General features: G+C 51.6%; 4 protein-coding genes across 4 annotated transcripts; 3 read left to right on the top strand and 1 right to left on the bottom strand.

Annotated features, from left to right (window-relative positions):
- Positions 1-1,866: 1,866 nt before the first annotated feature.
- Positions 1,867-8,226, top strand: CNTF (ciliary neurotrophic factor). The gene is made up of 2 exons (XM_054026812.1): positions 1,867-2,109; positions 6,143-8,226. The coding sequence occupies exons 1-2, from the start codon at positions 1,996-1,998 to the stop codon at positions 6,617-6,619; spliced, it is 591 nt and encodes a 196-aa protein (XP_053882787.1). The 5' UTR covers positions 1,867-1,995; the 3' UTR covers positions 6,620-8,226.
- A 2,517-nt stretch (positions 8,227-10,743) lies between these two features.
- LOC128836256 (macrophage-expressed gene 1 protein-like) lies at positions 10,744-13,465 on the bottom strand. Its single transcript, XM_054026349.1, has one exon. It carries the CDS (start codon positions 13,331-13,333, stop codon positions 11,171-11,173), a length of 2,163 nt encoding a protein of 720 aa, XP_053882324.1. The 5' UTR covers positions 13,334-13,465; the 3' UTR covers positions 10,744-11,170.
- A 17,554-nt stretch (positions 13,466-31,019) lies between these two features.
- Positions 31,020-33,535, top strand: LOC128835601 (serine protease FAM111A-like). The gene is given in 4 exon segments (XM_054025158.1): positions 31,020-31,034; positions 31,229-31,741; positions 31,743-32,680; positions 32,813-33,535. Coding segments are annotated over 4 exon segments (1,893 nt in total). The 3' UTR covers positions 33,240-33,535.
- Positions 33,536-42,045: 8,510 nt separating this feature from the next.
- LOC128835309 (serine protease FAM111A-like) lies at positions 42,046-54,232 on the top strand. The gene is made up of 4 exons (XM_054024678.1): positions 42,046-42,097; positions 42,817-42,920; positions 44,924-46,559; positions 50,675-54,232. The coding sequence occupies exons 2-4, from the start codon at positions 42,843-42,845 to the stop codon at positions 51,010-51,012; spliced, it is 2,052 nt and encodes a 683-aa protein (XP_053880653.1). The 5' UTR covers positions 42,046-42,097; positions 42,817-42,842; the 3' UTR covers positions 51,013-54,232.
- The last annotated feature ends 4,251 nt before the right edge of the window (positions 54,233-58,483 follow it).

Genomic DNA, 58,483 nt, shown 5'->3' with positions numbered 1-58,483 from the left:
TCCTTCAGTTCCTGGGACAGGGTGGGGAGGCAGGGGGGCCAACCTGGATTAGCATGAAACCTGCCAATGGGGGAGGGGGGTTAAACTTTATACTGCTTAGCAGCACTACCTGCAGTAGCCACCAGGTGGCAACACAGCTGTTGCATTGGCACACCCCTCTCGTGTGGAACCAAAGCTGGGGAGAGGAGATGCATAAGCTGACAAACCTTTGATTGCTATAAGTCTTGTCCCACAGCAATATCCGCAGGGAGAGGGGGAGCCCAGGTAGCTACCTGAACCCAAGTTGGGGAAAGGGTAATGTGTAAAATGTAATAAAGGACACTCTGCTTTTCAGCTCATTTTCTCTTAATTTGGGTAAGACATAACCAAAATACATGTATAAAGGAAAACACAATAAAAGTTGTTTGTCTTGGTGCATGCAGCTTGTCTGCGGTGGTTGTAGTGGATTATGCTGGGATCGCAGGGGAAGGGCATGGTTGTATATAAGCAGGGTGGGAGCCGTTATTTTCAGTTACGTTTCAGCAGGGTAAATGCCTAATTAAATTCCCAGAGGACGGCAGATCAGCAGGGATGTGAGTGGTAAGGATGGATGGCACTAGTATCATGCCTGCTGGATGGGGCTTTTTCCCTTCACATCACCAGTTTGAATCGTGGTCAAAAGTCTGGAGATCAGGTTGAGCGGTCTGCGGTTTGGTGACGTGAGTGTGCAAGGGCGGTCTTCTGCCTAGAAGGACACAGTCACCACTAAAAGCATTGGGACCCTTTGAATCTCAGGAGAGAGCCAAATCTTTCCAAGTGCATATTTGGGTCCAGATAAACTCCTCACGGTGTGCAGAAACAGTTGCGCATGCTGCCCTGGATTTGCGAGTTCTCCGCTGGGGGCTCTGGGCCTGAGCTCCCGCAATGTGAGTGGTGCTCTCTCCAGTCTCAACTCAAGGGGAAAGGGGAGAGAAGCGGCCCATGGTGATAGAAAACATCCCTTGCCTCTCTGCAATGACGGGCTCAGGAGAAGAACCTAGTAGGGAGTGCTGGCCAAGATTTTAAAACCAGCCTAAAGGGGATGGCTTGATTTTCAGGACTGCTGTGGGAAGTTACAGGGTGCTCAGCATTTTGGAAAATCAAGTCACTTATTTAGTCACCTGTTTTTGCAAATCTTCGCCCCTGTAGAATGGTTGCAGGCTCTGGCTGTTGATCAGATCACCTTTCCTGGGCAAGAAAATTCAAGTGTGGATGCAGCATGCATGCTTATTTTCTCTTAGATTCATTTATCTGGCTGTGATTTGTCGTTGCTTAACGTTAGCTAGTGAAATGACTCCGGGTCTGGGAAAAGAGGGTTGTGGGCACTAGACCTGGCTCAGCACGAAAGGAAAGAGCAAGAACTTCCCAGACAGAACAGGGAGGATGTGGGAAATAACGGATCGTATCCGGCTTTGTGTCTCATCTCAGTGGGGAATTATCAGGACACCCATTTGGCAACTGTATACAACAGGGGTAGTCAATAGGACCGTGGGCCAAATCCCAATCGCCAGATGCTTTTGAACAGACTCCAAAATCTTTTTATTATTTTTTATTCTTTTCTCTGGAGTTTGGACCTTGACCAAGAAATTTGGACCTTCACAAAAAATAGACTACCCCTCATGCAAGTTGTGAGGGACAGATGTAGCCGCACATGAGTGGACTAGAGCTGTAGGGGAGACAGGCTCTGGGGGAGGAAGGGTGGAGCGAGTGGGAGACTGATTCTGGGCCAGGCAACTTGAAAGCGCATGGAGGAGGGACATGGTAAGATATGAAAAATCTGCCTTTGTGGATCTCCACGGCAGACATGTTCAGTCTCTGCCCAGGCCCCTGGGGGAGAGAGGCGCGTGAGTGGCTAATGCTCTCTAGAGCTGGAATGTGCGAGCTGAGCAAGGGATTCTTCTGGCTTGGCCGTGGCGCAGCCCCGTGTGATCTCTCTGGCTCAGCTGCTCTCTGCATCTGGGACAGCCGGCTGGCGTGATGGCTTCGGCCGAGCAATCCCCTGTGCCCCTCCAACACCACAACCTCTGCAGCCGCATCATCCTCCTGGCCAGGAAGATCCGCTCCGACGTGGCCAGCCTCCTGGAGTCCTATGTGAGTCTCCTCCTCCCAGGCCCACCCCTGAGCTGCGACATCTCGCCTGGCAGCCAAGCACGGTGGCACCTTGCTCTGCCACCAACACTGCCTTTAAAAGCAAAGGGGGTGGCTCTAGTTTGACCTCCCTGCCTTAGGTTTGGGGGCATCTTCCCATACTTGATACGGATGCATGTTGGGTACAGGTTTATAAAGAGCGTGGGGAGGGGGTGGGGGTATTCAGTCCATCAGCTCAGCCAGTGGATGGAACTTGCCAGGTGAGTAAAAGGGTCCTTGTGCAGCCTCATGAAGGTAAGGGGTAGACTGAATTCCTCCTGTGCTTTTCCCCCTCTCCCTGTTGGTAGGGAGATGAGTAACCAATGTCTCTTCCACCTGTTGCAGAGAATCCAGGCTCTTCTCCTTTGTCCTACTGCACCTCTGGTGCAGGTTCTGTTCTTTTCTATCACCCCTGAAGCAGAGAAACAGCCACCTCTAAGGTAGAACGTGACTGATGCTTGAGAGCATGCATCGCGCACCCCTTCTGGGGATTGAACTAGCGAGATAAAGATTGCTACGGCCTCACCCGCACCCTCTGGATCAGGGACAGAGAGGACATGGAACACGTTCCCCCTGTGCAGCAGTCGAAACGGTCTCCAATTGACCCGTCAGTGGGAGGGAACATACATCTTTGGGCGGTGTGGGAATTCAGGTGGGGTATGGGTTAAAGTTCCTGCCCTTCTAGGGTGACCAAATGTCCCGATTTTATAGGGACAATTCCGATTTTTTGGGTCTTTTTCTTATATAGGCTCCTATTACCCCCCCCATCCCGATTTTTCACATTTGCTGTCTGGTCACCCTATGCCCTTCACCCCAAAATGCAGTGGGAGGTTTGGTGGGGGGAGGGGAAGGACCTTGGGTTTGTCTCAACAGAGGCTAGAGCTTGGTTGGGGGGAAGGTGGGTGTGCTCAAGGTGCCTCAGGCTTGGTGTCACCTTGGGGGCGCTGCTAGAGAAGGAAACGGAGCTGATGGTTCATGGAATCTGAGTCAGGTCCTGAATCCGCTTTCCACTAGCACATGGGTGATGTGGGCTGGCACTGTCATAGGAGCACTGGGGGCCAAGCTCTGGAAAAGCCCTGCTGTAAATTCCCCTGATCCTCGCACCTTCCTTGAATGCTCCTGACTTTTCATCAGGAAGCTTTCCAGCGGGGATTTTCTAGCCAGCTCTAGAGGGCAACTCCTGCCGAGCTCCTGCCATTTTGCTTTTCCATTAATTTGGGGCTTGTTTAGGAGAGGAGTGACCCCTAACTTCATAGATTCCACCACTGGAAGGGACCAGGGGCATCATTTAGTTGGACTCCTGCAAAACACAGGTGAGAAGACTACCCCGAAATCATTCCTGGAGCAGAGCTTTGAGAAAAACATCCAGTCTTGATTTTAAAACCGTCGGTGACGGAGAATCCACCACAACCCTGGGTAAATTGTTCCAATGGGTAATTACTCTCATCAGTAAAAACATACTCCTTCTTTCCAGCCTGAATTTGTCTTGCTTCAACTTGCAGCCATTGGATTGTGTTAGACCTTTCTCGGCTAGATTTAAGAGCCCATTATTTAATATTTGTTCCCCAGGTGGGTACTTATAGACTGTGATCAAGTCACCCCTTACCCTTCTTTTTGTTCAGCTAAATAGATTTTGCTCCTGGAGTCTCTCACTATAAGGCAGGTTTTCCAATCCCTTAATCATTCTCGTGGCTCTTCTCTAATCCCTCTCCAATGTATCAACATCCCTCTTGAATTGTGGGCTCTGGCATTAGACATGGTATTCCAGCAGTGATTGTACCAGTGTCAAATACTCTCTCCTCGAGAGTCCCATTTGTGCATCCTAGTATTGCATTACCTCTTGGGGCCATAGCATCACCCTGGGAGCTCATATTCAGTTGATTATCCAGCATCACCCCCACAAACTTTTTTCAAAGGCCCCTACCCTGTATGTATGGCCAGTACCGCCATAGACAGCACTGAGGGGCTGGCTACTGTTTTTGCTGACAACAGGGCTTGAAACAGGGACTTCCAGAGCTAAATGCGTGCCCTGCTGCATCTTCAGCTAAAGAACCAGCCTTGGTAGGTGGAGACTGTAGCAGACCCATCCCCTCTGTGGATCGGGGACAGAGGGGGACACAACACTGACTGGTAGCTACCCCCTAGCTGTCCCAGCTAAGGGCTGACTCAGGCTAACCCAAAACAGCAAAGGCTAGGCTACCCTGTCCCTTCTGGGGGGTTCGCTAGCAACAATTTTGCAAGCTCTTGTCGCCTCCTTGCTCATTTCTCCATTGTTCAGACAATGTGGAGCAGCCAAGGCCCAGGGCCGTGACAGTAGCAATCTGGTTCATAATAAAGCTTCCCCTTCCGTGCCTGGCGTGTGAGTGATAAGTGACTGATGTTCCCCAGGGTACAATTTGGACTGCTGGACAGTTGTCCCCTCGATATTCCAGCCTGGGGTGCCTTTTACAGTGCTTTGCTGTGAGAACCGGCGCTCCAGGTCTGTTCACACACCGTCTTTAGCATGCAAAATCACCCCCAGCTGTATTACATGAATGCTCTGGTCGGCCACTCATGAATTACATACGGGGCAACACCATTCGCAGACCTTTCCCCAGAAATGTAGAATCATAGAATATCAGGGTTGGAAGGGACCTCAGGAGGTCATCTAGTCCAACCCCCTGCTCAAAGCAGGACCAATCCCCAGGCAGATTTTTACCCCAGTTCCCTAAATGGCCCCATCAAGGATTGAACTCACCCCCCTGGGTTTAGCAGGCCACTGTTCAAACCACTGAGCTATCCCTTCCCCCACAAAAGTTGTCTCCTTCGAGTCTGTATATCTTGTACAGCCCAGCACCCACTGATGATACAAGCTCATAGAAAGGCCGTCATTTCATCAATGGACAATGATATGCACAGACCCTGCTATCTCAAGTGGATGTTCCCAAACACTTCAATCCAAACAACACCGGTTTAGATAAAACAAGTTTATTAACTACAGAAAGCTTATGCTCCAATACATCTGTTAGTCTATAAGGTGCCACAGGACTCTTTGTTGCTTTTTACAGAAAGAGAGAGATTTTCAGTGATTACAAGTAATGAGGCATAGAAGTCAGAATTGGTTTTCAAAGGAAAAAAAGATAAAACACCAGCTTATACCTAACAAGCAAAGTGAGCTTAAAAATCAAAGATTTTTCTCAGTATAAGCTTACAGCAGTCTCGATTGGCTGAAAAGCCTCCTAGCCGGGAGCCCTGCCCCAGTTCAAAGATGTTTCCTCTGTCTTTCCAGCTTTGTAGCTGTCCTGAGTAGAAACAGGGGGGAGAGAAGTGATTTGCGTTGTGTGTCCCCTCCATTCGTATACCCTTCTCCCTGTTTGGAGGATTACCTTTAACTGGGGTTCAGGCAACAGGCAGTCTGTTTACACAGAAGCTCCCAGTTGTCCTATTGTCAATATGTAAAGTTCTCGCTCACACCCTTCTTCCTGCCACAGAATGGCCATTTAACTAGGTGATTGTCCAATTGATCATGCTGATACATGGCTGGGGTGCCAGTGTGTCTGTCTCTGAAGAACTGGTTTGGGCCTGCCTTTCTAACTCTGGAACATATCACAGCAATGTTACACAGTAGAATCTTATAACTTTACATACAATGTTGCCACACATTTTACTCTGACAATAATGTTCAGCAGATTATGAGTTTTTGAATGATACTTCACAAGGCATACTTTGTACAGAATTTATCATAGTCTTGTTAAAAGGGTGAATGTGGGGTACAGTCTGTCTCAGTGACACTGGGATTTCTCTTCTCCCTGGCATGGATTCTGGTTATCAAGAAAGGAGCGAGTGATTGGGGTGGTGAGGGCAAGTGAGTGGGTTTGGCTGCGGGGGCTGGTGAAGTGGAGTGGGGTGATGGCGTGGGAGAAGGGGAGATGATTAGGTGGAGAAAGGAGGGGAGTGGGTGGGGCTAATAGGGGAGAGTGGGGGGCTGATCTTTCTGTAACTGAACCTCCCCCCTCAGGTGGAGAGGCAGGGGCTGGACAGGACCATCAGCCTGGACTTGGTGGATGGCGTGCCAGTTGCGGCCGTGGAGCAAGGGGGCGAGCTGACGGTGGCCGAGCAGTTGGGCACCAACCTGCAGGCGTACCGGGCATTCCAGGCGCTGCTGGGCGAGGTCCTGGAAGAGCAGAGGTCTCACCTGACCCCGCTGGACACGGACTTCCACGCCTCCATCCAGGCCGTCCTGCTGCAGGTGGCGGCCCTGGCCTACCAGCTGGAGGAGCTGCTGGCATTGCTGGGCCACAGCAGGCCCGCCTGGGAGGCAGCCGGCCCCGAGGCCCCGGGCCGTCACAGCTTGTTCGAGATGAAGCTGCGGGGGCTGAAGGTGCTGCAGGAGCTGGCTCACTGGACTGTGCGGTCCGTGCGAGACCTGCGCCGGGTTGCCACGCACAGCCAGGGCTCTGGCACTGCCCATGGGGGCCAGGCCCAGAAGGAATGAGGCCGCCTGCCACTGGGGCAGATGGGGCCTCCCCATCCCCCCTCCCTTCAGCAAGCGAGGAGCTGGGGTGGGGGAGGGTGCTCTCCCACCCAAGGGTCGGGTCTAGACTCTGGCTCTGGGGTGGCTCAGCGGAGGGCAGGGGGGTTGAGGGAAGGTGGGGGAAGGGTACCTGTGTGGCGAGAGGGGGACAGGAGGCGGCTCCCGACTCCCACTTCTCGGCTTAGAAGCTGATGGCCCCACTTGTTTGCTGGGGGGAGGGAGCTGTGAAGCGGCTGGAGCCCAGAGTAGCTCCTGTGGGGTGGGGGTAGGGACTGCCCTGGTGGGAAAAGGAGGCAGGGCTGCTGCAGGGATCCCCCACATGTCCCAGCCCGGGTCCCCCTCTTCTCTCTCCCACTGAGCTGCTGCCCTCTGCCCCATGGCTAATCCCTAGCACTGGGGAGGTGGGCATGAGCAGACAGAAGTGAGTGGAATGAAATATCTGCGGGGTGGGGGAGAGGGGACAGACTTCCAAGGCAGTCAGAGGGAGATGGGGATGGAGGGTTGTCTGAGACAGAGGGAGGAGGCTAGATGACTGGGGAGGAACCCGGAGCTGCTGCAGGGAGTCGTCCTACCCACCTCCCACATGGTTTGAGGCCAGTTGAGGCCATCGCCGAGTTCCCACCTAGCACCACGTGTCTCCTGCCCTGAGATTACAGTAGCTCTATTTGATGGTCTTGCTACTGGGGGCTGAGCTCTTAAGGGAAGAAGGCCAGACAAGCGCCTTCATCTCACTGCCCCCCCACCCTGACCATGGAAGTTGGGGTCTCCTCTCCCGCCCCTCCTCCTAGCCTTGGCTGCATTTAACCAGTGTGTTGGCGCTTGGAGAGCTAACCAGGAAGTAACGGCTCCTGCTTAAGACCGGTGGCGCTCCTGAGCTGGGGGCCATGTGCCGCTGCACCAGATACTCCATGAAACCCACTAGGGCCTGCGCTGTTGCTGTTGGTTTGACATGATGCCCAGATGCTATGGTGATGGGCAGCAGGATAAAACCCATGAAAGTCAAGTAAGCAGCAAACCCTATCTGCCTGATGCAGAAGATGCTGCAGGACCTGGCTTGCTGAAGCGTGAGACCTGTCTGGCTAGGACCTTAAGCCCTTTCCAGACCCTGATCCCCATTTTCCAAGTGGGGAAACTGAGGCCTAGAATTGGGCAAGGTCACACAAGAAGCTTGCATCAGCCACAGGAGGGGAGCTGAGATCTGCCCACCTGTCCTGCCCCTTAACCATGTGACCCACAAGACTGGACTGATTGATCTAGCTGCTTTGGGGCCACACACACCCTCCTGCATCTGCTCTGGAGACAGGGCAAGAGCAGCCTCCCAATGTACAGAGAAGGCTTGAAAAAGTGTGTTCTGTTTTGTTTGCCCCGCTTTTCCTGACTGCCGCCTTGAACGGATGGAGAACAGGGGTAGGATCTGGCATGAGAGATCCAGATTAAGCACAAAAAGAAGTGACTTTTATTCAGACGGGGGGGGGGGGTCTTTTTAAGCATGCATTTAACTCAAGCGCTTTGCAAACAGGTAGGAGAGAAGAGCTCTGTTAAAAATAAATTCAACTGAGGGCTGGAAATCCAAACCTGTGCCTTCCTTCCAGCTATCCTGCCCAACCAGGCACACAACTTTGATCCTGATATTTGGAAGGTAAAACACAAGCAGAAATATAAACTTTGCGTCGTTTCTTTATATGGAAAAACAGCCCTTTAAATCTGTGTCTCTAACATAGAGTTTTCTCTAGTTTTCATCCCTTACAAAGTGCTACCTATGTGTTTTTCTACAAAGAGGTAAAACAGACCATACCACCCTGCCACAACATTCACTCACCCAGTGTCCTCCTCTCATCTTTAACCGCTATCCTTCTACCATGGCTGGGTTTGCACTATGTGGTTGAACTGTTCTATGAAATATTTTGACACGTGAGATGGTCTGCATCTGACTGGGTTTTGGCTTTTGGCTTTTGAAAAATTGGAAGGAATAATTTAATCTGTAACTGTGACTGGAGATATTTTAATACTGACCCAGGAAACTCGGCACTCTGTAATTTTACAATCTCACTCACGATCTCTGCTTCTCCTAGAGGGGATCTTGGAGTGATTTGTTTGGGCCTGTAGAAGGTTTTCTTATTTTTTCCTGAATGTAACAAACAGATTCAGAAAGAAATTGAACCTAAATGGCATATCATGATTTTGCTTTTTCACTCCCAAAAACGTTGCTTTACCAATTTTTGTTAGAGACAGAGTACTCTTTTGTTTGTCTGGGGGTTTGTTTAGTTTTTTTGGACACACACAATATTTTGGACTTAGCAGCAGTTGAAATGTTTAGTGTAGTTTGGGGAGATCATTGCTGTCAGTTGTTTCATACTGAGGAAATAAGACATGGAACATACCAAACGAAACTTTTGGTGGCTTGGGGAAAGGAAGGTGGGGGAAATACAGGTGAGCGGGATCTCATTACCTCCCCTGGACCGGAGTGCTGAGCCTGCCTTAGCCCTCCATGTCCCCTGTCTACACATGGGAATGCAGAATGTTCAGCCTAGAACAGTGGTTCCTAAACTTTTCCACCCTGCGCCATATTCCCAGGGGTTGCACTGCCCCAGGATCACTGCCCTGGAGGGTGCCGGGGAAAAGACAAATATTTCTGCAGTGCAGCCTCTCAAAACACTTTACAAATACAAGGAGTGAATCTGCCTCACAGCCCTGTCCAAGTATCACCCCATGGTTAATGGGGGAAACTGAGGCACAGAGGTTAGCAGTCGAGGCTGGTGAGCAACTCAGAGCTGGCACCAGAAGCAAACGCCTGCGTCTCAGCACTAACCACTAGTCTGTGCTGCCTCCTGGATAGGGTTTGGCAGGACCCGTGCTGCCTGCTTGTGAACCAGGCTTCTGTCAGGGAGGGATAGCTCAGTGGTTTGCGCATTGGCCTACTAAACCCAGGGTTGTGAGCTCAATCCTTGAGGGGGCCATTTATGGATCTGGGGCAAAAATCTGTCTGGGGATTGGTCCTACTTTAAGCAGGGGGTTGGACTAGATGACCTCCTGAGGTCCCTTCCAACCCTGATAGTCTATGATTCTGTCAGACCCTCCCTTAGCCGGGGGGTGGGGTGGGGCAGTAATTTAAAGGGACACATCCATATGTGCGCAGCATTGATTTGGTTAGCAAAAAACCAACCGTGCCCAAGGACGGGTTTGAGAGAGACACCCACGCTCTGCTCTGTTAGGGAAGAGGGATAAAGGCAGGTGTATGGCAATGTAATTAGCTTTGAGCTGTTCCCCCCACCCCCACATTACAGCACAGCATCCATTTGTCCCTGCCCCCCACACACAAGAGAAAACAACCAAACATAAAAGGAAGAGAAAGAACTTTGAAACTGCTCGGTTGGGTAAGCCTGGAACATTAACCCTTAGAGTGCTGCAGTTTGGTACCTTGCTCCTCAGGCTTGCTAACTTGCCCCCCAGCAGGGCCCACGTCTCCCATCATCCCCTGTTGCAAACTCCCCCCTTTAAGCCACCAACATTGGTTCCCATCTGCCCCAAGCTGCTGGCTCTTCTGTTACTGGCCGCTCCCACTCCCCCTGCCCCGCCATTACCTCCTCCGGTTATCAGCAAGCAACTGAAAATCCTTCTGTTCCCCACCACCCAAAATGCAACCTCCATCACAGCCCCTAACCCCCTCCTCTCCCCAGCACTGTCCCAATCTTCTTGCAAACCACTGACAAGTAACCCTGATCCCCCACCATCTCCCCCCAGCTGCCAAATCCACCCCCTTTTCCTCCATCTGGAACCTCAGCATTGCTGTAGGGGTCTGCAGGCTCAGCCCTGCCCCACAGCAGAGGCTTGTAAGCCCGGCAGCCCCAAGAGAGATGGTGACGTTTTGAGCTGGGGTGAAGGTCTCTGGCCAGGCTCAGAATCCCCTAGAGGCTGTTCTGGGCTGGTGGGGGCAGGCGGGATCCCCGCATGGCCAACGCTCACTGGTTTCATTACGCTATTTAGTACGTTCCTCAAGGCCCAGCTCCTGCAGGCCCAAGAGTCCCCACCAGAGATTCTCAGCTTTCCTTTTTTTAAGAACGTTTTTAATAACATTTAATAACAAATCCCGCAAAACATTATTTTAATCAATCTCATGATTTTTGAACCTGGGGGGGTTGGCAATCCTCGGATCCATATGTACAGGTGGCCCCTTCCCCTTTAAGAGGTAGATTTTCTTACTGCCAGACGCCTACTTTCCTTTGTCCCCGTTGGTGGGTGGAACAGTGCCCCCCTTTGGCTAAGCATAGGAACTCCCTTCCAGTTGATAGGGGGTCCTAGGGCTGTTCTAGACGGATGGGGCTTCTCTTAAAGGTGCCATTACCGTCCCCGGGTGCATCAGAGCTGCCTGAGTGCAGCCTGCAACACTAATGCAGTCATGTGATTAAAAGCTACTGCTCCCCCAGCCTTGCCACGCCCCGTACCCCTCACCCAGGAGGTGTGAGCCATTCAGAACTCACCCCAGGGAGAGTCCTTGACCCAGTTCCCGGGCTCTCAGGCTGAGCTAGTCCCAAGAGACGTTGTGGTGGATCCGTAGCTCTCTTGCTCTTCCACTAGACGGCTTGGGGGTTGTACCTCCTGGTACCCCCTGCTCTTGTACCTCCGGGTGCCATAGACAGCCCCCGCGATAGCCGCCGCCAGGACAAGCGTCACAGCCACTGAGATGCCAGCCACAGCGCCCCCCGTGGGCCCCGCGCTGGACTGAGCCTGGAAAAGCTGGGCCATCTTCCTCCCATCGGTGACGTTGGCTGACCGCCAGCGTCCACTGCCCTGCAGCTTCACCCAGGCCTGGCTGCCCTCCCCCAGTACCAGGATGGTCTCGGCCATGCTGGCATTGGGAGACGGCTGGCGGAGGAAGGGCGGGAGCTTGATGGGAGCCAGCTGCTGGGCAAAGAGGCTCCCAGCCTGAAGGCAATAGAGGATCTGGCAGCCGTCGCTCAGATAGGCTTTGTGCTGGCTGTACCCCTGGGGGCACTTCATGGGGTAGGCGGTGTCGGAGTCTTGGTAGAAGAAATCCTGGAGGAGGCCAGGGCTCTGTCCCTTCAGGGGCCCGGCCAAGGGGTTGCCGGCCTGGCAGCTGAAGAAGCCGCCGAAGGGCAGGCCGAAGCGGGCGCCCATCTCGTAGTCGTCACTCACGCACACCTTCAGCCCGTCGAAGAGCGAGAGCGGGTAGAAGTAGGCCGGGCAGGCGCGGGCCCCGGTGAGCGGGTTCTCCTCCTCGGCGCTGTACAGCCCCCCGAAGAGGAAGCCGGAGCCCTGGGGCACAGGGCCGGTGGCAGCGCACCAGTGGGCCGTGAAGCGCACCGTGGTGGAGTAGTAGCGGACGCCGCACTCTTTATGGCAGCAGGAGAAGAAGAGCCAGCAGGAGTGGCACTCCTCGTGGCACTCGGCTTGGGGCTTGCTGGCCGTGCGCTCCTCACTGTGTAGCGGGACGGGTGTGAAGCCGGCCGGGCAGGAGAAGTCCCCCGTCAGCGGGTTCTGGGTGCGGTACGGCTGGCACATCTCCTCCCCATCCAGGCCTGACACCCCGCGACATTTCTGGAAGACACCCCCAAAGGTGAAGTTGGTGCTGGCCCCCAGGCATGAGCCGTCATCCACATTGGCCTGGAAGTTGAAGTTGCTGGCGTCGGTCTTGACGCAACCCGGGTGGGTGTTGATGGCGTAATAAAGATGAATGGCCTTGTCCACCACGGCTGCCACCCTCTTGGCTGTGGGTGCCGGCAGCTCCGGCAGGGCCTCCGGGCTGATGAAGAAGGGCAGGGGCAGGCCGGCCTTGCCGATGGCCACCAGGTGGTTGGGGATCCCTTCCTGCCACTTCTGGAACGTGATGCCCGGGTAGAAGGGCACGCTGCCCCGGCTCTCGATGCGCGAGTCCACCGTGTTCTCCATATAGCTCTTGGTCAGCTCGTCTTGGACCTGCGCGGCGGCGCCGATCCCCACATTGACCTTGCCGAAGAAGGTGGCGGAGGCCGAGGCGGTGATGCTCGCCTTCTCGGCCACCTTGTCCTGCAGGAAGGTCAGTTTGACCTGGTCCTCCTGGATCAGGCTGGCTCCGGCCTCCAGCCTGGTCAGGACATGGGTGCCATAGTTCAGTACCAGCAGCTCAGCGAGGTATGTGGCCGTCTGGCTCTGGTTGTTCTCCAGCTGGTTGCCGATGGCCAGGAGCTGGTGCCGGAAGCTGGGGTGGAGGGTGAAGGCGGGCTGGGCCTTCAACGAGTAGATGTGGTGCCGCACTTGCACCCGGGTGGTGACTGTCTGATCGTAGACATTGTGGGTCTTCGTCTCCTGGCACCCGGAAGAGAACTTGCCATTGAGGACGCCCAGGAAGGAGGCCTCGGCATTGATGGAGCGGGCAAAGGCGTCGGTGTAGGAGAGCCAGTTCTCGATCAGCTCGGCGTGCACCTCCACCCTGCTCTCCCGGAGCGGCACCACCTCCACCTCATCCGGCAGCAGGTACTCGCCGTCCTCCGTGGTGCGGCATTGCGAGTAGTTGAGGCTCATCACTCGCCCCACCTCCACATTGCGCAGGTTGTCCCAGCCCCCGCCTGGCAGCACCTCCAGCACGCTTACGTTCAGGGACCTCTTGCAAGCTTGGAAGCCGGGCTCCAAGGCGCCTGCCCCAGCTGCCATCAGCAGAGCCCAGAGCCAAGGCACCATGGCTGTGCCGTCCTGGAGCCAAGCTTCCTTCAATGGGACGCGGCCCCTGCTCTTCTTTATGCCCTCTCCCGGCTCCTCCTCTCCCGGCTCCTCCCTCTCCCAAACGCTGACTTGACTCTTTCCCCAGTGAGGTTCCTTTTCCAGCAAGTCTCTGATTTTTAAATGTGCACCAAAAAAAAAAAAAAAAGAAAGAGGAACTCTTAGATTGTCCAATGGCCTTCGTGGAGGCGAGGCCTCTGTGCGAGCCGTCACCCGAGTTATCATCTGACTTACCCTCCCCACAAAAGAGGAAGAGAAACCTACCCTTGAAAAGTTTCCCAGCCAAACACAACCACCTTTGCACCCCCAAAACACACACCCACACACTCCCCAGCCCATCCACACTCATCAGCCCTCCCACAATGCTTTCAGAAAGTTCCCCGCAGCACCATCCCCTGGAAAGCAGATGAAAATAGGCTGGCGTCAGCCCTTGGAATTTCCAGCCCCCGTCACAGGCCAGTCGAAACCGGCCCGTGGCTGGGACGCAGAGAAAAGGGGATTCCCTGACTGCTGCAAGCTCAGCCTGCCTTGATTCTTCCAGGCGAGGAGTTTCCCTAGGCTGAAGAGGTCCCGTGCCAGAGCAAAACTGAAAGAGTTGCAGTGTGGAGCAGCCAGGCCTGGAGCAGGAAGACCTAGAGCTGTGGGGCTGGGAGGCAGAGGGTGGGGAGGCATCTGGCAGCCCTTTGCGGATGTCAGCTGGTGGGGAGGGGAGGATGGAGTGAGGGGAGGGGGGGCTCCTGCAGGGGGTGGGAGGGAGATGGGAAAGTGGTGTGATGTTGCAGCCCCAGGGCTCAGTTCTCCACTGCCTTGCTCTGACCCTCCCCACTAGGGCAGTGCCCCAGCTCAAGCACAGTGTGCCCTGGGCTCTGCCTGTGGAGGGGTTACGCCCCAAAGAGGGGGTGGCTGATCCCTAAAGGGACGTGGATAACTAGCAACATTCTGCTCTTCTCGGTGCTGAGCATGGGTAAAAGAGGAGTCGTGGGGAGCAGACCTCCTGCTCAGTGATGTCTCCTATGGCTCCTCCAGTAACGTCTCCTCCAGCGTGAGGCCCCCACCAGGGCTGGCTCCAGGTTTTCTGCCACCCCAAGCGGCAAAAAAAAAAAAAAAGCCGCGGCAGCGCAAACACACTGCTCCACTCTTCGGCAGCAATTCTGCGGCTGGTCCTTCGCTCCAAGAGGGACCCGCCGCCGAATTCCCGCTGAAGACCCGGACGTGCTGCCCCAATAGCGGCCGGAGTGCCACCCCAAGCACCTGCTTCTTTAGCTGGTGCCTGGAGCCAGCCCTGAGGCCCACACACCCTTTCCTTGCTCCCCTCCTCCCCACCAGCTGCTTCTTTTTGGCAGGCGCTCAAGGCCTGGCCCAGAGGCCGTGGGCTGTGCCTTGGTGTGAAACAGCAGCTCTGTTTCCTTGCACACAGCTGCATGGGGCAGCGGGCGAGAGGCCCCGGGGCCTGGGCCAGAGAGGGAGAACGCGGTGCAGATGATTGCTGGGGAGGTGGGCAATGAGGGGCAGCAAGGCGGAAGGGGCGCTTTGCAGACTGGTGCGTGAGCCTGGGCCCTAGGACAGCCATTGGCGGGGGATTTCTCTGCCTTGCTGATCTACTCCACAGCTCTGCTAGTGTCCCCAAGCCAGACCTGCAGCCCCCTGATAGCCCAGCCCTGGGCTCTCCACACACACAGCTCTAACGGTGCCCCTCAATTCTGATCCACAACCCCCTGCTGGCCCTGGCCCAGGCTCCCTGCCCACAGCTCTAATAATGCCTCAGCTGGGGCCCACGCCCCAATCAGGCTGAGGCTGGCTTAATGAGGGTTAATGAGGGCCCAGCTGGCCCTTATAAGAGGGCAGTGGATTCTCCCAGAGAGATTCTCCCTAGCTCTGAGAGGGAGGGACCTGGCTGTAGGGAGCTGAGAGAAGATACCTGGAGTGGAGTAGGGCTGGGGGAAGGCCAAGGGAGCTGGGGAGCTCTGGCCTGGAAACCCCCCAGACTGCCGGCCTAGTCTAAGGCCAATTAGGTACTGGGGTTGCAGGGGGCAGCCCACGAGTAGGCAGAGACAGCAGGTCCAAACCCCCCTTGCCTATGATGAGTGGCTTTTACACTGCAGTCTGCCCCAGTGAGCGGGGGCTAGATGATGACTGGCAGTAGCCCATGACTGAGGCAAGGTGGGGATAGAGGGTTGGGGGTTTCCCCTGGGTGGGGAGACCCTGAGACTGGGGGGGTATTGCCAGGGGGCAGCACCCCAAAGACAAGGGTCACTGGGTCCTGGGAGGGGGGGTGTGCAGTGGCAGTGGGACACCGGCCTGCAGAGGGCGCTCTGGAGGCTGGAAGAGCTAATTCCCAGAGACAACCAGCAGGAGGTGCCACAGGGGTGAGTCCTGCACCATCACAGTCCCCCTTCCCGGCTCTGACACCACAGAGCCTTGCCTGTGTTCCTGTTCCCATTCCCCACCCTTAGCAAAACATTATTTCAATTCTCTACCCCTCCCCCCCCCACACACTTCCTGATTGACTGCAGACTATATAGTAAAACTTGAGTTCTGCTTAAACAGCTAAATTTCAGTAAAATGATTAACAAATCCTAACATTGTAACATGATTATCTAAACAATTCTATCCCACCACCTTAATTGGGTTTACACCCAACAAAATTAATTATACAGCAGACAGAAACCATCACAGAACCAGACAGAGATTATACAGACAAACGAGAGAGAAGTGGGGACTACAGTGATAGAATAACACAGAAATGAGGATTTCACACCCCAGCTATTGATGAGTTCTTGTCAGACAGGATGCTATCACACTAAGTTTTCTTTAAATCTTCTAGGCTCTTCCCTTTCTCTGGAGGTGATAAATTGAATCACCTTTCTAATTGCCCCAGATTGCTTTATTTCAGTGTACTACACCTCTACCCTGATATAACACTGTCCTCGGGAGCCAAAAAATCTTACCGCGTTCTAGGTGAAACTGCGTTATATTGAACTTGCTTTGATCCGCTGGAGTGTGCCGTTCTCCCCCCCCCCCCCCCCCCCCCCAAGCGCTGCTTTACCGTGTTATACCCGAATTCGTGTTCTATCGGGGCGCGTTCTATCGGGCTAGAGGTGTAGTTTGAAATGTGAGGCTGTAACCATACATTTCCCAACTTATGGCTGTCCCTCCTGCTTAGCCAAAGGCCTTAGCTTAAGAAAAGGGCCTCAGACTGTCACAGTATGACAAGGCCCTTACACAGGCAGACAGTGATTTTTAATTCTTGTTTTGTAGCTCTAGAACTAGCCAAGTGATAAGAATACACCTACATTCTTAAAGTATAGGCCTTTGCAGACAGGCCTGAATATCTATAGTCTAACATGGGAGTGTTGCCAGCACAAGGTGCCCGAGGATAGCAACAGCGGGTTCGTTGCCCGGTGTGCTTCGCGCCAATAAACACACCAGGGGTGGAGGAGCAAACAAAGTTTATTTGAGATCTCAAAGCGGTGCAAGGAGACTGGCACGTCTCAAATCAAGCACACTAACAGAAGCAGCTTTTCTTCTTTTATACATTTTGCAGTCAAGCCTCATCCCCCCCCCTTGCCCCACTACCCCTCCCTTCCTCCCCCCCATTCCTCTCTCTCTACCCCTCCCGTCCCTGGTAACAATTACTAGGCAAATAGCAATTACATTTCAGCAGTTAAGTCATTCTTGGCAGCTATAAGCCTAGCTTGTTAGTAACTTCTTTAAACCGTTATCTTGTCCTTTTTCCCTTCAGCCAGAAACATGCAGGCCTCATTATTACCGCTTGGTACTGGTAAGGGGGGGGTTACCACTGATAGCAGGTTGCATACACATTCCACTTGCACCTGGCTTTTGAGGTCGATTAGAGTTTAAACAAGGAAGGAGTTTGGTTCATTTTAGGCCTGGTGCAGGAAGGCTTCATTGACACTTCTGATTTTCCACCCTCCCGAGTTACCTAGGGTGATGGTGATGCCTGGTGACGTCAACAACTCCCTCCTTTGAGAATACTCAACAAGCTTTTGGCTGAGTTTTCTCCTATTTTGTGGACAAGATATGATTGAGTGCTATGAAGCTGGGGTTTTCAATGAGAGGGTATGCCGGGATTTCTGGGGAACGGGGGGCACAAAGCTTACGGAGGAGCATCTTAAAACAAGCAATCAGGAGGAGGGTGACCAAGCACAGTATCGCACCCGTGAGGAGGAGATGCACAAGGCTATTTCCCAGTCCTCCTAGGTTGGGCAACCAACTCCAAAGGAAATCAAAACCTGTGGGTTCCCTTTCCTGGGCCTTCCACTGCTCAAAAGCCTGTTCAGCTGACAGGACGTGCTTGTTAATGTCCTGTGAGTTTTCCGGAACATAAGTACAACATTCACTCCCAATAAGGGCACACACCCCACCCTGGGAGGCTAAAACATAATCTAAGGCCTGTCTATTTTTCAGGAACAGCAACCGGAGCTGGTAAAGCTCTGAGTTAAGGCTCTTTTGAATAACAGCTTAAGTCCCAGATCGTCGCTGGCAGTCTTTTCTATATGCTGGACGGTCCACCGTTCAGGAACGGGCACTGCTTTTAGACGAGAGTGATGGATCCAGTTCTTGTGTCCTTCAACCTTTGCTGCTATATGGGAGACCAGCAGGACAGTGTGGGGTCCCTTCCACTTCTCTTGGAGAGGCTCATCCTTTCAGGTCCGAACGAGTACGGAGTCACCTGGCTGCAAGGAGTGGATCGGGGCATCCAGCGGGAGAGGCTGCAAATCTTTGGTATATCTGTGGAGAGAACAAAGAACAGCAGACAGAGAGCACATATATTGAGATAAGAAACCACAGCCTACCTCCCACTCCCCTGCCAGAACCGGTGTACCGTTCATAGGCCATGCCCTTCCAAACATAATCGTGAAGGGACTGAGCCCTAACCTGCCCTTTGGGAGAGTGCAGATGCGGAGCAAAACAAGGGGTAGAGCATCAGGCCACTTAAGGGAAGCCTCTTGACAGACCTTTGAGAGGTGCCGCTTTAGTGTCTGATTTGTGCGTTCCACTACTCCACTGGCCTGCGGTCGCCATGGAGTGTGGAGCTTCCAGGGGATTTGCAGGGCATCCGATATCTTATGAACAACTTGAGATGTGAAGTGTGTTCCGTTGTCAGATTCCATCCACTGGGGGAGTCCGAAGCGGGGAATGATCTCCTTGACAAATTTAAGAGCCACAGTTTTGGCAGTGTTGTTACGACATGGGAAGGCTTCAGGCCATCCGCTGAATCGATCCACTAAGACGAGAAGGTATCTGAATCCTTGGGTCTGGGGGAACTCAGTAAAATCTATTTGCCAAACCAGTCCTGGGCCTGGGGTAGGCTCCAGAGTGGCTGGTGGCACTGACACTCCAGGTCGAGGGTTGTTCTTTTGGCAGACTAGACATTCAGCCTGCACCTGGGAGGCCAGAGGCCTAAGTCCAGAGGTTAGAAACTATTTATTCATAAGCTGGGAAAGAGCCTCCCTGCCAGCGTATGATTCTTTGTTTCTTCACCAGGGTCAGTTCTTTGTCTTTTGTAGTCAGGAATTCCTGGACTTTGTGATTTCAATGAAGCAAGTGTTCCTTCTTCTCTTTTCCTGAAACAGTGTGGTTCAGCATCATACAGGGGAGAGGTTACTAGCACATCACCCTGTCTTTAAATAGGCTTATCAGTTGGAGAGTCCTCCCGAGGTGGAGGGGTCTTTTTACAGTGAGAAGCATGGGTCCAGGTGGGCAGTCCTTGGCACTTCACAGCGGTGTTGGTGGTTAACAGGACTTGGAAAGGGCCTTTCCAGTGGGGAGCCAAAGCAGTTTTTCGTTGATGGACTTTACGTAGACTCAGTCTCCTTGTTTCAATGAATGGCAGGGCTGCTAGGGTCTTTGGGTAGCACTTCTTTTATCTGTGAGAAAAGAAACCTAACACATTTCATTAATGCCTGGCAGTGTTTTGCAGATCTCATAGTTGCTTGGGCACATTCAGGCCCCCCCGTTTTTCTTGGTTGTCAGCCAAGTCTTAGCTGTGAACAAAGCCCTTGGATGGGGCCAGCATCTTATCTTTGGACTGAGCTTGCTAGCTATATTTTTTTCCCCTCAGTTAACTCGTTCTGTTCTTTTTCCTTCTCTCCTTCTTGGCTTCTTTTAACTTACAAAGGAAACTTCCACTCTTCACTCATACACCTTTTCCCAACAATGAACACATACACATTGCCATTATGCACTCTTCCAGCAAAATAACTTCTATACAGAGCTTTGGAGCAACACACCAGGACGAGCACACCCACTTTTGAGGAGTCCAACAAAGTTCAGGAGGATCACAGTGGCTTTAAGGCAAGGGCTGAGACCCACAGCAGCAATCAACAAGTCATCCACATATTGCAGGAGGAGGACCCTGTCCTCATTGTCCCACTCCTCCAAGTCTCTAGCCAGGGCCTGGCCGAACAGAGTGGGGGAATTTTTAAATCCCTGGGCCAACACTGTCCAGCAAAGCTGCTTTCTAACCCTTCTGCTGTCCTCCCACTCGAAGGAGAAAATCTCCTGAGATTGGGTGTCGACCGGAATCGTGAAGAAAGCATCCTTCAAATCCAGGACCGAAAAATGGGTGTACTGCCCCCTATAGAAGCCAACAGTGTATACGGGTTTGGAACAAGGGCGTGCAGAGTCTTAACCCGCTCATAGACTGCCCTGAGGTCCTGGACCAGCCGGTATGTGCCATTGGGCTTTTGCACGGGCAGAATGGGGGTGTCCCAAGATGACTGGCATTCTCGTAGTACACCGCACTGTAGGAACCGATCTATAGTCTCTTGCAGTCCCTCTCTGACTTCCCTCTTAATCGGATACTGTTTGATTCGCACTGGGCTTTTTCCTGGGAGAAGCTGAATATGAACAGGGGTCTGACGGGTTGCCTTCCCTGGGATCCCTGATGCCCAGACTAGAGGAAAAACCTGCTTTTCCCACTGGCTCCATTCTGGGGCTTGCATGGCTGAGGGCTCAGTTGCAAGGGTCATTATCCAGGCATTCTCTGGGGGTAAGGTGAGGGTTATTTCATCTTGGGTGAAATGCAGGGTGGCACCTAAGCGACAAAACAGGTCCCGTCCTAATAGTGGCGTTGGACAATCGGGGAGGAAAACCAGTCTGTGAGAGAGAGTTCTGTTTCCCAAAGCACATTCTGCTGGGGCATATATTGGGCACTTAGTTCCTTTCCCTGTGGCTCCCACCACAGTGAGGGAATCTGCCACAGGCAGCTGCAGGGGTTGGTTTACAGCGGTTCGTGCAGCTCCAGAGTCTATTAAAAAGACTATGTCTGAATCTCCCACCTGCATGTTTACTCGGGGTTGCGGGGGCAGGATAGTCCGTCTCCCCTGACACCCCTATTCTTGATCCTCTGCTGCCATCATAGGGGTACCTTCCCTTTCGGGGCACTCATTTTTCCAATGTCCCTCCTTTCGGCATATGGCACACTGGTTGTGATCCAGACACCTTTCCTGTGAGCCAGGGCGCCCACGCCCACGTCCTCTCGTTCCCCGGCCCCTTCCACCTTCCTGAAATCTTCCCCTGCCACCAGCCTGTACTGCTGCAACCATCATTTTCACTTGCCTCTTTTCCTTTTCTCCCTCCCTAAGGCTGTAAGCCCTGTTTGCAGTTTCCAGAATCTGTGCCATGGTCATGCCCATCAAATCCTCCTTTTTCTGTAGTTTCCTTTTAATATCAGGGGCTGCACGGCTGGTAAAGATACCCTTTATGATTGCCTCAGTTTCCCGTTCATCGGGGTTTGCATTAGTAGTTTGCCTGATGGTATCCCGAATACGCTGCAGAAAAGCAACCGGACTCTCTTTTGGCTCCTGTACTAGCTCATACGGCTTAGCCCAATTGTTATGTCGGACAGCTGAGTGTCGGAGACCACGTAATAGGAGCTCCTTGTACACAGTGAGACGCGTTTGGCCCATAGGGTCATTAGGGTTCCACCCGGGATCTGCTAGGGGGACCTGGACTGCAGCAGTAGGGACGTGAATTGGATTCCGATCATGTCTCTTCTGTGCCTCCTCCCTTGCTCTAGACACAACCTGATTCCGCTCCACCTCAGACAGCAGGGTCCGCAGAAGGACATTACAGTCATCCCAGTCAGATTTACAGCTAGCCAGGCACCCTTCAAAGGCTGAAATAAACTTGCTTGGGTTCGTACAGAATTCCCCTGCCTGTGCCTTAAAAGCTGCCAGGTCCACTGGATTAAAAGGCACATGGGTGTAAACCTGAATTGTAGTGGCTGGGTGATTTTCTGATCCAGGACGGGCTTTCCAAGTCTCAGTAATCAATGGATAGAATCCCACCGGGGGGGCAATCTCTGGGACCTGAGGGACCCTGTCTTTATATGGTGGGGGTGTTGGAGCCGAAGGGGACACCGACTCTGCCATCACAACCGGGGGAGGGTTCTGAGGACTAACAATAGTTACTACCGAACCTGTCGGAGTCAAATTACACTTTTGCAAAAGATCTGATCTATCTCTTAACAACATAAACAACTGTACATACATATGTTCATTCCATTTACCCGTACGCTGACAAAACAAAAGCAATTGAAGGATCGTATTATAATTAAGTGATCCCTCCGGTGGCCACCTTTCCTGGTCCTCTAGCTGATATCGAGGCCAGTCTACTGTACAGAACCTTTTCAGTTTACTTTTAATCAACGGATCCGATCCAAACACTTTCCAGTTCACCAGAATGCATTCCAAGGGTGTACACCTTACCTTGCCTGCCATACTCTGTCCCTGCCCCATATTAGGGAGACACTGGGCGTCCCCAGGTCAAGACAGATAAAGTCCCCACTGGACTGTTCCTACCTTATCCAAGGGTCCGGTTCTGCACCGTCGCCCTATCCACGGGACCGGTTCCCCACCGTCGCCCGTAGCTGCTTCTCCACTCCTCGAGCGCGTTGCACCGTTGTGCCCTCCGGGGTCGACCAAACCACGTCTCCGCTGAGGCCCCCGATGAAGTCACCGGTGAGCTCTGGGCGTCGGTCGTCGCCGTAGTCCGTCGGCCGCCAGAGGGATCCGGGCAAGGCTAAATTTCAGCCTCGAGCCCACCCAGGGACGCCAAAACTGTTGCCAGCACAAGGTGCCCGAGGATAGCAACAGTGAGGTTTGTGGCCCGGTGTGCTTCGCGCCAATAAACACACCAGGGGTGGAGGAGCAAACAAAGTTTATTTGAGATCTCAAAGCGGTGCAAGGAGACTGGCACGTCTCAAATCAAGCACACTAACAGAAACAGCTTTTCTTCTTTTATACATTTTGCAGTCAAGCCTCATCTCCCCCCCCCTTCCCCCACTACCCCTCCCTTCCTCCCCCCCATTCCTCTCTCTCTACCCCTCCCGTCCCTGGTAACAATTACTAGACAAATAGCAATTACATTTAAGCAGTTAAGTCATTCTTGGCAGCTATAAACCTAGCTTGTTAGTAACTTCTTTAAACCGTTATCTTGTCCTTTTTCCCTTCAGCCAGAAACATGCAGGCCTCATTATTACTGCTTGGTACTGGTAAGGGGGGGGTTACCACTGATAGCAGGTTGCATACACATTCCACTTGCACCTGGCTTTTGAGGTCGATTAGAGTTTAAACATGGAAGGAATTTGGTTCATTTTAGGCCTGGTGCAGGAAGGCTTCATTGACCCTTCTGATTTTCCACCCTCCCGAGTTACCTAGGGTGATGGTGAGGCCTAGTGACGTCAACAGGAGCGTAGCCTTGTTCTTACACTTTGTCAACGCTGGTCTGGCTCCTGCTGCCGAGAGAGTCCCATTGGCTGGAACTGACAGAAGTTGAGGAAAGATGGTGAGTGCAGCACTGAGTCCTGAGGGGGAAAGTCCTTCTGAGAGCCTCGGGTCAGCAACCTCCTCTGCAGGCTAAGTGGCTTTGTGGATAAGATGTGGCCCAGCTGTGGTACAAGAATTGTCCAAACACTGATGAGCAACTATGTTGTGTCTGAGCCACATCACTGCACCCGACCCCGCTCAGCTTTGGTTAAAAGACATGTGAAGGCGAAAGGGGGTTTAACTGGAGATTTATGTGTTCGTGTGCGTAGTTGTGAAGGGGGCGGGGGGTCTAAAATGAAGCTTCCAACAGAAAAGTAAAACTCAGCACCAGATCCTCAGCTAGTGAAAAATCAACATCATTCCACTGCAGCTCAGGCTTCGTTGGTTGACACCATCTGGGATCTGGCCCATTGACTCCAGTGGAGCTCTGGCCAGTTGACACCAGCTGGGATCTGGCCCATTGACTCCAATGGAGCTACGGCTGATTCACACCAGCTGGGGATCTTTTATAAATGTGCAATTGCTCCCCCAGAACAACAGTTTTGTTTTAGGGTGGCGGGTGCAAGTCCTTTCAGCGTCCCAGTGCAGCCAGAGCCTGAATGTGGCTGGGGGTTGGTCGGGGTGGGACGGTGGCGTCGTTAACTCAGATCTGCTCCGAAGCCCCCGCCGCAGGAAATTGCTCACCCTCCCTTCTGTCCGGTGGCCTCCCTCATTCTCTCCAGCACAGCTCCTGACCTTCTTGCTACATTTCAAGGGCTTCCCACGGCCCGCTGAACAACCAGGCTATTGTCTGTGATGCAGCTGGATGAAAACAATCTCACCCCGCTTTGATTCAGAGACGTGTGCGTGTGTGAATTGCTGGTCTGCCAAGAAGGTAGTCCCCAGAGCAGAAAGCACATCAGCCACCCGCCGTGGCTTTTCTGCACAGTCTAGATCATAGACCTCCCGCCTTCAGGGAGGATGGATGGAGTGGGGAGGGCTGGTGGGGAGCTCCCCACAAAGCCACTTGTGCAGCTGTGAAAGGTGCTCTCTGCTTTGGCCGCTGCTAGCTAGTGTGCGTGTGTACTCCCTCCGTACGATGTACTAACCCTGCAGAGAGCTGGTTTAGCAGTCCTCGGTAGTACTACCCAGAAAGACCACAGACTCCATTCGGTGGCGAAGGCACTTGGCCAGGTCTATTGCCAATGAAGCGCGGTATTAGTGCCCGATAGAGTCTATGTATATGCCCAGGACAATGGACTCGGCTCAGTCAGCAGCGGGATTGTCTGCTGCCCCCTAAGCCAGACAAAGGTGCCCCTCCTATGATTTCTCTTTTATACATTGAGACAAACAAATTACGTATTACGCTCCTGGCATGTTACCAACATGTTACCAACCCTACCCAGTGCCTAGTACTTCTTGGGAGTGCCTGTGTTTTAGCAACACTCACCGTGCCTTTGCCAAGTTCATGTGCCGGACAGCAAACTTGTAAGCAAGCCTCTGCTTGATGACAGGGCCGGACTTTTGCTCATAGCCTGGCTTTTGCTGACTTTGGTTCACATCTCAGGTCTTGCACCAGGCTCTCTCTCTCTTTACTACAGCTGGAGGGTGTGGGATTTCCTGGGAGGCCCTGGTGTGACACCCCCCACCCCGATCCCTTGTGGACCAAAGAGACTTAGAACCTGTGTTATTGGGGACTGTACCTTCCCAGACAGAACACCTGGGCAGGGTGCTGGGAAGCTTTTGTTACACAGCCAGCTGGAAGGGGACACAGCGGGAAGCAGAGCTCTGGCAAGCCCCTTAAGCACTGAGGCCCAGATCCTCAAAGGTATTTAGGTGCTTAACTCCCATTGATTTCAGCAGGAGTTAAGGGCCTAAATTCCTCTGAGGATCTGCACCTAAGTGTTCACTGAACACCACAGAATTGGCCCCTGAGCCTTCCCAGGGTCTCCCAGCATCCATTGCTCTTGGCCCCGCCCTCAGGTTCTCTCAGCAGTGGGCAGGGCCAGGTTATTTAGTCCAGGTTCCTAGTCCCTTTGCGGTGGTGGTTGAGTTGTTACGTTTCCTGATCTGACAGTTTCCCCTTTCCCAGGATGAGTGGGGGTCTCCGCATACCTATCAGAGCCTAGGGGAACATCCTAACCCCACTTTTACCCCCTAGGCTGCTCCCCATCTTTGTCAGAGCTCCAAGGGTGTCCTGTCCCTACACACAAATCCCATTGCTCCCGAGAGCTTCCCCATCTCAGTGGGAGCCTTCGTCCAGGTTTCACCCTGCTCCCCAAATCACTGAGTTATTTATACTGGTTTGTTATCATAGGGTCTCTTGTGAGTGCTGGGGTTGCACGTAGTGGCTTGTGAAGGTCGCTCGTTTGTTCTTGGGCGGACACACTGGTGTCTGTGGTCAGCAGTACCGGATTTACCATGGCGCAATTGGCGCCATGCCCATGGTCCAGAGTGGGCTCAGCCCGCTCTTCTCCACCCCCGGCCCCTGCTCTCTCCTGTGGGGGCAGAAGCTTGATGTTACCAGCTCCTGCTGCAGCAGGGCCACCTCCGCCAGCAGCCAGGCTCCTCCTCTGCCTCTTCCCTGAGCGTGCTCCATTCCCACCCCTTCCCCTCTCCCTGCTGCCACTCAGCTGTTTGCCGGCAGGAGGGAGGGGGAAGAGCAGAGCCTCAGCGTGCTCCCCACTCCAGGGAGGAGGAGGAGAAGAGGCGGGGCCCCTGCTGTGAGCACCCCCATGCCCCCAGCCCTCTGCCCACGCTGCCCCCTGCACCCCCACACCTCCCCAGCCCCTTGCCCTGACTCCTGCATCCCCCCACATTCCCACCCCCATCTTGAGCACCAAATGGGAGCTCCTGCACCACCACCCCCATTCCCACCTGCACTCCTCGCACCAAACAGGAGCTGCCCCAGGTAAGCAATCCCAACCCTGAGACCCCTCCCTCACCCCAGCTCCTGGCCAGACCCCGCACCCCAACGTTTTTTTACAATATTTGGAAAGATCATTAAGTGGTCCGTCAAGACCCTCCGTGATTTTCAAGTGGTCTGTGGAAAAATAAGTTAGACTACAAGAACAATCAAGGTACCTCACTTTATTTTCATTTACTTGCTTTTACTTATAGGAGGAGGATAAAGGAAAAAAAGAATGAAAAATGGGGGTGGGGAGGATAAGAGAGAAGGGTCTTTTTCTTGGCTGGGTCCCAAGGAGGGACCTCAAAAATGAAGCTGAGCACAGGGCCGGGGGCCCCACTAATTCTAAATCCACCACTGGCTGTCACGTCACCTGTCAGCTGATCCACACAGTCTCCAACCTACCTGGGCAGGACAGCAGACATGGCCCTGCCCACTAGCGCCTCTCCACTCCCTAGCACACCCACCACTTGCTTCTTCCTTTCCCCCCCCCCCCCCCCCCCAGGCTTTTCTGGCAGCCCTGTTGCCAGGTATCCAGTTTTAGACTGGAAACTCCAGTAGAAAATGGGACCGGAGTGTCCGGTTAGCAGTGCTGACTGGAAACTAAATGTCTGGTTATAGGAGTAACCACATTAGCCTCCGCTCCTCCCACTCCCAACACCCACCCCAGAGGGCTGGAAGAGAACCTATCCTGCTGCTGTGGGAGGAGGGGCAGCTCAGTGCAGAGAGAGATGAAGAGAATGGGCTAGAACCAGGTAGGTACCTGCTCCATGTGGGCAGGGGCGGGGGGGGATCCTGTTTACCTCCTCCCCAGCCCTGCTGTGCTTGCAGTTTACCCCTGGCCCCTCCCTTGCTCCAGGGACCAACCCTAGCTCCTGCCCCACTGAGCTTTTCCCCCCAGCCCCTTTTACAATCATTCCCAGGGGGGCCCACAAAAAGTTAATCCAGCCCTGGTCGTCAGATGTAACCAGTGTGGTGTTCTGCTCTGTTCAATGATGATAACAGTCGGCTGCGTGCGTGTTCCCTCTGTGTGCTGCCCCGGCTCTGCAGATCGCTGGCACAGCAAACCCCGAGAGAACCCCCAATGACCACAGACTCTGATAAGGTGCGAAGGCCCCCAGCCAGGTTTATTGTCAAACGAAGCACAGTGATAGTTCCCTGCAGTCTCTACAGGACATACTACGAATATGTGCCCTTGACAATGGACCGGCTCAGTCATTGGCGGAATTCTCCACTGCCCCCTCGGCCGGACAAAGACAACCCTTCAGGGGTACACTTTTATACACCGGTACAAACAAGTTACACATCACTCCGGACGTATAAAGGTGCAACCCTTCTACGTATTAGGGTGCCGCCTCTCACCTTGTACATGTTGGTTCAAACAAAACAACTCTATCCAACTCAAACCAACTCATACTACCCTCCTGCTCCTGTCTTTAGGATGGGTCAGCATGTTCCTTGTTATCATGTGGAATGTGCTAGTACCATCCTGGCATATGTTTATATTACTAGTGCTTAGTACCTTTTAGGTATGTGTATATTTGCAACATCAGCCTTCTTCTTGCCAGCTTCTGTGAGCAGGGCCTGCCTGTGGCTCACAGCTTAACTTTGTTTTATGTTAGCAAAGTCTTGACCATTATTTTAGTGCAGGCCTTAGGTATCATACCAGGCCTCTGATACAAGGGTTTATGTTTCAGGGCCTCATCTTACCACAACTGGTATGTTATTACAGGGTTTTTCTTGAGCAGTGGGGCTGTAGACACTGGTTTGTTAGTCCAGGTTCATTGAGATAGGAGTACTGGGGCCCTGCACACTGGTATGTTATTGTAGGGTCTCTCTCTTTGGCACTGGGGCTGTAAACACTGGGAGGGGCGGTTGTGTGTAGAGTTGCTGGAGCCAATTTTTTTAGACCAGAGAGCATTGAAACATCTGTTGTGAAAGAGGGATCAGATCACAGAGGTAGAATCTCAGCCAGTGAACAGATCTAGGGTAAGGTCACACAGACTGAACCACCCATCCTTAACTCTCTGCCTGAGGGGACCTCTATGGGCCGGTTCTGGGTCTGTGCAGCCTGCTTACAAGTAGTCATCTCTCTCCATCAGCTGGATCACCAGGTCTGCAATTTTCCCAGCAGTCCCCTTCTCCTTCCTGCTTTATTGCCCCTCGTTTAGTTGGGGATTGGCCCTGCTTTGAGCAGGAGGTTGGACTAGATGCAGTGCTGGTGTAACCACTAGGCGAACTAGGTGGCCGCCTAGTGTGCCAAGATTTGGGGGCGCCAAAAAGCAGTGCCCCACTTTTTTTTACACTATTGCTCCTGGCGAGGGGATGGGCCGCTCACAGCCACGTTAGCACCTACCTCTGCAGGCATCCTCTGCAACCGCGGGCTCCGCTGCCTCCCTCCACTGCACCCCACATCACTGCCTGCCCGCGCCCCCCCAGCCAGCCCGGAGCCACTTCCTCCCAGAGCCCCTGGACTGCCGCATCGCTCCGTAGCCCGCTCCCTCCGGCTCTGGCAGTCCCGGACCTCCTGCCTTCAGCTGGCCCTATTCACAGCAATGCAGCGGCGGCTGGGGGAGGAGGAAGAGGAGACCGTGGCCACCGGTCCACCTGCGGGGATGGATCATGGCCCTGCCAGAGGATACAGGATTAAAGAGATGCAAAAGTGTAACCGTCCTCAGCATTTGCCACCTTCCAAAGCTTCATCCCCATCCATCCCTGCAGCCCTGTGGAGCAGGTAAATAGAGCCCCGTTTGGGGGGAAACTGAGGCACACAACAGGGACGTGACTTGCCCAAGGTCACCCGGGGAGTCATTGTCGGAGTCCTGCTTTGAACACAGGAGATCGAGGATCCTAGTTCTGTGCTGGCTCAGACCATTAGACCAGAGGCCTTCAAGCCCTGAGATCTGCACCTGCCCACATAGGGTGACCAGACAGCAAATGTGAAAAATCGGGACAGGGGGTAGGGGTGGGGGTAATAGGAGCCTATATAAGCAAGACCCAAAAATCAGGACTGTTCCTATAAAATTGGGACATCTGGTCACCCTATGCCCACACAAGGTATTAATCTGGGATTCAGGGGACGCACACTGCAAGTTTTCAGTGAAGAAACACGGCTGTCTCGAGCCCTTATGGTTACAAGGAAAATCTTCCAAAGGTGATGGGCATCTAACCGACACAGTTCTGTCTGCCTGAGTCTGCAGCCAACCTGGGACAACAGCTCTAGGAAAAGTGGCAGTAACTGTTAAGTCTAATTACGACACTGTCAGAGCCAGATTTTCATGTAACATGGGTGACCAGTTGTGTGGTGCACAACCACTGCAAGTGTGCGAGCAACTCAGGTTGAGTGCAGCTGAACCCTGGGCAGGCTGCAGCACCCAAGAGATTTTTGTTCTCCCACTGAATGACAGCAGATGCACCAGTAACTTTACTAGGTAGAAGTTTAGTGACCACCTTAGGGCCATATCCTTCCCACGCCCAGCATTGGGCCAGGACTGAGGGACATCAACAGAGCTGTGAGGGGTTCCAGCCAGCTGACATAGCTGTGGGAGTTGTGAATTAGGACTGATGTGTACTGAGATAGCTGAGCTGAAGCTGGGTACGTTTGCACCAGTGCAGCGGTCAGATTGGGAAAAACAAGGTGGTGATTGTCATGCTCATGGCATATACACAGAGAAGTTAGATAAAGAACATAATACTCTTGTTGGAAGGTTGCAAGGTAACACACCTTTATTTCTTAGAATTCAGAGCAATCACTCACCAGAACCACAAACCAGAGAGAAACAAAACAGGCTGCTCCCTGAAAGGGCATGGATCACACCACCTTCTTGGTCTGCAGACTGACTACTACAGACATAGATCACACTTTCCCCTACAGAGTCCCCTACCCTAGAAGCAGGATCAGGAAAGACCCTTGAAATTTAAAGTGACAGCTTGTAATTTTTAGTTTTCAAGGGACTACAGCAGTGCCTCTTCCAATATGCTCCGCCCCTGTGAGTTGCCAGAATGAGATGCTGCTCACAGCAGATAGCAGCACTGTGTCTCTCTCTGAGCTCTGCTGGGTTCCTTGAGGTTGGCTCCCCCTCAGTGGGGCTTGGATAGGGGGATGGTCTCTGCTGGGCTCCTTGAGGTTGGCTACTTGTTTGGGGGAAAATAATATATGGTGGCATCTTCCAAACATGACATCCTGGTGGCTCCAAAATCACTTCACAACACAATGAAATAGTTACTAATATTGGCATTTAAATGACCATCGCTGGGCATCTGAGCTAACTAGGGTGGATGGGGCTGTTCACATCTCTCCGAGTTGTTGCCTCAGGCTCTCTGCAGACTCCTCTCTGCATCCATTACACACAGGTCACCTTCTTGAGCGTGTTTTTTAACCCCTACAATCATAACAGCTAGTAGGAACTGATGGGAGGGGGAAGGGGCTGGGATATGGGGCAAGGGATAGGTGAGATGCGGGGATGGGGTATGTGGGGGCAGTGGAGGGCTGGATTGGTGAGGGGTTGACTAGTGAGGGGGATTTGGGGGGTGAGTGGGGGAGTCGCTGGGATGTGCAGTGAGGGGCAGTGGGGGTGGGGTGCGGGGGGAGGGGGTGGGGATATGGGGGAGGGACAGGTGAGATGCGGGGATGGGTATGTGGGGGCAGTGGGAGTGCTGGGATGTGGCGGGCTGGATTGGTGAGGGGTTGGTTAGGGAGGGGGATTTGGAGTGAGGAGTAGGATGTGGGGGGTGGAGGAGTGGCTGGGATGTGCAGTGAGGGGCAGTGGGGGGGGGTCCAGAGGAAGGGGCTGGGATATGGGGGGAGGGGTGGGTGAGAAGCAGGGATGGGGTATGTGGGGGTAGTGGGAGGGCTGGCTTCGTGAGGGGTTGGCTAGTGAGGGGGATATGGGGGGTGAGTGGGGGAGTTGCTGGGATGTGCAGTGAGGGGCAGTGGGGGTGGGGTGCGGAGAGAAGGAGCGGGGATATGAGGGAGGGACAGGTGAGATGCAGGGATGGGGTATGTGGGGGCAGTGGGAGGGCTGGGATGTGGGGGGCTGGATTGGTGAGGGGGTTGGGTAAGGAGGGGGATTTGGGGGGGTGGGATGGAGTTTGGGGCAGTTTGGGGATGAAGCCCTTACCGGGTATACCCACAAAAAGGTGCTATTTCAGTTATTTTTGCTCTGTTTTGTTTAGCCCAATGAGAAGAATAAGCAAAACTCTCCCTTGAAAAACCCACCTCCCAAAAGGAAGAGATCTGTGAACAGCACACCTCCTCTGGGTGACATCAGTAAGAGACAGACAAGAGAGAGCCCCTTAATCAGTAAGAAATCCACTGAAGAGGAGCAAGAATTCACCGTCAACTTGGGTGATGGTGGCAAGGATCATGTGGTGACAGGCAAAACCCATGACAGCATCTATAAAGCCCTGACAGCACAAGCAGACATCCATGCTCGGTTGGACAAAGAGAAGGGCAAAGAGATGCACCTACTGGGGAAAAAAGGGATTGAGGGGTATGTTAACTTGGGGATGCCTCTCAAGTACATTCCTGAGAATTCCCACTTTGAAATGAATTTTTACAAAGTGAATAGGAATCCAAAAGAAAGCGTGGTGGGATACTGTCAGTTTGAGAGCAAGGGAAAGAAATGCATAATATTTTATGTCTCCTCTGTTGGCAGTAGATTGGAGAACAATGCTCGATACAAGAATTCTTTGGTGCCAGCAGCTTGTTAAAGACCTGATCAAGTTGTGTGTCTTTGCTCCAAAAGGGGAGACCATCAAGGATGCCTTATGCAAAGATGGCTGGTTTCATTCTTGCTTGGAGAAAAAAGAGTGGAAGTTGGTGGAGAATGGAAAGTGCAGAACTAGTGATCACTATGTTGATAATCTAGCCAACAGGTCATTTGAGGTGGTGGTTAAAACTAAGCAACCTTCCAAGGCAGGGGATTGTTCAAGGAATGACCAGTCCTGCATGGCCTCCAAGGAGGGGCAGGGGAAGATTTACCATTACTTTAAAAGTAGTATCCTGGACCTGTATCCTGACTTGAAGAAACAAAGTACATTGATTGACGAGCTCTTCGCAAAAGCCTTTGCAAAAGCCTTGGCGGAAGGGAAATAGAAGCGTGCTGTGTTCAAACTGTACAGGGAGAACTTTGGGAAGGAGACTAAGAACTCCACTCTTATTAAGGTGCACAAACGCCTTGGTGTTCTCAGTGACTCTGTGGGGTTTATAGAGTGGGCCAACAATGGAAATGATGGCTCTGCCACTTGCTTTGTCTTGCATGATAAGTACATACTCACCTGCTGTCATCATGTGGTAGGGCATATTGTTGGTGAAGGAGTGGAGGAGAAGGACTGGGCGTTGATAATCAGTCACTCTGCCCGTGTGACTTTCTCTTATGAAGATAAATACCCAAAGGAAAACAGCTGGTTTTCGCTAGCTCCTTGGTTTGAAATATCTGACAAGGATCTTGATTTTGCTGTCCTGAAACTGGAAGGAGGTAGAAGCTCGTTCCCAGCAGGTCTAGTGCAATTTTCTCACCCATTGCCATTTAATGGTCTAATCTATATAATTGGCCACCCGGATGGGCAAGCGAAATCTGCAGATGGCTGTACTGCGGTCCCTGTATTTGAGCGGAACCAGGAGTGCCATTGTCGTATCTAGGGTGACCAGATGTCCCGATTTTATAGGGACAGTCCCGATTTTTGGGTCTTTTTCTTATATAGGATCCTATTACGCCCCACCCCCTGTCCTGATTTTTCACACTTGCTGTCTGGTCACCCTAGTCGTATCCAGCGTGGTCAGAAGGAGGTGTGCAACAGTGTCAGATGTGGCCCAGAGGAGAGGCGGTGCATTCACATGTTCACCCAAAGAAGTTTCCAGGATGTGATCAACAATCCCAATGTAGTCACCTATGACACCAGCTTCTTCTCTGGGTCTTCTGGCTCACCGGTGTTCAATGCAGATGGCCAGCTGGTGGCCACGCACACCGCTGGTTATCTATATGAAAAGAATAAGCAGCTGCACAGCATTGTTGAGTTTGGCTTTTCCATGGTGGCCATCCTTGCAGCAATTAAAAGGAAGTATAAAGCCTGGTATGAGTTTGAGCTCCCCTCCCTTGGGGAAGATGCTAGGTCTTGTCCTGGTGAGCATGAGGATTTCACCAGTGCTTACACCAACGACATAGAAATGGAAACCTTGGAATAAAATCTCCGACTCCCCAACACACTCTGTGCATTTCACCCTTCATGTTGATCTCCATGCTTTGAAGTCTCCATTGTTCCTGACATGAACTTTCTTTGATTGGTGATTTCCTACCAGCTGCAATCTAGTTATACCCCTCTCTGCTTTCATTGTTCTCATTGAAATGGCTGGTGACAAACCTTGAAATAACTTTTTTTATTTTTAATGAAGGGTGGTTAGTATGATGGGGTCAGTACCTTGAGTGTGGGATTCTTTCATAAGAAATGCATAATCCTTGGACTTTTAAAGGCTGAGCTAGAGGGAGGAGTGGCTCTACAAATAATTATCAACCATTCTTAAAATATAATGGTTATAAATATAAACGTAATAAAGACAAATTATATAAATAATATAAATATGGAAGAAATACAAATATTCTATACTGTTTTTAAAAAATACAAAAGCTACTTTAATGCCACATTAAATTGGCACTGTTTGAAACTGGTCAAAGGATTCCACAACATTAACTTGCACCCCTGCCCCTTGTGCAATCTGTGTATTTTGTTATGCATTGAACATATAAAGATTACATTAAACAGTGGCCACAGAGGGCCTGCTTCTCTTTGAAGTTAATGGGAATGGGCCTTTGAAGAAAAGAGGGAAAGAAAATACTACATATGTGCAGTATGGCAGAGGTAACACTATTGTAGAAGCCTTCATTTTTTGCCTTGTCTGACTGATTTTTAACTTCATTATTGCATTAATGTGGCCTTTTTACATTTAATTTCCAAGTTCTCTCTCTCTTTAAAAAGGGGGGCTGGGTGGAAGTGAGAGAAACACTTCTACTGAAACCACTGGGAGTTGTTGTAAGTTCTGCACAGTTGCCACTATTAATTGCGCTCTGCTTGAAATATGCAAGTGATCTGGTACCCTTGAAATATACAGAAAGCCAGAAGATCTGGGTTCAATTCCCAGCAATGCCATATACTTCCAAAGTGGTCTTGGGCATGTCACTTCATCTCTCTATGGGTATGTCTACACTACAAAATTAGGTCAATTTTATAGAAGTCGATTTTTAGAAATCAATTTTATACAGTCGATTGCGTATATCCCCACTAAGCGCATTAAGTTGGCGGAGTGCGTCCTCACTACCGTGGCTAGCATCAACTTACGTAGCGGTGCACTGTGGGTAGGTATCCCACAGTTCCCGCAGTCTCCGCTGCTTATTGGAATTCTGGGTTAAGCTCCCAATGCCTGATGGGGCAAAAACAGTGTCGCAGGTGGTTTTAGGTACATGTCAGTTGCCCCTCCCTCTGTGAAAGCAACGGCAGACAATCGTTTCACGTCTTTTTTCCTGGGTTACCCGTGCAGACGCCATACCATGGCAAGCATGGAGCCTGCTTAGCTCACCGTCACCGCTGCTGTTGTGGGCAAGTCTACTGTGGGGACTGCTGTGATCCAAGTAGCCAATGCAATCATTGACGTTCTGTTATCAAGGGTAGCATCAGAGACTTTGAAAACCAGTTTCATGACTGGCCAGGCTTTGGTGTGACAGTTGTGTGTGTTTCTCCTTGATGCAAACCCGACCCCTTAGTTGATTTTAATTCCCTGTAAGCCAACCACCCTCCCCCCTTCGAAATAAAGTAACTATTGCTTTGAAACCATGCATTCTTTCTTTATTAATCAAAAAAAAAAAAAAAGATAACGGACAAGGTAGCCTGGGTGGGGTGGGGGGGAGGAGGGAAGGACAAGGCTTGGATCTGGAGTGATGGATATAAATTTTTACAAGTATTTAGCTTCACCCTTTAAGTAAAGCCAACTACATGCATGGAAAATTAAAAGTACCTAGAATCTGAGAGAGATGCTGGGAAAAATGCATAATATTGACATGAATCCCTTGAAATTAAGTAAAAAGCAGCAGAGGGTCCTGTGGCACCTTTAAGACTAACAGAAGTATTGGGAGCATAAGCTTTCGTGGGTGAATGCCCACTTTGTCAGATGCATGTAATGGAAATCTCCAGAGGCAGGTATAAATCAGTCTGGAGATAACGAGGTTAGTTCAATCAGGGAGGGTGAGGTGCTCTGCTAGCAGTTGAGGGGTGAACACCAAGGGAGGAGAAACTGCTTCTGTAGTTGGATAGCCATTCACAGTCTTTGTTTAATCCTCATCTGATGGTGTCAAATTTGCAAATGAACTGGAGCTCAGCAGTTTCTCTTTGGAGTCTGGTCCTGAAGTTTTTTTGCTGTAAGATGGCTACCTTTACATCTGCTATTGTGTGGCCAGGGAGGTTGAAGTGTTCTCTTACAGGTTTTTGTATATTGCCATTCCTGATATCTGACTTGTGTCCATTTATCCTCTTGCGTAGTGACTGTCCAGTTTGGCCAATGTACATAGCAGAGGGGCATTGCTGGCACATGATGGCATATATAACATTGGTGGACGTGCAGGTGAATGAGCCGGTGATGTTGTAGCTGATCTGGTTAGGTCCTGTGATGGTGTTGCTGGTGTAGATATGTGGGCAGAGTTGGCATCGAGGTTTGTTGCATGGGTTGGTTCCTGAGTTAGAGTTGTTATGGTGCGGTGTGTGGTTGTTGGTGAGAATATGCTTAAGGTTGGCGGGATGACTGTGGGCGAGGACTGGCCTGCCTCCCAAGGTCTGTGAAAGTGAGGGATCATTGTCCAGGATGGGTTGTAGATTTAGTCATGGTTGTTCATTTCAACAAGGACTATTCATGTGCTAAGAATCAAGCCTATATGCTTTTTTGTGTAGTTAGTCTAGATACCTTTTTTTCCAGTGAGGGAAAAGACCCCTTTACCTTCATATGACTAGAACAACAAAGGTTTTTTCCTTAAACTTTCTCTCATCACTCTCTTTTGAGCAGAGGCAAAGAATGAGGAAATTTGAGACTTGTTGGTAATTTATGAGCAAGTAAAAACAGGGTTGTAATGTTACCTCCTTAACTATAACAAGTTGTGACCAGGCAAATGCTAAATGGAATGGCTTGTTCATTTTCAATGGTTGCAGATGTACCATCTCAGCATTTATCAGATCTCAGATTCTAAGGAGAGCCAGTTTAGGCTGATACTTAAACATGATTATCCATGTGCAGCTGGTAGTAGTGTGGGTGAGTCAAGTGGCTCTCTTAGTTCTGGGCCCATTCACTGCCCTTGAAATGGGGGCTCTGTGCTGGCAGAGATGCTGTTTTCTGGAAGAAATATGAAACCAAGACCCCAATCAGTTGCACGAGCCTTGGTAAATTGTTCCAATGGCTAATTACCCTCACTTAAAAATCGGTGCCATAGTTCCCATTTGAATTTGTCTAGCTTCCACTTCCAGCCAATGGATCTTGCTAAATGTTTGTTAGATCAAAGAGCTCGTTATCAAATACTTGTTCCTTGTGCCATGTACTTATAGATTGTGATCAAATCACCCCTTAACCTTCTCTGTGTTAAGCTAACTCCTTGAGGGGGCCACTTGGGGATCTGGGGCAAAATAAGTACTTGGTCCTGCTAGTGAAGGCAGGGGGCTGGACTCAATGACCTGTCAAGGTCCCTTCCAGTTCCAGGAGATGGGATATCTCCATTAATTATTACATTATTATTATTATTATTATGCTCCTTGAGTCTCAGTACAAGGCATGTTTTCTAATCCTTTAATCATTCTGGTGGCTCTTCTCTGAACCCTCTTGCATTAGAAATAACTGCCTCGGTGGTGGGCAAATGATTCCTATATACATGATTGTAAAGCACTTTGGGACCCTTTAGAAGAAAAGAAAGATGTCTATTAACACAGGCCATTATGATTTTAAAGGCTAAATTCTGATTCTCTGAGAAGGGGTCATCTTTAATAAGAATAATCTACAGTGCTCTGGCTCTTCCACCTCCTTTTCTGCTGTAGTGCTCAGGGATCTTGGGAAGTAAGGAGTTTCCAAGTAAAAGGACTTTTTTTCCTTTGGCTATTGGTTTTTAGCTTTCAGTCTTTATTGAAATATGCCATGTGCTGCTTGATCAGTTCCCAGAAGGGACTGCACTTTTGGTTTACTGTATTGGCACTAGTTCAGTCTGCTCAAGCGTCTAGAAACTAGTTCACCATGGTCATGCTCAGAGGGATAACATAGGCATTAGAAAAACCAACATGACATCAATAGTCACTTCTGTACTAGCATTACTTTATCATTAGCATAATTATCCCCATACAAGCAATTTGATACCCACAGGAACATTTAGTGGCTATCTATAAAATCCTGTTGTATCCATCTCTTTGCTTCAAGGCATAAGATGAGCATCCATGGCAACACAGGAATGAATATCCCCCATTTGTTGCACAATTGAGCACTTGTATTATGGGAACTTTTCACCGTCTTTTGAAGCATGCAGGGTTGGCCATTGCTGAAGAGGGCATTTTGGACCAGATAGAGCAGTGCTCTGAGTTTGATATGGGGTCTGTTCCTTATTGCAGTCGTACTCCCATAACCTGAGCTTGGAATATGTTGTATGTAGGGCCCTTCATTTTCAGTTTTTTTATTTTATTTTATTTTTCCCAGGAATTTATCAGTGTTTATTACCACAACACCGAGAATAGGTGAAAATCAGTGCAAAAATTACTAATTTTTCTGGGTAAATATCAGGTTTATTTTTGGTGAATGGAAAGCCAGGGGGAAAGTATTCAGTAGATTAATGCTTTGAATTCTGTTCATCCATGCGGTTTGCTGCAGAACCAGGGCCGGCTCCAGGCACCAGCCTGGCAAGCAGGTGCTTGGAGCGGCCGCTGTGGAGAGGGGCGGCACGTCCAGGTATTCGGCGGCAATTCGACGGACGGTCCCTCACTCCCGCTGGGAGCAAAGGACCTCCCGCCGAATTGCTGCCGCGGATCGCGATCGCGGCTTTTTTTTTTTTTTTTTTTTTTTTTTTTTTGGCTGCTTGGGGCGGCCAAAACTCTGGAGCCGGCCCTGTGCAGAACTAAAACTGAACTCAAAACACAATGCCTCCTCTGAGTTTCATGTGACTAAACAGTTTACTGCTGTAGACTTGGAACTATTAGCCTATAAATATTTACATTTATTATTTGGGCCACACAATTGGCAGCGCATACACTAAGCTTCATCCTTGTCTCCTGTTTTTGTTTTAAACTTTAGAAGACTTCCTTGTGTTCTGAAGCATATTCTGATACAGATTTTTGTTTTCTTCCCATTTTAGTGTCAAATCTTTAAACCGTTCTCTAACAGCTTGAAATGTATATGTGAGAGTCATCCGTATGTTCAGATGCGTACGCACTTCAGAGCTTTTGTGCGTGCCTGTTTGTTTATTGTGTGTATCTTCTACATTAATACATAGCATTACTTCAAAAGGCAGCTTTGCGTATACACACAGACTAATGCATTATCCTAATATGTATATCTCATGCAATGTATTGTATTTTCCTAATAAAACAAGTTATTTTTAGATATATTTGAATGATACAAATGTAGGGTGAAAATCAGAAAACAACTGAATAATACTTTTTGTAAAACCTGGGACACTTTTGGTAAAAATAGTTTTAAACTGAAAACGAAGGGGCTTAGTTATATGTAGATGGATTTCCTAAATAACTAATGGATCAGTATTTTGTGTGCCTAGTGAGTTTGCTCTGGCTCTCAAACGAGGAGCTGTATGAAGTGAGAACCAGGACATCAAGCTCTCTCTACAGGGGATGATACACCTATGACTAAAATTAGCTTTAAATTGGGCTCAAAAATGACACATTTCTATTAAAGAGACAGTCAGGTTAAGCTTGTCTTAGAACTTGGGCTTGAAGTGAGGAAGGGTCAGTGAGTTTCACTCATTTTGTCTTTAATTTCAGTGTGCTCAGTGCTCTAAGGTGGTAGAACCCTCTTTCTTAGATGCCTGGCTGGTGTGTCTTGCCCATGCTCAGGGTCTAACTGATCATCAGACTTGGGGTTGGGAAGGAATTTTTCCCCAGGTCAAATTGGCAGGAGCCTTGGGGTTTTTTTGCCTTCCTCTGCAGTGTGGGTTGTGGGTCACCTGCTTGGATCATCTGGGAATATCTCAACTAATCAATTCCCTGCCATTGCAGGGGCCTGGGCATTGGTGGTACCTAGGTCTCTTCTGTTTTCTGCCTATGGCACAAAACAGCTTTAGTCTCCCGAGTGACTGAAATACTTTGATCAGACTAAAGTCATTGGGTGAAATCTAATGGCCTGAGATATACAAGAGGTCAGACTAAATAATCTAATGACCTCCTGGCTTTATACTCTGAAATCAGTGAAACTTTTAAAACCTTGTCCTCTTTGCAATCCAAACATCGCAGCCTTGGGCTGAGGCATGAGAATTAAATGAAATTGATTAAACTATTTTCATTTCTTAAGTTGAGACAAACACTAACAATATATCAAGGTCAGAAGTGAATATTAGCACAACCATATAAAGCTTTAAAAATCAATCTGAGAAAGGAAAGTGGTGTTTTAAAATATTTTTGAACCTGACCGTGCCCCTCCAAAATATAAACTAAAAAAAATAAGTGGGAGAAAATAAACGGGTAATTTTTTCTTGTTTTTTGTGTTGATGCCCATGTACTACAGATGTGTATATATACTGCTGTGTGTACCAAATACCAGCATATGCACTTACATCTGTATCCTGCCAATTTAAGTACATTTTTAAAAACATTTCATACTGATGTCTTCATTATACTGAATATTCTTTACATGAAGGGGAGAAAGTAAACAATCCCGTTGTATTTACCAAGTGTTTCTGGGTTGGAGAAGGGAAGTGGGCAGAAGCAATCTTTAATGTTGGGAGACTGCAGTCCAGTGGATAGGACACTGGGAGGCAGGAAACATGGGTTCTTTTCCTTGGCTTTGCTACTGACCTGCTGTGAGGTGAGTCACTTCCCTCTCTGTGCCTCTTTCCCCTCCCATCTTGTCTATTTAGGGTGTAAGCTCTTTGGGTAGGCACTTTCTTTCATTGTGTGTGTCCTGGACTTTCCCTCCGTCAAGGCAAGCTCTGAAGTTAATGAGGGGCCTTTGGTGGTGTGTACTCTTTCCTAGAGGGGGTTCTCCTAGCCCGCTGCATTCAAACAGAGCCATGAATGCAAGTGGAACCCACAACTTTCAGGATACTGGGAAAAAATCCAGGAGATGGAGAACAGCAGTAAAGGGCAATATTAAAGCAAAGAGACGAGAAAAAAGTCTTGAAAAGTTTAGTTCCCAAATCGGACAGGTCCATTCACTTCCTGCAGGGAACTATGCTTTTGCTCTGTAATGCTTACCTTGTGTCCCAACTCAGTGACTTGCTCTTCTGGTCATGGAACACCAAATTCATCAACATTGTTAGAGATAACAAAGGGATACTGGCAAATTCCCCTCCCAGATGAGTCCAAAGAGCTGCTTTTGCCCCTCCCAGTGTCAGGGGTCCCCAACGTGGTGCCCGCGGATGCCATGGCGCCCACCGTGGCATCTATGTGCGCCCGCCTACTGGCCGCCAGACAAGCAGTCACCGAAATGCAGCATTGTCAAGAAGCGCTGCTGCTGAAACGCCGCTGATGCCTCTTGACGACGCTGCTTCTCGGCGGCATTTCGGCGGTGACGCCTCTTGATGTTGCCGCTTCTTGGTGGCATTTCGGTGGCTGCTTGTCGAGCGACCGCGCTCCTTGGCGGCTAGTTGTCCGGCGCCCGCCTCACGGAAAAGGTTGGGGACCACTGCCCTGTGTTCTCTTCACTTCTGTTATTCAGATTGCATGGAGCTCCAGCCACCTGTCAGTGGCTTATAGGCCCTGTCTTTCAGCAGCAGCATCCTAACAAAGTAGGTGCTTGCATGACTAGGTGATTTGCTTATCTCTAGAACTGGTTGGAGACTGTAGCTGTCTTGTCATTGTTGGAGGCAGAGCTGGGCAAAATTTTTCAGATGAATAGTTTATTTGCCAAAATATACAGTTTCAGTCTTAGTCCCTTTGGTGCTGTTCTGTAAAGATAGACAGCTGAACCCCCAGAATCTGATTGCACCTTTCCACCATCCCATCAGAAGGAGACCCCTTTGGAACCAGCAGTGCTGACTGCAATGTTGGCTGTATCTCAGGATAACCCATTGCCAGGGGTTATCCAAATAGCGAGGCGTGGCCTGGCCCCCTATCCAACCCCCCCTGCTCCCCACCCGACTGCCCCCCCGACACCCGCAACCTATCCAAACACCCCTGCTCTCCGCCCCTTGCAACCTCCCCCTACTCCCCGCCCCCTGACAGCGCCGCCCTGGAGCACCAGGTCTGGCGGCGCTATAGCGGTGCCGCCCGGCCGGAGCTGCAGCCACGCCGCCCAGGCACTGGGGGAACTGTGACTGCGAGGGAGGCAGGGAGGGGAGCCGAAGGGAAGGGGCCAGGTGCTGCTGGGGGAGTTGGGTTGGCTCCTCCGCAAGCCTGTCCTGACCCCGCTCCCCGGCAGAGCTCGGGGCCAGAGGGAAGGGACCCGCGGGCCGGAGTTTGCCCCGCTCTGCCTTAGGGCTTCCGCCCTGGGGACCCGCCTGCACCCGTGCAGAACGTGGGAAAATCTCCAGCCGCCTTCCCACCTCCTGGGGGCGGGGCCAGGGACATGAGGGGGTTGTCATGGTGATCGAGCCCCTCTTCCCCCCATTGGCCGCGCTCCTTGAACGAAGCCCAACTACCTCCCTGCCCCCGCCTCTCTCCAACCCAGCCGCCGCCGCGAAGCCAGCAGCCAATCAGCTTTGGAGGACGGCGGTGCCCGGGCCCAATGACGAGGTGGGTTCGCCCTGTCCTCTCCCCCCTCCCCCCCGCCACCTCCCAGCGGCCAATGAGATGTGAATCCCGCCTCGCCCTCGTGGCGGGAACTGGGTGACTGTCCTTCGGCCTCCCGCCCTGCGCAGCCGGGACCCGGTGAGAGGCTCCAGCAGCGCCCGGGGGACTGGCCGAGAAGGGGGCGGGACTCCATGGGCGAGCCAAGGGGGCTAGATGGAGGCAGGTCCTAGATGGAGGCTGGGAGGCGGATGGGTCCTGTGGGGGGCAGGAGGGAGGGAGGGCAGGACCCTGGGGGGGGGGGGCAGGACCCTGGGGGGGGCAGGAGAGGAGGGATCCTGTGGGGACCAGGAGGGAGGGCAGGACCCTGGGGGGGGATGGGAGGGCTGAGCAGGGGAGGGATGTGTGGGGACCAGGAGCGGGGAGGCCCCCATGGGGGAGGGATGGATTTCATGGGCGGCCAAGAGTGGGGGAGCACCTCTCAGGGAGAGTCAAGTGGGTAAATGAATCAAAAATCTCTTTTGCAGAGAAAACAAAGAATCCCTCCCACCTAGCTAGCTCCTCCTTCCCTTTCCCGGTGGTATCTGCCGGCTCCACCACAGTGTTGTGTGGTCAGTACTGAGTGGGACCTGTGGCCCCCAGCCAGGTGGGATGATCCGTGGGGATTTCCAAAGGGCACAGTGTTTCCAAAAGCTCGTGTGCAATGGTGCGCTGTTTCCAAACTCACTCTGCCACGTGTCATGGATGTAAGGGTGGTGATGAAGTGTGAGGATGAAGGGCAAAGCAGATGGGACGTGAATAGGGATTGTCCGTACTCTCTTGCAGCTGTCTCCTAACAGTGAAATCTCTTGACTCCTCAGTTTCTTATTCCCGCTTCTGAGCCAGCATGAGTGCCAGGAAACCGCCCATCGGCAGGAGTCCAGCCAGGGCCCCCCAGACACATCCCATCACATATTACTTTCCGGTAATTCACTCTACGTCAGATTTCCTCATGTGATGTATTATTATTTTATTAGCAGTATGGTAGCTCATAGGAGCTTCTATCATGGGCCGGACCTTACTGTGATAGGTGCTGTCTGCACACATAATAAGACAGTTCCTATCCCAAACCCGTTACAGCAGTGGTGCTCAAACTTTTCCTGCCATGCCCCTGTAATGGAATCTGTCTGTACCCCCACTCCACTACTGCACAATTGGCTCAGCAGAGGAGCGTGGGCTGAAGGCAGAGCTGGGGGCAGAACTGGGGAAGAGGGAGGAGCTGGGACTAGAGGTGGAGCTGGCCTGGGGGGCAGAGAGGGAATGAGAGCAGAGCTGGGCTAGGGGTGGAGTGGAGCTGGGTGGTGCTCCGTCCCTCCTGCCCCTACCCACTCCACCTCACCTCGTGGTGGCTGGCCTGGGTCCCACCACGCACCCCCTGAATGTTTCTCCATGCCTGCCTCGGGAGATGCGCTCCACAGTTTAGGGAGCATTGCCTCACAGGCTAAGTATAAGAAAAAAGAGAGGTGTGAACAGAGGGTATGAACACAAGGAAACAATGAGACCGTGTTAATCAGAATGATGGGCAGTGGCATGAGCACACCAGCTGTCTAACTGTTGTCAACTTCACACTTGAAGCACTGGTCTGGGCTTTGGTTTCAATACAGAGTCCTCGTCACCTCAAATGACCCTGACATCTCATGTGTGTGTGTGTGGGGGGGGGGGGGGGGAATTATTTTGCTTTCAGGCCCTATCCACTAAACAGTGCTCTTATTTGGCTTGGAGGTAAGGTAGTCGTGGGCATGGTTTAGTTAACACAGATTTACTGGGTTTGCAGCAAAGCTAGATTAGTCAGTCCTCCCAGGCAATCCCACAATGCTATGGGAAGGACTAGTGGGAGTTGGTGCGTGAGTGAGCACCAGAGCTAATTTCGCCAATCAGAACATGTTTGGAAGGAGTGTTCACGGCTGTTCTCTAATCTTCTTTTCTTTATATGTTACTATTAAAATTCTGGGTTTTAGGAAGCGAGCTGAGTTAGGGTTAACAGGAACAGGTGCAATATTCTGGGATAATCACCTCTGGGTTCTTGACCAGAACCAGAGGAACCATGCCAGATTTTATACTTGGTGAGACAGGACTTTATGGGAGTGGTGTGTGAACATGCACACAGTGCAGACATGACCAATAAAGCCTGCAGTGATGTACCTCAGTACTGAGTCTTGGTGCTTTGATTTAACATAACGTACAGCAGTGTTCTTCATTGCAAGGCCTGCGAGCCATTGGTGGCTCCCATCAACCCTAAGTGACTCCTAAATTCTCTCTAAGCTGTGCGAGTGCGCAGCAGGCTATAAATAGCCATGCAACAGCTCTAAAGGGCCATGCAGCAGGGACCTGGAGAGGAGAGAAGTAGGGGCTGGGCGGGAACTGGGGAGGGGAGCAAGTTGAGGCTTGCAGGGCTGCTGTGGGCCTCTCCCTGGAGCTCCCGTGCCAACTGCTGGCAGGGGGGAGAGAGGACCCCTTCTCCCAGAGCTCCGTGCTGCCTGCTGGCAGGGGGGAGAGAGACCCCTTCCCTGGAGTTAGCTGCTCCTGGCAGGGAGAAGGCTGGGGAGAGTCCTCTAGCCCCAGGACAGCCTGCCTGCACCCCAAACTCCTCATCCCTGGCCACACCCCAGAGCCTGCACCCCCAACCAGAGCCCTCATCCCCCTCCCCGCATCCCAACCCTCTGCCCCAGCCCTGAGCCCTGTCCTGCACCCTGAACCCCTCATCCCCAGCCAGCAGCACTCACCCCCGCACCCCACCCTCTTCCCTACCCTGGGCCACCTCTCACACTCTGAACCCCTCAGCCCCACCCCATGTGGCTCTCACATTGAAGGTTTTTTGCCCAAGTGGCCCCTACTTCAAAAATAGTGAAGAGCACTGACGTAGGGCTACAAAAGGGAAACTGCAGCTGTTGTTTATTCACACTGTTTTTTGTTGTTGTTGTTGTTCAGCAAGAGAATGTGCAGGATTCAAACCCCCCCACGCCAAAAAGGATGAGATCCAACCCTGGTGCCAGTGCTCTGAAAGTAATTGGTAATACGCCGATTTCTACTGAGAAACCTGGAACCCAAGACCCTGAATCGAATGCCAGTGAGGATAGAAAATTCACTGTTAACTTAGGTAAAAATGGAGGGGAGTATGTGGTGAAAGGCAAAGCCAATGACAGTATTTACGGGGCCCTGATGGCTCTGCAAGATATCCGGACTCACATCAAGAAGCAGCAGGGCAAGGAGATGCATCTGCAGGGGAAGAGGGAGATTAAGGGGTTTGTGAACTTGGGAATGCCCCTCAAGTGCCTGCCTCAGAAGTCCCACTTTGAAATGAAGTTTTATAAAGCGAAGGGAGACCAGGAAGGTGGTGAGCAAGGATACCGCCAACTCGACAGCACAGGGACTGAATGCGTTGTATTTTATATTGCACCCATTGGAAAGAAAGGGCCTGATGGGGCACAAATTCAAAAAATAATGCGCCAGGATTTTATAAAAGAGCGCTGCAAGATATGCGTCTTTGCCCCAAAAGGGGAGACCATCAAGAATGCTCTGTGCAAGGATGGACGGTTTCTGCCCCTCTTGGAGGAAAAGGAGTGGTATCTAGTGGAGAACAGCGAAACATTACACTATAGTCACTATTCTGTCGATGACTTAGACAATCAGTCATTTGAGGTGCAGGTTGAATCTGAGCGTGCCGTTAAGGCAAGGACTGAGCAGCGTGGTGGGGCCCCTCGGGAGCGACAGGGGGAAGCATTCTATCAGTTTAAACTAGCTGTTCGGGCCCAGTACCCTGATTTAGAGAAACAAAGTGAATTGATCCAAGAGTTCTTTAAGGAGGAAGTTAGTGAGTCAGGCAAACATGTCAAAGCTCTGCTGGAATTGCATAGAAAAAATTTTAGTAAGGAGGCGAAGAACTCCACTCCGGTTCGGGTGCATAAACTCCTTGCTGGACTCAGCAACTCAGTAGGGTATGTAGAATGGGACTACAACGGAAACAGGGGCTGTGCCACTGGCTTTGTGTTATGTGATGGGTACATCCTCACCTGTCATCACGTGGTGAGCGATGTAGCAGGACCAGGAGTTGAGGAGCAGCACTGGGCAGAAATTAGTCAGTCTGTCAGGGTTTCCTTCTCTTATGAAAACAAACATCCTAAGGAAGATGATTGGTTCTACGTAGAGCCTTGCTTGGAAGTCTCAGACCAGGCTCTTGATTACGCCATCTTGAAATTGAAGAAAAGGAGCTCTAAATTCCCAAACGGGTTGGCAAAATATATATCTTCACCACCACATAGCGGCCTGATTTATATTATTGGCCACCCAGATGGAAAGGAGAAGTCCACAGATGGCTGTTCTATAGTAACCCCACTTGAGCGGGGGTGGCGATGCATTGAACGCCTCCAGAAAGGGCAGGTGGAAGGCCACAGCAGTACCAATTGTGGTACCATCCCTGAGAGCAGAACCACCCAGTGCATCCACATGTTCACTCCAAGGAGCTTCCAGGAAGTGACTACCAATCCTACCGTAGTCACCTATGACACCAGTTTCTTCTGTGGCTCCTCAGGCTCACCTGTGTTTGATGCTGTGACGAACTGGGCCTGTTCTCACGGTGGTCTGTGAATGCTGACAGGGGAGTGTGCTGGGATAGTCTGCATTGCAGAATGGGATCTGCCCGAGGGCGCATACCTGAGTGTGTAACATGAGAACCCAGGAAGGGGTTGAAGGCCAGGCGACTCCTTAGCCCGGGAAACTGAACAAAGGCTGTGGGAGGGGTCGTAAAAGGAGAGTGCTGGAAGCAGGGAGAAGGAGGCTGGAGAGATGGCTGGGAGGCAGGGATGGCTCTGACCCCCCCAAAGGGGGGTGGGCTGGCATGCCCTGGGACCCCAAGCTGGACCTAACTGAGGGGGGGCCCTGTTGTCTGTGCCTGCAAGACCTGTCTTGGACTGTATTCCTGTCATCCAAATAAACCTTCTGCTTTACTGGCTGGCTGAGAGTCGCAGTGAATCTCGGGAAGAGGGGTGCAGGGCCCTAACTCCCCCACAATCCGCAACAACTGGTGGCAGCGGTGGGATCTACTGCACCCCGTGGACGGCGCTTCCTGCAGTAAGTGACTGGGGAGCAGTAAAACGAAGGGGGATTGACGGGGACCAGGCGCGCTGAAGAGTGAGAGAGGGACGGTTATTACCCCTGGGAGTGTGTGACCAGCGAGAAGGACTTTTGCAGTAACAGGGTCCCCCGAGGGGATCGCAGCGAGTGGTCCCAGGGGCGGAGGAGTCTGCAGCTCGACCCTGGCAGAGAGGTGGTGACCTCGAGAAGGGCTGGCACACTAGGGGGCCCCCTGGGAACTGTGGGGAGCTGTGAGCACACAGGCCGGTGAGTGGCCAGCAGGAAGATGTATGCCAAGCGGCTTAAGAGCGACCTGGTGGAGCTGTGCAAGCAGAGGCGGCTGCGCATTGGGAGGCTCACTAAAGAACAGCTCATTGCCCAGCTGGAGGCAGAAGATCGCGCGAATGAACTGATCCCTGTGTCTCAGGGAAGCAGCCTGGCAAATGCAGCGCAGGCACCAGTGTCTGTCCCAGCTGGGAGTGGTCAGCCGGCTGCTGAGGGCGTCCCGAGACCCCTCCTTCCTATGCCTAGGGGAAGGGTGGGGAGGAGCCCAGCAAATACTGAAGGCGCCGTGGCCCCCCCGGCCAGCAGGGGGTCCCCCCGGCGAAGCTCGCCGGCCAGCAGAGGATCCTCCCGGCGACGTTCGGCATCCGGGGAGCGGAATTGGCTGGAATGGGAGAAAGAGCTAAAACTGAGAGAGCTGGAGGATCGTGAACAACAGAGACAGCATGAACGGGAGGAGAAAGAGAGACAGAGACAGCATGAACGGGAGGAGAAAGAGAGACAGCATCAGCGTGAACGGGAGGAGAAAGAGAGACAGCATCAGTGTGAAGAGAGACACCGTCAGCAGGAACGGGAGGAGAATGAGAGACAGAGACAGCATGAAGAGAGACAGCGTCAGCATGACCTGGAACTGGCGAGATTGAAGGGCAGCGAACCCACGGCTGCGGTGAGTGAGGGGGGACCCAGGACTGCACGGAGCTTTGATAAGTGCATCATGGCCCCATACAAGGAGGGGGAGGACATGGATGACTTCCTGGAGGCCTTTGAGACGGCCTGCGAGCTGCACCGGGTGGAGCCCGCGGACAGACTCCGGGTCCTTACCCCCTTACTGGACCCCAAATCCGTGGCATTGTACCGCCAACTGGGAGAGGCAGAGAAAGGGGACTACGAACTATTCAAAAAGGCCCTGCTACGAGAATTTGGGCTGACTCCTGAGATGTACCGGGAAAGGTTCCGGAGTCAAGATAAAACCCCTGAGATCTCATATCTGCAACTAGCCGCCCGCATGGAAAGATACGCCAGCAAGTGGGCTGGTGGGGCCCAGACGAAGGAGGACCTGATTAAACTGCTGGTACTGGAGCAACTGTATGAGCGGTGCCCATCCGACCTGAGGCTGTGGTTGGTGGACAGAAAGCCAGAGAACCCGCGACACGCCGGGCAGCTGGCTGATGAGTTTGTAAAGAGCCGGTCAGGGGGTGGCAGGGAGGAGTCCCAAAGGAGCAATCCCACCACAACGCAGAGAGAGAGTCACCATGGGACCTCCCCGTGGGAAAATACAGAAAAACCCCATCAGAGGGGAACATCCGGCATCAGGACCATCCGACCCACTCAAGGGGACCCATGGGACATGGGCTGCTACCACTGTGGCCAAAAGGGCCACATACGGGCCCAATGCCCCAGGCTCAGGGACAGACTGAGCAGGCCGAACCCACAGAGGGTTGACTGGGTAGAGACCCAGCCCGGCGAGAGGCAGCATTCCCAGGGAAGGGGGGCTGGCAGAGTACCACCTGCTAAGGAGGGAGGAGAGCCCCAGGCTAGCTTCTCTGGGGGGCCAGATGCTCCGGATTCAAAGTTCTCCGTTTACAGGGTTGGCGCGGGGCTGTCCTTGCGGAGCGAGTGCCTTGTTCCCCTGGAGGTGGATGGGAAGGAAGTTTATGGTTACTGGGACACAGGCGCAGAGGTGACACTGGCCCGGCCCGAGGTGGTGGCCCCAGATCGGGTGGTGCCCAACACCTTCCTGACCCTGACCGGGGTGGGCGGGACCCCATTCAAGGTTCCCGTAGCGAGGGTACACCTGAAATGGGGGGCCAAGGAGGGCCCCAAGGACGTGGGAGTGCACCACCATTTGCCCACTGAGGTGTTGATGGGTGGGGACCTAGAGGACTGGCCCAGCAGGCCCCAGACCGCCTTAGTTGTGACCCGCGGTCAGAGCCGGCGAGGGGCACTGCGCCCTGGCCTTGGGGGGGGTGCCTTGCCTGAGGCGCGGGACTCTAACCCGGTGGGGAGGGAACGCCCAGGGACGCGGCTCAGGGAGGCTGCAGCTTCGGACCCAGCGGGCAAGAAAGAGCAGGTGGCCATCCCCGTCCCAGCTGCTGAGTTCCAGGCCGAGTTGCAGAGAGATCCCTCCTTGCGGAAGATAAGGGACCTGGCCGACCTCAATGCGGTACAGACCATGGGACGAGGTGGCCGGAAAGGATTCCTGTGGGAGAAGGGGTTCCTGTACCGAGAATGGGCTCCCCCAGGGAAAATGGAGTCAGGGGGGATCAGGAGGCAGCTGGTGGTACCCCAGAAGTATCGCCGCCAGCTGCTGTGCCGGGCCCATGACATTCCCCTCTCAGGGCACCAGGGAACCTGGCGTACCCAGCAGAGGCTGCTACGGAGCTTTTACTGGCCTGGGGTCTTTGCTACTGTCCGACAGTACTGCCGATCCTGTGACCCCTGTCAGAGGGGGAGGAAGGCCTGGGACAAGGGGAAAACAGCTTTAGGACCCTTGCCCAGCATAGAGGAGCCTTTTCGGAGGGTGACCAAGGTAAAAAGGGCGGCTCTAAACCAAGAGAGCCCAAAGCACAGACCTCCAGACTGGAGCGCTGGGAGAAGACCACAGCCCAGTTGGAGCCCCAGAGGTATGGGGGTGGGAAAAGGGCACAGGCCGCATAAACCTTCTCACATGCGAACTGCGAGTGCCATCAAGCACCCCCAACCTAAGGGGGAGCGTGAAACTGGAGGGGCCTGGTGTAATTCCCACCAAGGAATGGGAGGGATGCGGGGGCATCCATGGGAACGGGGGTAGGTTCGAACTTCCCCGGGTCACTGGCTAAAGTGACCCTGCTCAGTTCGGTCTCGAAGGGGGGAGAGATGTGACGAACTGGGCCTGTTCTCACGGTGGTCTGTGAATGCTGACAGGGGAGTGTGCTGGGATAGTCTGCATTGCAGAATGGGATCTGCCCGAGGGCGCATACCTGAGTGTGTAACATGAGAACCCAGGAAGGGGTTGAAGGCCAGGCGACTCCTTAGCCCGGGAAACTGAACAAAGGCTGTGGGAGGGGTCGTAAAAGGAGAGTGCTGGAAGCAGGGAGAAGGAGGCTGGAGAGATGGCTGGGAGGCAGGGATGGCTCTGACCCCCCCAAAGGGGGGTGGGCTGGCATGCCCTGGGACCCCAAGCTGGACCTAACTGAGGGGGGGCCCTGTTGTCTGTGCCTGCAAGACCTGTCTTGGACTGTATTCCTGTCATCCAAATAAACCTTCTGCTTTACTGGCTGGCTGAGAGTCGCAGTGAATCTCGGGAAGAGGGGTGCAGGGCCCTAACTCCCCCACAATCCGCAACAGATGCGTCTGGACGCCTGATCGCCATGCACACCGCTGGCTATTTGTACAGTTACTGTAAACAGGAGCACAGCATTGTTGAGTGGGGCCAGTTGATAAAAGCCATTTTGTCTGATATCAAAAAGAAGAATCCAGAGTGGTATAAGTCTGTGCTCGAAGGCCATCTGAGAGATACTGAGGCTCCCTCTGGTGGCTCTGAGGACACTGCAGAGGTTCCCCATAATAACCCTGAGGGAGCCCTCAGCGCTGAGACCAATGATGTGATAATGGAAAGTGACAGCGACTTGGAAAATGATGACTTAGTGGCGGATTTAATTCCATCTCCGAGACCCTTTGCCTGAATCCTTGCGATGCTTTTCCAATGCCATCTCCCAGTGGCCGGTTTGTTGGAACAATTTTATCTCTGCGTTCCATAACCTTTGTCATTCAACTTATTTTTGCTTGGCAGTTCCCATCAAAATTGACCTGTGGACTTACCCACCCATAAAATCCCCATTCAGCTGACTTGGCTTCACTTATTCCACGTGAATGCTCACTTACACCTTGGGAGGTGGTGGTGGTGGTAAGAAGAGACCCATACCTTCATGGGTCCCGTTCCATCATTTGGGCTGTGTAACATGCATCTTCACTGCCAAGAGGTGCAACTAATTAGTGGGCTGTTAAAATGGATTCTGTAATTTAAGCAATCTTTTAAAATACAATGTTCTGTCTCCCACAGGAAGAACCTTACTCTGAGGCCTTTGTTTCTTGTAATGAAGCAACAGGGTCAGAGTTTCAAATTAGGGAAATTTTAAACCAGAAGTCTAATCCAAAAATGTACAATTTCTTAAATTTTGTCCGTGTCTTATTTTTTAAATTAAGTCATGAAAATAAGTGTTATAAAATAAAATATCGAAAGCCTTAACCCAATCCATAGTCTATCAGGGAGGGATTGAACCATACTGCAGGGCTTTTTGTTTCATGATGAGGTTTTGTCTACACAAAAAAGTTGCACCAGTTTAAAGGTGTGAAATAAACTGATTAGTTCACATAGATCTCTGCACTTGTTAAACTAAATCACTTTCATTTCCCATCTTTATTTTAACGGATGCAACTTTCTCATGGCTTCAAAACCAGCTGAGTCTTTACAGAACTTCCATCTGACAAACAAGTTTTATGGAGAGTATAAACTTTGTGGGTTGAGAGGAAGCAACTAATAAAACAGTTGCTTTACTTGCTTAGAATGAAAAGACCCCAGGACAGCAACATCAGAAGTTTACCCTGACGTGGTTAATTTGACTCACCAAGATTGAAAGGTGAACTGCAAACTACTTTTAAAACTGTGCTTGTGCTGTCTAATACCTCCAAGAGGCAAAAATATTTGAAAGTTCTTACTTTGTGCGTCTTGATCTCTGCTATGTCTCATGGAGATTCATTGTGAGCTCTTGCTCCTTGACTAAAAGGGTGAGGGTGTTGAATCTTCCTTTATGCAAAGGCTTCCTTTATCCAAAATGTTAATCAGTCATTGAAGTTAAATAGGTGTAAAACAAAACCCAAAACTTTAAGCAGTCTGCACTTTTACAGCACTTTTTTTGGAGCAAAAACAAGGATATTAGCCATGCTAGTCTAACTAAAATCTGCCCTTGATCATTAGATTTTAGCAAATAGGAAGGAAAAACTTGTAATTTCAGTCAAAGTTCTTCGTGTCTCTTCCTGTACATTGTGCTGTGCATTGTCCCTGTTAAATTATGTTTCTCCCTAGCGGTAACGGTGTTTTAGCAGTTTGGAAGGGATGAAAGATGCATGTCTCTATAGGCTTTATAGCTCTGGCATTTTAACTCTTTCTCCTTCTGCCTGTGGTACTCACAGGTGATGGTCTCAGGAATAAGAGTGTATTTGCACGTTGCTTTCTCTTGTAGTCTATCGTTTGACTAATGACTTTTCGCTTTCCATCTCTACTGGGAATAAGCACTCAGGAATCAGGCTGGTCAGGAGAGAGGAAGTCACTGCACTTTTTATTAGCTGCACTAACACTTAACTGACTCTGAGTCTGCTCAGGATTCTGGAATCACTTAGTTCACCCTCAGTACGCTCAAAGGCGTCACACAGACATTAGCAGCATCACTTCCATATTAACACTACATTATCATCAGCTAGGGTGACCAGACAGCAAATGTGAAAAATCAGGACAGGGGGTGGGGGGTAATAGGAGCCTATATAAGAAAAAGACCCAAAAATCGGGACTGTCCCTATAAAATCGGGACATCTGGTCACCCTATCAGCAGCATAACTAGTAATTTATCCCTAGCATTACAAGCTCACTGGCAATATATAAAATCCAGGTGTCCCAGTCCTTGTGCGTCAGGGCATGAAATGATCACCCATGGTGGGGTCTGAGAAGGAATTTCCCTCTTGTTTGACACTACGCAGTTGGCAACGTGCATTATGGGGGCTTTTTGCCTTCTGCTTAAGCATCTAGCGTTGGCCACAGTTGGACTGAGATTCTGAACTAGATGGACCAATGCTCTGAGGTTTTTATAGGAAATCTGTTCCTCTTTGCTGTTTATTCTTTCTTCCAAAACCCCAAGTGATGGGTTATAGTTGGATTTAAATTTATATCTAAACAATCAGTGTTTTGTGTGTGTGGCTGGGGAAGAGATTTTTTTGCCTTGTAGTTGCATGAAATTTGAATTGGTGCAGCAAACTCTACATACAGGGAACGACATGCACACTTATAACTGAAATATTGTCTTTAAACTAAAGACTTATTCTTATGCTCAAATAAATTTGTTAGTCTCTAAGGTGCCACAAGTACTCCTATTCTTTTTACAGATACAGACTAATACGGCTGCTACTCTGAAATCTATCTTTAAACTGGGCCACAGAATGACACATCCTTCTTCAGTTTAACCTGACAGATTCCTTTTTTATCTCAATGCCTGGGGGATAGTGGGGGATGGGGGAGTTTCCTGCTCTTTTTGTTCTTGCTCCTGTGAATCATTTAAAAATAAACAGTGCCCTACACTGCTGGCAACCCAGAGGTTGCAGCCTTATGTTACCTCATATGAACTGCAAGGTGAAACTGACTCGTCAGTTTCATTGAGCAAGTTTGAGACTTACACAAAGAGTACATCAAGGTCATAAGTAAATTAGATGAGTGATTTGTTTTTTTTAATTTCTAAAATGAAGTTAGTCACTAGATAAAGGAAATAAAGGCTGTTGAATCTGAAAATGTCTCTTAAAAATTCTTAATGGGATAAAATGTGTTCATATCTGTGTATTGATGCTCATGTGCCAATTATAAACATACGTGCTGTGCCATGTATCAGAGGGGTAGCCGTGTTAGTCTGGATCTGTAAAAAGCAACAGAGGGTCCTGTGGCACCTTTAAGACTAACAGATGTATTGGAACATAAGCTTTCGTGGGTGAATACCCACTTCGTCAGACGCATGTAATGGAAATTTCCAGAGGCAGGTATAAATATGCAGGCAAGAATCAGTCTGGAGATCTTTACTGTTAAGTGCTTATGTATCAAATAGCTATGCAACCTGTCGATCTTTAAATAAATGTTTTTTAAAATCTCTCATGTTGATGTGTTCATTGAATTTGTATTAAGCCAGTAAGAAACCTCTACCATTTAGTATGTGTATTGGGAGCGGGGAGCGGTCAGGAGTGGAGTTCAGTGGGTTGTCAGACGTTGCAGAGTCCAAAAATACTCCACTGGTATCCCCTTGTGCTGTGACCGCTACAGTCAGCAGCACCCAAGCCAACTCAGCGCACGGATAAGAAGTCTCCAGAGAAAATCACTGTGCAGTAGGAAGCGGTGTCATTTCAGTAGGTGGTGCTCTTCTTCTCCGTACTCAGCCAGCCTGGAGAGCAACACAGCTGCAGGGAGATGTAAAACAGCCTGGCACTCTAACCCTGGTGCCCCAGGCCAATCCCCCATTGGGTCATAGGTCCGCAAAGCTCTGGATGAAAAGACTTTGCCAGTGAAAACTCACCTACCAGCGCTGACTCTTCCCTCTTCCTCGCTGGCTGGAGATCTCCCAGCTGCACCAGTCCCCTGCAGGGGCTGGTAATCACACACAGCGCTGTGCTGGGTGTTACTGATGGCCAATGCCAGGAGCTCCCTGGCACAAGGGCCAGGACACTGATGGGTCTTCCTTATCCATGCAATCCCTCCAAATATGTCTCTGCCTGAGCATCACGGAGCTCAGCGCCGGTCGCTAACTTGCTGCCTTTGTAAATCCCAGCCCACGTGCTCAGGACTGTATCGGTTTCATTTGAGGAGGGAAATGGAGTCACTTTAATCTCCATGCAAGGGCCCAATGATGCCATCTCCTGCTGTGCATCCAAGGAAGGGCCTTGGCTAGAGTGACCAGATGTCCCCTAGTCCCGATTTTGGGGTCTTTTTCTTATATAGGCTCCTATTACCCACCCACCCCTTGTCCCGATTTTTCACATTTGCTGTCTGATCACCCTAGTCTTGTGTGCCAGCCAGGTCTCTGCTCTCAGCCTGGGGGGCAGGGGCAGCCGTTCTGTCCAATCGCTGTCGCTCTGGGCGCCTTGCCCCTGGCACGGAAGGCGTTGGCTCAGCCCTGAGAGCTGGGCTGTGCCATTTGCCAGCAGTGCAGGGAGAGACTGTGACCACAAGGGGGAGATCCCAGCTTCGCTCCTGAAGCTTCAAGGCACTTGGGCATCGGTCCCAGACTCGTTTGTGTCCTCTTCAACTTGGGCACCGGACCGGATTCTTTGTGGCGAAACCGAAAATAGACCTGACGGCTCGTCACGAGCGGTCCCCAGTGCTGTGCCAGGGGAGGGAAGCTAACCCGCTGCAGTCCTGGCCAAACTCCAGTGGGATTGAGTCAGTGGGTCTTAAACCCCAATGCCTGCAGCTTCAGATCACCACGGGATCCCTTCCTGATTCCTGTGCTAAACACCATGCGTTTGCCACGCTCTTCCCCAGAGGTGGCTGCATCTTGGCACTGGGGGAAGCAGCCCCTGCCTGTAGGTTATATCAGTCTGGGTCCTTCAGGGAATGTAAGACCTTTGCTCTGGGTATTAACCCTTGAACCCCAGCTGGCGTGAACCCCGGCAAAAGCCTGACATCAAAGGGTTACCTCCCTCCGAGTCCGAGGTCGGCGCTAGTTCTCCCCTCCCTGCTCTGTCCTTGCTCCCCGGCCCCTGCCTCAGCCAATTGACAGGTGTTCCGCAGCTTCCCTGCACACAGCTGCAGTGTGAGTAATTATGCTCAGTCCAGAGTGATGGGCCAGGCAGCCAGGGGCTTCTTAGGCTCCCGCTGCCCACTGGCTTCCTCAGCTTCTGCCCACCTGCTTATCTGGGGTGAGGTCTCTGGTCCTCTGCCACTTCACTCCACAGTGTCCTTACTATGCCCCAGCTGCCTTTCCCGTGCTGATCTCTGCCAGCTGCTCTCCAGTCACCCCTCTGCCCAATTGTTTTAAATCAGGAACAGAAGAGAAATGAAGGGATTTTTTTCTAAACAGGTCTGCCCTCTAGTTACCTTTTGCCTGGGCCTGGAAAGCCCTAGCAGCAGCGGGCTAAGCTAAGTGCAAGCTCCCTGACAGTTTGCTTGCTGGAAGGGCACAGAGGCACCCTTGTTATCTCTGCAGGAAACTGCTTTCTGGTGCTTGCCCAGCCAGAACAAACCGGGGTTTGTCTGTATTCGTTGGAAGCTCATAGGTTTGACAAAGCGAAGGATCCTCCGGATTTCTGCTCGTTACCAACCATTTTCCTTCCCTTCCTCTTTGCTGGTGATCCAGGCACAGAGGAGTAAATCTAAGGTTGTCTCGTAATAGAACTTTTAACTGAGTTTGTAGCCAGCTGGTTGGCTCTGAGCGTAGTTTGTGCCCGCCCTTCTCATGGTGAGCACAATGGCATGGCACATGGTCAGCTTCTTGCAGTCAGGGCCTAATACTGTCTTAGGTGTACAGAGGGGAGGGGAGTCTCCCAGCTGTGCCCCCGTCACTGAACCGGCTGAGCTGTCTCTGCAGTATTGTGTCCCAGAATGCATTGCCTTGCCAGTGCTGCTCTGCGTCCTGTGCAAACTCTATCCCCTGGCAAGGCAGCCTGGGAAAATGGCCTAGATTTTCCCCACAATTCAATGGTTCAAAACACAGCGTGGGCAATACGGGTGCACAAATGTGGTTGAGGGCAGGGTGTGCCATGGGACAACCCTTGCTGTGCAGCTGCAACCCGGCTGTGTTGGGAGCCAGGGCAAAGGAGTGTGTCCCAAACAGCTTATAAAAACGGGGTGGAGCTTGTAAGGCCAAGTTTGAGTGTCTAGCGATTTGGAGGGGGCCTTAATCTCAGGGGTGCCTGGAAAGGGAGACTCCCCACAAAGGCCTGGCTTCCAGTGAGTTAGTATCTCCAGCTGACAAACCCACCTCCCCCATCCCCTGGAAACTGAAGCCCTTAAATTTGCTAATCGCTTCTGAAAACCATGGCTGTAGTGTAGACGGACGTGGAACCAGCTAGTGAGTCTATACAATGGTCACTGGCACAGAACCTCTAGGGTATGTAGGTGCCTAACTCCTCTTGAAACCAGTGGGAGTTAGGAACCTAAATGTTTTTAAGGCTCAGGGCCTTTGTCCTCGCTCTAAGTCTTCTCATTGCTTCCAGAGGGCTTTGGCTCAGGCCCAGTAGGGGAGACCCGCAGACTTGAGTGTTAGCAAAGGGCTAGTTCCCCCCTTAGAGTGACAATGCTTGCCTGCCTGCAGACTCAGGACTATGGTGCAGCAGGCTGATGGTTCTAGAAGTTTCCTTACAAGCAGAAGAGCTAGTAACTGTAAAGTGAAATCCTGCTGCCTAGCTATGGAACTTATCTGGGGGGGACCTGGCATGGGAGGAGGAGGAACTGGGGGGGATCCAGAACCCCTGGCCTGAGGGGAGAGGCAGGGGAGTGCAAAGTGCTTACAGTTAAGGGGGATAGGTGGGTGGTGCCCAGGGAGCTTGTGGCGGAAGGGAGAGATAGGAGCCCCATCCCTTGGGTGAGCAGTAAGCTCAGCTGACAGCCGCTATGACGTGTGGCACAGCTGTCGCAGCTGGAGTGTAGACATGGCCTACGAAGGCCCTACACTGGAATGCTAAACGAGGCGGCACCATCTGTAACATCCCTTCCCTGAGCATATACCAGCCATACCTGGCAGTGTATTCACGTCCCTTTAAGGGAACACGTCTTTGGTAACGCTTTCTCTGCAGCCAGTCCATATCTGGTACAGGAGCCTGACCTGCTAGGAGCAGTCCTGCCACCGACTGTGCACAAGGCGTACATGACAGGCCCAGCTCCTCAGAGGTATTTAGCTGCCTGAGTCACCCAAGGCCTTGGAAAGAGTCCAGAGCAGAGCTGGGAAATGAACCCAGACACTAAACCCACTGGAAGGATGTTAGGCCTCAGCGCTGTAGCTCAGCACTCGCTCCGCTCATGTCACATAGCGAGGTGTTTGGGGGCACCAGGGAGCGAGGTGTTCTGGGGGCACCTAGGAGGATGGTGAAGCACTGGAATGGGTTTCCTAGGGAGGTGGTGGAATCTCCATCCTTAGAGGTTTTTAAGGCCCAGTTTGACAAAGCCCTGGCTGGGATGATTTAGTTGGTGTTGGCCCTGCTTTGAGCAGGAGGTTGGACTAGATGACCTCCTGAGGTCCCTTCCAACCCTAATCTATGGTTCTATGATCTAGCTGGTTCGTGAAGGAAGGGTGAAGCTGAGATCTTAGCTGGCTCTGACCTACTTGTCAGGGCTCCTCATTAGCTCCACAATAATGATTTCCCTTTTTAGGTGAACGATAACGAATCCAAGAAACTTACCAGATGCTCCTG

The sequence above is a fragment of the Malaclemys terrapin genome, chromosome 4 (assembly GCF_027887155.1).
Source record: "Malaclemys terrapin pileata isolate rMalTer1 chromosome 4, rMalTer1.hap1, whole genome shotgun sequence".
NCBI classification, from domain to species: domain Eukaryota; kingdom Metazoa; phylum Chordata; order Testudines; family Emydidae; genus Malaclemys; species Malaclemys terrapin.
The sequence above is the reverse complement of the archived record's forward strand: the minus strand, read 5'-3'. Positions and strand labels throughout refer to the sequence as shown.

Excerpts from the sequence above, each read along its gene's own strand:
- CNTF (XM_054026812.1), top strand. The coding sequence starts at position 1,996 with ATGGCTTCGGCCGAGCAATCCCCTGTGCCCCTCCAACACCACAACCTC. Across the intron at positions 2,110-6,142 it reads CCAGCCTCCTGGAGTCCTAT|GTGGAGAGGCAGGGGCTGGA; the intron begins GTGAGTCTCCTC and ends CTCCCCCCTCAG.
- LOC128836256 (XM_054026349.1), bottom strand. The coding sequence starts at position 13,333 with ATGGTGCCTTGGCTCTGGGCTCTGCTGATGGCAGCTGGGGCAGGCGCC.
- LOC128835309 (XM_054024678.1), top strand. The coding sequence starts at position 42,843 with ATGAGTGCCAGGAAACCGCCCATCGGCAGGAGTCCAGCCAGGGCCCCC. Across the intron at positions 42,921-44,923 it reads CCATCACATATTACTTTCCG|CAAGAGAATGTGCAGGATTC; the intron begins GTAATTCACTCT and ends GTTGTTGTTCAG. Across the intron at positions 46,560-50,674 it reads TGCTGTGACGAACTGGGCCT|ATGCGTCTGGACGCCTGATC; the intron begins GTTCTCACGGTG and ends AATCCGCAACAG.